General features: G+C 40.4%; 1 protein-coding gene and 2 pseudogenes across 2 annotated transcripts; 2 read left to right on the plus strand and 1 right to left on the minus strand.

Moving 5' to 3' along the window:
* The first annotated feature begins 13,666 nt into the window (after positions 1 to 13,666).
* Positions 13,667 to 14,664, plus strand: LOC140498131 (olfactory receptor 7D4-like; annotated as a pseudogene).
* Positions 14,665 to 18,417: 3,753 nt separating this feature from the next.
* LOC140502192 (HAUS augmin-like complex subunit 1 pseudogene) lies at positions 18,418 to 18,948 on the plus strand (annotated as a pseudogene).
* A 16,297-nt stretch (positions 18,949 to 35,245) lies between these two features.
* Positions 35,246 to 49,919, minus strand: SLC1A6 (solute carrier family 1 member 6). 2 transcript variants are annotated; one of them, XM_072601152.1, is made up of 9 exons: positions 49,632 to 49,919; positions 49,171 to 49,308; positions 47,636 to 47,840; positions 43,805 to 43,847; positions 43,113 to 43,456; positions 39,291 to 39,524; positions 37,296 to 37,490; positions 35,956 to 36,090; positions 35,246 to 35,546 (listed from the first exon to the last, which is right to left on the minus strand). In XM_072601152.1, the coding sequence occupies exons 1-9, from the start codon at positions 49,837 to 49,839 to the stop codon at positions 35,354 to 35,356; spliced, it is 1,695 nt and encodes a 564-aa protein (XP_072457253.1). In that variant the 5' UTR covers positions 49,840 to 49,919; the 3' UTR covers positions 35,246 to 35,353. The 2 variants fall into 2 exon arrangements, with proteins under 2 accessions (XP_072457253.1, XP_072457254.1); XM_072601153.1 differs by lacking the exons at positions 35,246 to 35,546; positions 35,956 to 36,090; positions 37,296 to 37,490; positions 39,291 to 39,524; positions 47,636 to 47,840 and having other exon boundaries at positions 43,330 to 43,456.
* Between the last annotated feature and the right edge of the window lie 22,170 nt (positions 49,920 to 72,089).

A 72,089-nucleotide genomic window follows, 5' to 3' on the forward strand; every position in this document is an offset into this window, starting at 1 on the left:
ATGCGAAACACTTCTATAAAAGTCATGTTGTGAAAGACTATATTTCCTTCCATCCTATCCCCCCATGTATTGTATTTTCTCCTTTGTCCCTGTCACTTTTAAAAAGTATTGGATTCTGAATACCACCTCCCCCAATATACCCTCTTTTCTATCATCCCCCCATCCCCTTAAACCTTACTTTCCTGTAGGGTAAGATACCCAAATGAGTTTGTATGTTATTCCCTCAGTAAGCAAAATCTGATGAGAATAAGATTCACTCATTCCCTCTTACCTATTTTCCTTCCCCTCTATTGTGAAACCTTTTCCCTGCCTCGTTTAGATGAGATAACTTACCCCATTTTATCTCTCCCTTGTTCCTTCTCCCAATGTATTCCTCTTTCACCCCTTAATTTTATTTTTAGATATCTTCCCATTATATTCAACTCACCCTGTGCCATCTATCTATCTTTACCTATATCTATACCTATACACCTATGTATATGTATATAAATCTATATCTATCTATCTACATCTTTATATATATTTCCTCCAACTACGCTAATACTGAGAAAGGTCTCATGAGTTATAAATAAGACCTTTCCATATAGGAATGTAAACAATTCAACTTTGATAGGCCCTTATGATTTCTCTTTCCTGTTTACCTTTTCATGCTTCTCTTGATTCTTGCATTTGAAAGTCAAATTCACTATTCAGCTCTGGTCTTTTTATCAAGAATGCTTGAAAGTCCTCTATTTCATTGAAGATACATTTTTTCCGCTAAAGTATTATATGCAGCTTTGCTGGTTAGGTGATTCTTGGTTTTAATCCTAGCTCCTCTGATGCCTGGAAGATCATATCCTTGGGAGTTTTTGTTTGGAGATCTCTTTCAGGAGGTGATTGGTGGATTTTTTCAATTTCTATTTTGCCCTCTGGTTCTCAAATATCAGGGAAGTTTTTCTTGATAATTTTTTGAAAGATAATGCCCAGACTTTTTTTAATCATGGCTCTCAAATGATCCAATAATTTTTTATGTTATCTCTCCTGGATCTAATTTTCAAGGTATGTGGTTTTTCCAAGGAGATATTTCATATTTGCCAAGCCTAGAGGCCTGTATTGGGCTACCCGAGTCTTTCTTACCTCACCTCCCGAGGTCTTCGGCTGGCCACGCCGGATGCACGTATGAGAGAAAGGACGTTCCAGAGTCAAACAGGGGTTGAGCTTTATTACAGGGTTTCGGTTACAAGTGCAGGGGGCTCTTCCTTAGGAGGAAGAGGGGGAGATTTCCTAAGGAGGCTAAGCTTAAGGGATTGGAAGTAGAAGTACAAGGGGGGAGAGAGGGGGAGGGGAGAGAGGAAAGAAAAGAAGCGGAGCCCTACTTTTCTCTTTGGCTCCACAAGTGCTAAGAGAGCTTTTAGGCTTCCTCAATCCTACTTAATCTTCAGCCACACAGTTTGCATCTCAATACCGTGCTGTTAGGTAACTAGGTGTGCTCCAATCCGGGACGACCTCCAGGGCAGGGAGACTCCACCCATCAGGTATCTCCGGGGGAGAGGCGGAAATACCCGAGCTAGCCGAGCTAGCTCGGTCTGACCTTCTCGAACCCCCGCTGTTCATGGAGGGCCTCGTAAGACTCTAAGATTTAGAAGTCCCACTTTTACCTGCCCGAGACTGTCCACACGGAATTGAGCTTCCAGTCCCAACACATATTGTCTTCAGTTTTTTTAATTCTTTTGGATTTGCTTTACAATTTCTTGATTTCTCATAAAGTCATTAACTTCCATTTGCTCCATCCTAATTTTGAAGGAACTGTTTTCTTCAGTGAGCTTTTGGACCTCCTTTACCATTTGGTTAATTATGCTTGTTAAGGCTTTTTTTCTCCTCATTGGCTTTTTGCATCTCCTTTACCATTTGGCCTAGTCTGTTTTTAAAGGTATTATTTTCTTCAATACTTTTTGGGTCTCCTTTAGCAAGCTGCTGGCTCATTTTTCATGAGTTTCTTCCATCACTGTCATTTCTCATCCCAATTTTTCCTCTACTTCTCTTACTTGATTTTCAAAATTCTTTTTGAGCTCTTAGATAGCTTATGACCAAGTCATATTTTTCTTGAAGGTTTTGGATGTATGAGCTATGACTTTGTTGTCTTCTTTTGGTTGTATGTTATGATCTTCTTTTTCACCAACATAAGATTCTATACTCTGGGTGTTTGCACTGCTCATCTTTCCAGCCAAATACTTGATTTTCTAACTCTTTGTCAAGGTAGGACTCTACTTTGAGTGGGGGTGGGAGTGGGTGGACTGTCCCAGGCTTCAAGGATTTTGTTTCAGTCATTCAATCCCCCACTATCATGGGCCCAAAGCCCTGGAAGAAGCAGCTGCTGCTGCCGTTGCCGCTGCCTCTGCAGCCACCACCTCCCCTGTCCCAAAGCTGAGGTTGGACCCTAATCAGATTTTACTCTCCTCTTTCATCCAAGTCCCACAGAGTTTTCCCTCTGACCTTCTATGCTGCCTTTGGTATTTGTGGGTTGAGAAGTCTGGAAATTGCCACAACTGCCAGTGATTCAGTCCCCTAAAGCCTGCTCCTGGGGGTTTGAATCATGCTGGACTGCACTCTGTTCCCAATGCAATATACTTTTCAAGTCAATCTGGAAGGCTATCTTTGACTGGAGATTTGTTCACTCTGTCACTTTGTGGGTTCTGTACCTCTAGAATTTGTTTAGTCATTTTTGCAGGTATTTGGAGGGGTTAGGTGTGAGAGCTCAAGCAAGTCCCTGCTTTTTCTCTACCATCATGGCTCTGTTCACATAACCTAGTGATTTCTTTAAGAGTCAGAAACAATAGAAAAAAAAGGAGGCCCAATTTGGATCTTTAAAATAAATTTTTATTTTTATTCTGAACTCAATAAAAGCCTTATAGAATGGACATTTACATATCTCTGAAAAAATAGGAAAAGGAGATGGTATGTGAAACTCTGAGTCTCTGTAATAGAAAGATTATTGTTTAAAGCATAGCTTTAGCTTTCAAAGCTATCTTGCTTGTGTGACTTTATTTTTGATGAGAAAGAACAATTAAAATATGATTTTAAAATGTGTATGTCTAAATCTTTCGTGAGGTTTGGAATGAGGAGACATTACAGGCTTCCCCAGATACTTTTTACTACTATCTGACATCATTCAGGAACTACTAATGACATCAATAAGACAAGAAAAAAAATTAAAGGGAGAAATACTGACAGAAAGAAGAAAAATTATCACAGTATAGAAATGATTGTTTCCTTTGAAAATCCCAGAGAATTAGCCAAAACAAAATAACTGAGACAGTAGTTTGAACAAATAAGTCAAGATATAAAGTAAATTAACAAAAATTAATAGAACATCTATATATCAATAATAAAATCTGAAGAAAATTATAGAAAGGGAAATCCTACTCAAAATCATCCCAAGATCAATAAAATATGCAGAAATAACTATAACAAATCCCTCTTAGGACATGACAAAACAGTCTTTAAATGTAAACGCTGACTTCAATGATTGGAAGAATATTGATTGCTTATAGCATTATAAAATATAATATTACTTTAATTTACATATTTAGTGCTACAGTAATAAAGATACTAAGATTGGACTTTATACTGTTAGATTTATGTCATTTTCAGTCATGTCTGACTGGTGTTTTTTGGGGGGAGGGCAGAAATACAGGAGAAGTTTGTCATTTACTTCTACAGCTCATTTTGCAGATGAGGAAACTGAGACAAAACAGTTAAGTGGCTTGCCCAGGGTCACATAGCTAGTGAGTGTCTGAGGTTAAATTTTAACTCAAGAAGAGGAGTATCCTGATTCCAGGCCCAACACTCTATTCATTGAACCACCTAGATTTATAGAGTTATATAAAACAACAAAATTCTTTTGGATGAACAAAAGGACTATAATCTCAAAGGAAATGATGGGAACATCACTATATTATTAAGCAATAATCATCAAAATTATTTTCTACTTTTCACATTAAACACACAAAAGTAGAACAGTATTACAATCTAGATAAGGAGGAATCCAAAACAATCACATTAAATAACACAGTGTTTAATAAATTAGAAAACAAAGTGAGCTTGAGGAAGAATTCTGTCTCACAAAGAGCTTGAAGAAAGACGTTAAAAAACAGTTTTGTAAAAACTCGGCGAATATCTTCCATTATACACAACGTTAAGCTTAAAATACATTTTCAACCTGATTGTAAAAGGTTATATCACTTTTTAAAACAACGAAAGGAGTAGAAATTAGAAGACAACATAAGACTCAAAGTGGTGACTATAGAGAGAATTCTTAACTGAATAGTGGATAGGGGGGATCATAAGAATATAAAAGAAATAATTTTGATTATATGAAATTGAGAAGACTGAAAGAACAAAAGCAAGGCAATGAGGATATGAAAGAAAAATTCAATTGGGGGAAAATTTTTAAATAAACACATTTGATAGAGTTTTGATATCCAATATGTATATAGGAAATTCATTGAAATGTGGAAAAACAAGGAGTTATCAATTGTAATTCTCAATGCAAATTAATTAGACATAAGAAAACTCCTACAAATTACTACAAGCACAGACTAAAATAACCCCAATATTTCACCTCACACTTAACAAAGTGACAAAAGATGCTAATGATAAAAGATGCTGATGATCAGTGGGAGCAATGAGAAGTCAGGGTTGCTAATATCCTCTTGGTGGAGCTATGAATGGGTACAACCAATTGATAAAACAATTTCAGATTACAATAAAAAGTGACCAAAATGTCCATGGCCTATAAATAAGAAAACTTGCTGATACAAATGTATCCCAAGAAAATAAAACAGAAATAATGATCCTATAAATTACAAAATATTCATAGCACTTTTCATAATAGCAAAGAACATGAAACAATGCAGGTTTTCTTTGAGTTGAGAAGAAATAGCTAAACAAGATGTGGTAAAATAAATAATGAAATATTACTGTACCATGAGAAAAGATAAATATGAAGAATTCAGAAAATCATTAATAGCTTATGTGAATTAATGCACTTTGACATAAGTCAAAGTAGGAAAACAATACAGTATGCACGAGTGCAGTTCTGTAAATGGAACAAAAAGGAAACTGAAACTGAACTCTGAGCAGCAGAAAGCATCAAAAGATCATTCTGAAAAATATAAGATAAATCGACGCCCTCTCCAGCTACATATTAAATGTAATATAATCATGAAACTAGGATAGGCAAATATGAAGAATACAAGGAAATATAGAAAAGCCTTTATGAAATAATGCAAAATGAAAGAAATAGAACTAGACAGATGGTGTACAAACTACTTATTACCACATATGAATAAAAATAACTGAGAAGGACTGGGCAAGAGAGCATAATAATGTAAAGGTAACTTGATCAGATATACTATTATAGGTCATTAATTTAATGAGGTTTCCAGTTAATTGCTGAGATTGTAGGTCACCAACTTTTGTTTGGAGGTCGATGAGGAGCACTTCTCCGTTAAAGAGTGTGCCTACTAGGACCTAATTGAGATGATACAAGAATTCTTCATTAATGTTTAACTGAAGTGACCACCGACCTGCCTGGTTGACTGGTTGACTGGTACTCAAAGCAACAAACTGTTGTCATAACTGTTGTCACTTCTTTGCAGCGAAGAATTAAAAGCACATTATTTTCTCTTTTCTTTTTCCTTTTGCCCACTTTATCTTTCCCTTGTTCAGAAATTGAACTGGTATGCATCAGAGCAGACTTGGGTCTTGCATAAATTAAATTTGGGCCTGAGCACAGCCTTGTCTCCAATGCCCTTTGAAACTGGAAATGGCAATTAGTAATTACATGCTGTAATCCACAAATTTCTCAGCACAGAACAGAAAATTGAGTTCTTGAGATTAGTCTGACCCAACCCAAGAAATGGAAGCAACCAGGGCTTTGATAGAGTTCCTGAAGAAGCATATGGTAAAAGCACATATGTGCTTGTCAAAATCACTGGAGAAGATAGTTTATGAACAGTGCCTGTGAATTACAACCTTTATCACAGAAGACAAGGGAGTTTGGGTTCCTAGGAAACATGGTCCCAGATTGTCACAAAGAGGACAGATTTGCTAGGCTAAGGTTAACTCAAAGATAAGTCTGAATTTGAGAGTTTCCAAGTTCAAGGGGGAAAAAAGGATTGCCTACATAGTTATTGAATACCAACCAGTTTGGGAAATAGAAAAGAGCCCAAATGGCCACAGTAGCTGAAGGACTAAAGTCACATGGGGAGAGAGGATTTAAGATTTGCATCTTGCCACCACTACCTTCTCTATTACAGTGAGCTACTCAGACTATACAGGACTAATGGAAAGAGTATTGCTTGATTGGGCACTCCCAAAGTATGGAGGGAAATATAGTTAGTCATTCACAACATGATGATTATGGAAGTCTTTAGAAAAATCTACACATTTATAGCCTATATTGAATTGCTTCCCTTCTCAGTGTGCATGAGTGAGGAGGAAGGAAGGGAGAGAAGTTGGAATTCAAAGTTTAAGGAATGAATGTTGAGAATTGTTCTTGCATGGAAATGGGAAATAAGAAATACAGGTAATGGGGTATAGAAATCTATCTTGCCCAAAAAGAAAAGAGAGAAGATGGGGATAAGGGAAGGGAAGGGTGTGATAGATGGGAGGGCAGATTGGGGAAAGGGGCACTCAGAATACACGGTGTTTCAGCATGGGGGAAGGGAGAGATGGGATGATAATTTAGAACTCAAAATCTTGTGGAAATGAATACTGAAAACTAAAAATAAATAAATTAATTTTTAAAAAACCAAGTACTCTGTCCACTACACTGCACTCCTCCCAATGAGGACTTGTAATGACTAAGAAGCTATTGATACTTTATGCATTGAAATGAATTGATTTAGACATTTACCAAATTATCAAGCAAGTTTGGCTCATTGAGTTGAAGTTCAATATTGAGCCTTAATTAAACATTTATCTATTTTTTAAAAAAGATTTTGACCAGCTATAATACTGAATCAAATCTAAGTAGATGAAATTTAATAGGAATATATGTCTCTTAGTCTGAGGTTGTAAACAAATTAATTTTTTAAGTACAATGTGGGGAAGGCAAAGTAACAAAGACAACATATATGGAACCAATTAAAAGATGTCGAGATTTTGGTCCTGCAGAAAAGAAGACTTTAGTTAGACATGACAGCTGCCTTTATTGGGTTGAAATTATTTCATGTGGAAAAGTAACTAGACTTTTTCTGCTTGGCCCCAGAAGACAGAATGAGGATAAAATGAAGCAAATCCACAAGGGCGCTGATTTTTTCTCAGCAGAATCAAAAATGTCCTTGCAATTGAAACACTGCAACAATAGAATGTGTTGCCCTGAGAGGCAGTGGATTTTGTACTGGGGACATAGTAGATCATTCAGATTGTCCAGAAGAACCTCTGAGGTCCGTTCTTGCTCAAGATATTCAGAGTTTTGTAATGTCCCAGGTAATGTTGGACAGCTCTCATTGTTAGAAAATTTTCTGCCATCAATTCCTGCCCCGTAGGGGATTGAACTGCTCAGGAATTGGAAATCAATTATATTATTTTTCTCTTGAAGGGTTTGGGGAACAAACCTCTTGGGCACTAGAAGTTTCAAATATTCTTCCTGTTTCTCCCCAAGTCCAGATACCAGCTACCTCGGTCCAGGAGGGAGTCTGCTTGTGCCTCCCAGAGTTATCAGTCCAACTGCCTGAAACTCTCTACTTTTTCTGGGATTCAGAGTTTCTGTCTTCCTTGTCCTCATTTCCAACAGTCAGCCAAACCTGTTCCCTTTGTGATGTTAAGTAAGTGATTGAAAGTGGGAAGTACTGGGAAGACAGAGGAAGAAAGGAGGTAGGAAGTGAGGGGAAAGAGAAGAAGTCTATTGTTCAGAAACTCAAAGAGTCTCAAAAATCCAGCATAGCTCAAATCAGAGCCTCATGCAGGCAATAAAACAAGAAAACTTGATCCACTCCAGGGTTTACTTGAAAACTCAGAGTTCACACTAGGACCAAGTTTGGAGAGTAGAATAAGCCTTATACTCTGAGTCATGTTCAAGTTTCATTTTTGCCATTAACTAGAAATAGGATATTGGTCTAATTGTTTTTTTCCTTGATCGCTGAAACACAAAATAAAGATCAAAAATTCCCTATTGACTTCATGATGTTTTAGAATCAAATGAAATCATCTCTGTGGAATGCTTTTGTGACCTTAAGTCATTTCAGAAAGATAAATTCATATTTTTGTCATAATAGAAAAGTTATGAATCCATTGTATCCTAATCCATCTCAGCCAAGTATAATCCAAACGCCAGGGACAATCTTTAGTCAGAAATAAGTCTCAGATGCACCAATGGGAAGCTTAATGGAGAGAGGGGTTATATTGCTCCTCCCAGACACAGGGTACTGGGCTATAGTGAGGCCATTTTCATACAAATCTTATATGTCTCCTATATTCCTAGAATATACAGAGCTATGAAAGGTACTGTAGGCTGAGCTTATCACTCAGGGAAGAATTCACAGGATCAGACAGAGTAGGTGAAGGCAGGGGAGGTGATGGAAAGACTGCCTACCCTAATAGCAGCTGATGATCTTTTCCCATGATCTGAAGGTAGCCAAGAACATAGGGAGTTTTCAGAGGAGGGGCCTGACTGCATAGTGAGATGTCAGAAAGAAATATATGATAGGGACACTGGCATAGACTCTGTACTAGAGTCGATCAATGTACACAGATAGAAGGTTGTCCTTTTATAGACATTATTACATAATATATGAGCCATCACTGCAATGTCTATGCACATTCCTCAGAATTTCTTATATTCATCAGGGACAGTTTTCCCTTTGACTCACATATCACTTCCTACTGTTTTCTACCTACTGTCCTAATATAACTTTTATTGATTTTGTCATTTTTTATCTACCTGGTCGCATTTTTCTTTTTTCCATCTTTTTTTCTGTTTCTGTGATAGGTTAGACCAAATAATCTGCAATTCTGTTTCCATTATTTCTGATTGCATTGTATTTATTTCTTATCCTCTCCTATTTGTCCTTCCTTTCTGCCTTCTGTTTCTGTTCTCATTCCTCTGCATGCTCAGACTTTTACTTAAGATGCTTAGAATACAGATACAAAAATTAACATATCAAAAGTAAGCAGTATTCCTTGACTTCTACTATGAGTAAGATCCAGCAAGTGTTTGGTATCAAGTTGTTTGGTGGTACACAATGCAATCACTACTGAATTTATCTGCCTTCAAGGATGTGGGGAAGGCTGGAGTGGGGAGAGAGACAGAGAAAGAGGAGCCCAAATAAAAGTTAGAAGGATTTTAAGAAACAGGTAAGATTGAATATGTGAAACCATGATGAGGGAGATGGGAGCAACTGCTTTCAAGTATTTGAAGGACTGTCATGAGATAGATTAGGTGTATTTTGACTGACCTCAGATAGCAAGACTGGGGATAATACAAGAAAATTGAAAAAAAATAATGTTACACTTGAAGGAAGGAAAAACTTCCTAATAATTACAGCATTAGGACTCCACAAGAAGCACGGTCAACCAATACACCATACCTTGGAGAAATTTCATGAGGGTTCCAGAAAGGGGAGAAAAGGACTACAAGGAAAAGTACTTCCACAAGCTGTGCTACCCCTTTGTCATGTGCCTTCTCTAAATTTGATCCCTCTTTCCCTGCATGATCTCTGTCCTTGTGTGAGAGTATATCATTGCCTTTCTTTCCTGTGGAGAGATGAGTTATTTTATATAAACTGTTCACACCAAACAACCTTAATAAAGGCTTCTTTCTAGTAATCAATTGTCTGTCTAACTAACTGATAACTCAAAAAATCAGTGGAGGAAGCACATTGGTGGAGTTGATAAATATTTAAGTTTATAAGTGTTATGAGTATTATAGAACCATTCCCAAATGCTTCATGGCTACCCCTCCAATAAATTTATTTTAAGTCTACAATAGATATGTTCTCTGAATGGTAGTTATCTTTAGATATTTGAAGGGCTAGCAAGAGGAATTAGACCTGTTTTCCTTACCCTAGAAAGGACAAGGCAAAAAGACAAATTTGGACTTGATCTCAGTAAGCAAACAATACAATAAACAAAGTTCTTAACAGAGATTTCTAAGTGCGAAATAGGTTCTAACAGGAGGTGGTGGGTTCCTGCTCATGGGAAGTCTTCAAGAAACACCTGGATAATGACTTCTTCTCTGTAAAATGACCTTTCAACACCACCTCTGTTGTGTTTCTGACTCTGTGGATTTCCAAGTCATCACTCACTGCTCAGGATCTCCTCACCCTCAAACATTATTCCCCCATCCCACCATCCTTTTTCCATTGGTGAGTTCCTTCAGAGAATTCCCCATTTGGGGAAAGAGCTCAGGTTTGTCACTCTTTATTTTCCTCCTCTCTCTGCCACTGAGCATCCCCACTCTGCCACCATGACCTTGTACTGGCATCTTTTCCCTCCATGTCTCACCTCTCTTATTTCTTCAATTTTTTTCCCTAGCACTTAGCCCAGCGTCTGTCACGTAGTAAATGTTTTTGTTGGGGTTATTTTTATTCTTAAAACAATATTGTTATTATTGTATACAACATTCTCTTGGTTCTGCTCATTTCATTACTGCATGCAACTCTATCCCTGCTTTTCTAATAAGTCCACCATTTCTTATAGTTCAGTAGTATTCTATCACAATCATATACCACAATTTGTTCAGCCACTTCCCAATTGGCAGGGATTCCCACAATTTCCAGTTTATTACCACTACAAAGAGATTTTAGAAAAGTATCAGGATATAGAATAAATCCCCATAAATCATGGGAGTACATTTGCCAAAACAAAAGCAAGAACTATATGAACAAAATTATTGGAAAAATGTTTTATATAAATAAAGTCAGATACAAATGTTTAATAAATGTCTGTTGCCTGCCTAATCATGTAGAAAGAACTCCTTATGCATTTTTCATAGGCACAGCAAAATTGCCATGGAAGGAGAATTCTCATTTTGGTATAGGTTGGACTAGGTACCTTCAAATTAGAGGTTTGGTGCTTCTGGAATTTTCATAGATATTAATCTTCTGGAAATTCTGTCTCTGCTTCAGATTGTTCCTGATTTTTCTGGTTAATATAATGAACATACAAGGTGGCTTGGCCTTGTTTGAGGTTGTTCATTTTACCCTAAAATCTTAGGTGAAGACCTGACTCTCTTCTTTCTAGAAATACCTTTCCTAGACTGAATTTTAACTTGAGTCAGCCTTCTATCTACAATATTGTTATCTTGGGCCACATATTTTTTTCTTTTTCAAGCTCACATACGTCTTGGAAAGGAATGTAAATGGAAAGGATCAGCTGATATGAACATTAGAATATAGAATATCAGAGTTTTAAGGGGTTATAGAAGACCTGTCAGAACTGAAAGGTATCATTGCCTGGAATTCCCAGATCCCATTCAAGGCTGATGGAGCAGAGTCTCCTCAGCTATCTTAGGGAAGCCTTAAAATTAGCAACATAGGCTCACCAGATGCTGGAAGGTTGATCCCATCCACTGCTGACTATGTGTAGCTATAGCATATAAGACAAGGAAAAGCACACAAATCCCTGTACTTTCCCTTCAGACAAGACTGTAATTCTTTTAAAAATGATCTGAGGGAGGTCAAAGGAGCTAAGAAAAAACCAAGAATCACCTGCCCAGTGGGGGAAAATGGTCATTCAATGAAATAGAGGACTTTCAAGCATTCTTGTTGAAACAACCAGAGCTGAATAGAAAATTTGACTTTCAAACAAAAGAATCCAGAGAAGTATGAAAAAGTAAACAGGAAAGAGAAAACATAAGGGACTTACTAAAGCTGAACTGTTTACATCCTTACATGGAAATATTTTCAGATTTTTCTCAGTATTAGGGTAGTTGGAGGGATTATATACATACAGAGAGACAGAGAGAGAGAGAAAGAGAGAGAGAGCACAGGGTGAGTTGAATAAGTAGGAATTATAACTGAAAAATAAAATTAAGGGGTGGGAGAGTAATATATTGGGGGGAGAAAGGTAGAAATAAAATGGGACAAATTATCTCACATAAAAGAGACAAGAAAAGATTTTTCAATGGGGAAGAAGAGGGCAGAGGTAAGAGGGAAAGAATGAACCTTACTCTCATCACATTTGGCTTAAGGAGGGAATAACATGCACACTCAATTTGGTATAAAAATCTATCTTGCACCATAGGAAAATAGGGAGAAGGGGATAAGCAGGATAAGGTAGGATAATAGAAGGGAGGGCAAATGGGAGGAGGGAGTAATTAGAAGCATACACTCATGAGTAGGAATAAGGTCAAAGAGAGAATGGAATAAATGGGGGTGGCAGGATTTGATGGAGGGAAATAGTCTTTCACAGTATGACTGTTATGGAAGTGTTTTGCATAACTACATATATACAACCTATATTGAATTGATTCCCTTCTCATTGAGGATGAGTGGGGAAGGAGGGAGAGAGTGTAGTTGGAACTCAAAGTTTTAAAAACAAGTGTTAAAAATTGTTTTTATGTGTACCTGGGAAATAAGATACACAGGCAATGGAGTATAGAAATCTATCTTGCCCTACAAAAAAAATAGAGGGAATGGAGGAAAGAGAAAGGAGGGGTGTGATAGAAGGGAGGGTGGATTAGGAGAAGTGGTAATCAGAATGCAACCTCTCTTGGGCTGGGAAGAGGGGAGAGATGGGAAGAAAATTTGGAACCCAGAATGTTGTGGAAGTATCTGTTGAAGACTAAAAATAAATTAGTTTTTAAAAAATAAAAATCATTTGAAACTTTCTAGTACACAGTAAACTCATTATGAGTCAACAGTAATATTGCAAGCAAAATAGTTTAAAGAAAATTTAGCCTTCATTAAAGAAATCCTAGTATCCAATAAGAAGGAGATGATTATCCCTTTGTCCTTGACCATAGTCAGTACTTATCGGATATCTGTGTTTAGTTGTGGGTATCACAATTTATTTAGGATGGATATTGGTAATCTGGAGAGTATGTAAGGGACAATAACTACAATAGAGAAGGGCCAGTGAAAATCAGCTGAAGGAATTAGAATTTCATGGCTTAAAGGAAAAAAACATGTAATATGGGCTTATTATCTTCCTATATTTAGAGGAATATTATGGTAAGGAAAGGCTAGATGCCCACCTACCAGGTATGTCTTTGTTCTAGGAATTTTTGTGGGATAAAGTTTTGTTCTACGTGTCCTAATAGATTCCCCTCATTTCTACCTGGATTTATGATATCAGTTGAGGATTAGATTAGCCCAAACTCTTCAGTCATACCAGATCCCTGTCCTCTCTCTCTGCTGTTGGTCATAAGAGAGGACCTACCATGGCGATAGCATCTCCTTCTTTATTTTAGTGCTCAAAAGTCACTGATTCTTAGAGAAAATTTAAGACGATGTTCATAAAAGGTTCATTTCTAAATGTGATTGCTTGTGTTTCAAAGACGGTCTGAACTGGAAGAAATCATAGAGGTCATTAGATCAAAGTCCTTCTCTTGCATTGAGGTTGAATGTCAAAATATGAACTTATCCAAGACCACAAAGATAATCGGTGGCAGAGACTGGGACAGAATCAAGAAATTCTACTTCAGAGCCTGGTGTCTTTTCCATTTCTTTTCCATATACAAGGATAACTATATATTCATGTCCTGCTCTTCTCACTTCTCTTTCTGAACAGAAAAGTTGGCCCTATGGATCCACGAAACCAAACACAATTTATTGAATTTATCCTCCTGGGATTTTCTGAGAAGCCAGAGCAGCAGGGACCCCTCTTTGGCCTGTTCTTGGGCATGTACTTGGTCACTGTGGTTGGAAACCTGCTCATCATGTTGGCCATTGGCTCTGACTCTCACTTCCACACCCCCATGTACTTCTTTCTTTCCAATTTATCCTTTGTGGATATCTGTGTGGTATCCACCACAGTTCCCAAGATGTTGATGAGCATCTTGACACAACACGAGGACATATCCTATACAGACTGCTTTATCCAGATGTATTTCTTTCTGGGTTTTATAGGTTTAGACAATTTCCTCCTCACTGCAATGGCCTATGACCGTTTTGTGGCTATCTGTCACCCCCTACGCTATGCAGTCATCATGAGCCCTGGTGTCTGTAGCCTACTGGTCCTGCTGTCCTGGATAATAAGCCTTCTACATTCCCTCCTTCACTGTCTGATGGTAACACGGCTCTCCTTCTGTACAGACCATGATATTCGCACTTCTTTTGTGATCTTGCTGAGGTTCTGAAACTCTCTTGTTCTGACACTCTTATCAATTATGCATTGATATATCTCACTGGTGCACTACTGGGTTTTCTCCCCTTCACAGGGATCCTTTTTTCTTATGCTCAGATCTGTTCTTCCATTTTGAAAATCCCATCTACTCGTGGTAAGTATAAAGCCTTTTCTACCTGTGGATCTCATCTCTCTGTAGTTTTCTTATTCTATGGCACAGATTTTGGAGTATATTTTAGTTCCTCTGCTACCCCCTCTTCCTGGAAGAGCACAGTTGCTTCAGCAATGTTTGCTGTGGTCACCCCCATGTTGAACCCCTTCATCTATACGCTAAGAAATAAGGACATCAAAGATGCACTTAGGAAACTCATTAGCAGAATAATCTCTCAGTGATGGGGCTGGGCCCTGACCCTTGGAATGAGACATTGGTACTTCTGTGGAAAATATTAGAAGGCAGAAATGTTGGATTTCTCAGTTCTCTCCCCAATCAAATCCACCCTCCATTTGACCACTACAGTGGTTTTCCTAAAGTATATGTCTGCTCTGTTACCTCTTCTTTTCCCTCCCCTCCACTCCCCACAGTGCAATGAATACCAGTGTCTCCCTATTGCCTCTGGGATCAAATACAAAAATCTCTGTTTGATAATCAAATCCCTTAACAACCTAGAAGCTAATAAATTAAGAATAAAATAAGAATAATGTAAATAAATAATATAAATTATAAAATAAATAATATAAATAAAAATAAAAAATTAACAAAAATATTTTTGCCTGAAAGACCACATGTGGCCTTGAGGCTCCAGGTTCCCCACCCCTAAGTCCTAGTCCCTTTCTACCTTTTCAGTAATATCTTACTCCATACCACATACTCTTGGCTCCAAATACAATAGCGTCTTTGCTGTTCCATGAACAAGACACTCTATTTCTTGGCTCTGGTTATTTTCTCAGAGTATCCACGATGTCTGGAATGCTCTCTCTACTCAACTCATCCTGCTGGCTTCTTTTACTTCAGTTAAGTCCCAACTTCTTAAAAATCCCATTTTTATTGGAAGTCTTTCACAACCCCTCTTAATTCTAGTCCTTTTCCTCTGTTGAGGATTTCCTATTAATCCTTGTTTTTATTTATTTGTCTCATGTTGTCTCCCCCATTAGATTGTGAGCTGCTTGAAGTCAAAGACTATCTTTTGCTCTTTTTGTATTCCCAATTCTGAATGGAGTGCCTGCAACATAGCAGGTACTTCATAAATGTTGGTTGATGAACCTCAAAGTTCCTACCTTACTAGCTCACTCTGCTCTTGACTATAAATGACCTCAGTCTTATTTTTCATGGCCTTTATTAATGGAATTCCCACCAAAATTACATCTGCTTTAACACCTCCTACTTCCTCAAGACATTTTCTAGCTTAAGAAAGACGTGGAAATGGAATGACAAGGCCATAATTTTAGGCCTTTGTCTACATTTAAGAGCTGTCTGCCCTCGACCAAGTCACTTAATATCTTTGTCCCTCAATTTCTTTTAAAATTCATTTGGAAATATTTTAAAAACCCTAAAATAGAAATGGAAATTATGGAAAGAGGCAGGGATGAAGCAAAGATTGCAGTTCCAGACCTCTAATTATATTATAAAGCAGCACTCATCAAAATGTCCCTGAAAAATAAAGAAGCACTCATCAAAATCATCTAGTGTTGGTTTAAAAATTCAGAGATACATCCATGGAACAGATTACATGAGGGAGAAGCAGAAATAATGGAATTTGATAACAGAGTGTTTAATAAAGTGGAAAGTAAACTAGCTAGGAAAAAATTCTTTTTTGACAAAAACTGTTAAGAAAACTAGAAAACAATCTAACAGAAATTAGGCTTAGACAACACTTTATTCCGTATTATACAACCCATTCCAAATGGATTAGTTCCATCATTTTTCAGTTGGAGTTTTCTTGGTAAAGATACTGGAGTGGTTTGCCATATGCTTTACGAACTCATTTTTACAGATAAGGGAACTGAGGCAAATGGGATTAAGTGACCTAGCCAGGGTCACAGAGTTAATAAGTGTCTGAGACTGGATTTGAACATAGGTCTTCCTGATTCCATACCCAGTATTCTATTCACTGAGCCACCTAGCGGCCCAAATAGAAACAAACCTTAATATTAAAGATCGTACTAGATATGTTGTTGGTCATCCATTGTTTTTGACAAGGACCAGATATCATGAGGTGATGTCGTGATTTGCTCATGAATTGGATTAAAGTGAGGCAGAGTCATAGATGTAGTCTCAAACAAATAAGATAGAATTACAAAACATAAAACGGTTAACTTTAGATGAAACTGAAAAGTTTCTCCACAGGCAAAATGAATGCATGTAAAATAAAAATGGAAGAGGTGAGGGGGAAATGTCTTAGTCTCATATTTCAATGATGAGGGTTTGGTATCCAAGATATATGAAGTATATGTATATTGTATGTAAATACATACATATATATGACTAATAATCATTCCTGAATACATTAATGGTCAAAGATTATAAACAAACAATTCTCAAAAGATGAATTGCAAAGTATTCACAGCCACATGAAAGAATGTCCCCATGTAATTAATAATAAGAAAAATAAAATTAAACCAAGCCTGATATTTCATCTCACATCCTGTAAATAGGCAAAGATGATAAAACTGGCAATATTGAAGGAGTTGTTGAATGATGGGCACACCAAGACTTTATGGAGCAGTAAAATGGCACAGCCATTTTGCAAATCAATTTAGAATTATGCAAATAAAATATCTAAAATGTCCATGCTCTTTGAACCAGAAACTCCATTACTGGACATACCTTCAAAAACGCCATTGTTAAGAAAAAAAAGTTCCTATATACACTAAAATATTTATAGAAGCACTTTTATGATAAGAAAGAATAAGAATCAAAGTAGATATCCATCAATTAAAGAATGGCTAAAAAAAAAACTGTGGTACGTGAATGTAAGGAATATTTCTGTGCCATAAGAAATGAGGGTTGTGATGAATACTTGTTTGTCTTTCATTCTTGAAGAGAACCAAAATGACACCACAATGTCAGGGTCAATGTACAGTGTGTCCAACTGTTTCTGGTCAGACCAATGCAATTTTGGAAAATCCTATCACAAGTCAGGCACAAGTAGTCTGTATGAAAATTTGGGATAGGGATGTCTCTAACTTTGTGCATCTTGCATTTCTTTTAAGCTACTTTTATTCAGCTTTCTTCATTGAGCATAGTGCCTTCCTTGATACAGTCACATCATGCTAGATGGTCCCATGCCAGTACCTACCTTGCCTTGCAATTGATACCAAAGCTCTTCAAAGAAAGCTTTGGAGTGCCCTTGTATCACTTCTTCTGACTTCCATGTGAGCACTTGCCTTAAGTGAGTTCTCCATAAAAGAATCTTTCAGGCAAATATACTTTTGGCATTTGAACAACATGGTCAACCCACTGGAATTGCTTTCTCTACAGTAGTTTGAATTCTCGGCAGTTCAGCTCATGAAAGGACCTCAGCATCTAGTATGTTATCTTGCCACGTGATCTTCACAATATTCCTAAGACAATTCAAATGTGAGTGATTCCATTTTCTGTCATGGCACTGATAGCCTGTCCAGGTTTCACGGGAATAACACAATAAGGTCAGAACAACAGCTCTATGAACTTTCAGTCTGATAGACAATCTAGTACCACTCCTCTCCCACACTTTCTTTCAAAGCCTCCAAAATGTTGAGCTGGCTCTAACAATGCATGCATCAATTCCATCATCTATGTATAAATCCCTGGAAAGTACATTGCCAAGGTAAATGAACTTATCCACAATATTCAAAATTTCTCCATTTGCTGTAACTGATGGTTCTACATATTATTGGTGTGGTGCTGGCTGATGGGGAACCTTTGTTTTCTTGGTGCTAACTGTTGGGTCAAAATTAGCAGGAGACACAGAGAATCAATCCATACTTTGTTTCATCTAGACCTCAGAGGCTATGTTGAGTGCACAATCTTCTGTGAACAAAAAGTCACACACCAACTCTCCCTCCACTATAGTCTTGGCTTGCAGCCTTTTTAAGTTAAAAAATTTAATATCAGCAGCAGGTGAAGCGGAGCATCATGGGCTGTGGTGGGAGCCATGGACCCTTTGGGCAGAGACTATGGAGGGATCGGAGGAGGAGCAGAAGGAGGTGGAGGAAAAGGCTGAGAAGATTGCCTCATGGTTGAAAAAGATTTTTGGTGATCAACCCATTCCGAAATATGAGGTGAATCCACGGACCACAGATATCTTATATCACCTTTCAGAATGTAACAGAGCCCGAGACAGGGATGTCTCCTTGGTAATAGAAGACTTGAAATAAAAGGCAAGAGAATACAAATCGGAAGGCAAATATCTCCAAGATTTTCTCATGGAACGTGTCAGTCTGTCTTTGACCAGTCTCTCTAGTATTGGAAACAGCTATCTTAATGCTTTAGTTGACAGTGTACTAGTGCTTGAAACAAAGAATACCTTTCCAGCTAGTTTTATCCCTGCAGTAAATAGTTTGGCTGCTGATCTTTTTTGCACCAAAGTCAGAAACAAAGACATGGAGACTGAATTGAGCAAACTGGGAAAAAAAAATCTAACTGCAACTCTAATACTAGAAAAATGTTTAAGAGAGAGAGAAAATGAGGAGAAATAGTGGCTGTCTTCATTGTTAAAGGCAGAATGGAATATTATGCAGTCACCGATTTGGGGCAAGTTTGTATGATTTAGAACTGCCATTTTCTAGTATGTGCCTGCCCATTTCTCTGTGTATTGACTTTCTTCCTTGGCTACATGCATTTTCTTTTAAACCCTAATTGGTGGGCTTAGGACTTGGGGCTATTAAGGCACAGAGAATTCTGTTTACACATGCAATAGTATTTTTGTGAACATGTGCTTTCAAAAAAAAGTATTTATGTTTTTAGGGTTTGTTTTTTTTTTACATTACCATAATTTCTACCAGTCTTCCTTCCTCTTCTCTTCCCAAGAGCCATCTCCTATAACAAAAAGTATTTTTAAAGACCAAAAAAAACAGAGGGGAAAACAACATAACAGATCAGTACATTGAAAACGTCTGAAATATGTCAATGTATAACATTTGAGAAATGTCCACCTTTGCAAAGCCATGGAATGAGGGTGTCATCATAACTCTTTTTTTTGAGCCATACTTGTTTTTTATAATTTTTATAGCATTCACTTTTGATTTGGGGGGGGGGGGGTCTTTCTGTTTACATTGTTTTCTTGACTTTGCTTACTTTACTGTGACTCAGTTCATGTAGATCTTGCCTTTTTTTTTGCTTTTATCACATTTGTTTTTTTCTCAGCACAGAAACATTCCACTGTACTCATGTACTACAGTTTGTTTAGAAATTTCCAAATTGATAAGCATGTACTTTATTTCCAGTTCATTATTTTCACAATAACTGCTGCAGTAAATACTTCGATATCTGTGTAAAAAAATTTAATGCCAGTGAGGTAGTTGACCTTGATGCCATTTTGTTCCCATTAAGGCATCTGATAATATCCATAAAAAATATCATGCTAAAAGCAAGCACAAAGCCGTGTTTCACTCCACTGGTGACTAGGAAAGCACAAAAGCATCATCCACCATCCAGAACTTGTGCAAGCCTGCCATCATGGAACTGGAGTACGAAACTGATGAACTCCTCTGGACAATTAATTTTTCTATGCTCTTCTACAGGCCCTTGCAACTGACAGTATCAAAGGTTAGATTGACAAAGATTATAGACAGACCTTTGCTCTGTTCCTGGCATTTCTCCTGGAGTTGTTGGGCAGCAAACACCACATAAACTATTCATTAGCCTTCTATGAAGCCACACTGGCTCTTGGGTAGATGTCCATCTTTCAGGTGAAGGATCAGCCTATTAAAAAGGACTCTAGGAAGAATTTTGCTGGCAATGACTAAGAGAGACTCCACCTATGGTTGTTACAGGGCAACCTATTCCCTTTTCCTTTATAAATATGAACAATGAAGGCATCCTTCAACTCCTAGGGAGATAACCTCCTCTTGCCATGTAACCTGGAAGATTTCCATTAGCTTTTGTATGAGCAGTGGAAGCCATGCTTTATAAATCTCTGCTGATATGGAATCAGCACCAGGTGCTTTGCCACACAAGAGGAACCTACTGGCATTCAAAACCTCTTCTTCAATTGAAGGTTCAGCTAGACACTTCAACCTGAAGTAAATGGTCAATGGCTTCAGCATTAGTTGATGATGGTCTGCTGAGAAATCTATGGAACTGTTCAGTCTGTCTCTCCAGGATGAAGTCCTTATCACTAATCAACATGGATCCATCAGTGCTGAGTGGTTGACATGCATTAAAGGTCTTTGGCTTGTAAATAACCTTCAGGGCATCATAAAAATATTTTGGATTGCTATTATCAATGTCAAACTGAATTTCATCTGACTTCCTACTGAGCCAAGCATCCTGTAACTCTCTAAGCTTCACTTGTACTTTACTTTTGATGGAGTGAAACACTGCCTTCTTAGAGATGGATGAACTAACTTACTGGTAAACCCTGTAGAGTTCTCACTTTTCATTTGTAGCTTCTGAATTTCTCCATAATTTTCATTAAAACTGATGTTTGTAAGTGTTCTGAACCAGACAAGAAAATGCAATGCTGTACACCAAAGCTCTGAAAATGGCCCACTCCTCTTCTGCTCCACTGTTACCAACCCTGTGTTGACTGAGGTTTTTCTCCACGTCAGAAACAAACTATTCATACACAGCAAAGTGCTCTAATCTGTCATCATGCCTTGGGACCACCACTTTTGTTGAATGAAATGTTTAGTTTTGAGAGGATAAGTCTATGATCACCTTCATCACTCTCACATCCTGTCTATCTCTTCTCCCTACGGTGACATAATCTATAGGATGCCAATGTTTACATCAAGGATGTATCCACGAAATTTCATTGTGTTTTGGTAAATGAAAGACACTGTTGGTGATGAGGTCATAAAATGCACAACTCTTCAATAGTAATTTATCATTACACTTGCTATTTCTGCCTCCATTCCTCATAAAGACTCCCTACAGTATCTGATAGTCTATGCCCACTCCAGTGTTAAATTCACCCAGAATTACATGCTTGACCTCTTTCAACACATTGATGAGAAGGGTCTCCAGTTCTTCATAAAATTCATAATATCATAATAATAAACATATATAACATAGCAATAATATATAAATATAATAATAAAATTCGTAAAGTTTTGACTTTGACAGAGCTTATCATTCTGGGAGCACATACACTGACGTGGTATGGTACTCTCCTACAAATGGCTATCACATTGTTGAGTCTGTCATTCACCTCTTTGGGGAGGCATACAAGCTTGTTGACTAGATTATATTTGATTATGAAACCCACACCACTTTCTCAATGCTCCCCATCAAGGCAGCCACTCCAGAAAAGTATGTATCCAGCTCCTAACTTTGGGAAGCTGACCTTCATTTGCCAACCTTATTTCACTCAGGGCTGCTATTTGGATGTAATATCTGCTGAGTTCTCTTGCAGCAAGAGCTGTTCATCTTTCAGGTCTCATGTTTTCCATAAGTGTGTATACATTCCATGTACCAACAGCGAGTGAAACTACCTTTGCAAAATTTTTGTATGTTTTTTGTATATTTTTTGAGTAGGATCCTCACCTGCTACAGTAAGTGGGCCAGGATCAGTTAGGTAAATCTGATGATTTTAGGGTACCTTTTCTAGTACCTTCCTCACACCAGAAGGTGAGAAGTGTGAGCTTTAAAAAGGCTGTTCAGATACCCAGGGGATTGCCAAATCCCACTGCTGCTTCAATCCAGTGGGAAGATCACCCCTTCATGGCATGGGCCACCTGTGTACAAGGTTGTGACTACAGCTCCCATTGTATCCATACTTCCTGCTTCATCAGTTGCCCATTGCCAGAAGACTTTGAGGTGAGTAAAAATAGTAAAATGATGAAAATAGCATGATATCTGTTGACTTAGGCTAAATTGGATTTAAGTGAGGCAAAACTATGAGAAGTCACCATCCTCACTCTTTCTTTGAGTTATTGGAGTACAGTGGCAAGATAAAAGGCAAGATAACTAGTGATGGCTTGGGATGTAGTGGATAACCTTGGTCTCATTGATGTCTAACCAACCTCTAAGTTCTATAAAGCACCTGCTTCAGCCACCTTCGAGGCCCATTGGAATAAATTGTTCATACCCACCTATTCTACTGTGGAAGCCTTCACATGCTTGGGGTAGACACTCCCATAACTCACCTGTGAATTTAAGCCCCATGGGTTACCCTCAACCTGGTTTAGCCTGTCTGTCAAAATAGTTTTACCAGAGTGTGGATGCTGTGCATGCTACAGTTTCTTGGAGCTACAGATAAGATTGGGTGGCATGTAGCCACCAAACGTGGAAAGTAGCCCTGAAAAAGGACTCAGCAGCCCTCACACCAGAGGTACTCATCTTTCTTGAACACACATACAATCCAATGTGATGAATACAAAAAAGTATGTAAAGATCAACCTAAACTGACACAGAGTGAAGCTAACAGAGCCATAAAAATGATAAAACAAAATAGCTACAACAACGTAAATGGGGAAAAAACAGCCACACACAGAAAAATAAAAAGTAAAGGTAACGAAATTATAAGGTTGACTCATGACTTGAATAATGAGATATGAGAGGATACAACTGATTTTTTTCCTTCTTTTTCTTTTTTTGCCTTTAAAAAATATTTTCTTATGTGATATGGTTCTTTCAGGAGTGGGGAAGGATACTGGGAAGAACTATAATTCTGTAAAAAACCCCAGAAGTTATTAATAAAAACTTGTTTTAAAAGAAAATAAAATAAGATAATTAATGTTTGTTTGGATATTAGCAGAACATTTGACAATATCTCTCATCTTAGCGTGACAGATTTTCACAGAGTATTTCCTGATCAACTTGATGAACTTGGAGGGAAATAAAACTATTTTGTACTTGCTGAGCATTCCCCCAGAGCCAGTGTATATGGCCCCTTGTTAACATTTTGAGAAAACAAAAGACATTTTATGAAGTATCAGTAGCTGTACCTTCACAGAGTTTGGTTGCCTTAGACTCTTTGGAGAAAGGACTCTTATTAGAAAGCATCATTTCTTTCACTGGTCCATGAAAAGGAATTTTAATTGAGGACATGCTTCCCTATATGAGCTGAGCGAGAAGTGCCTGAATCCTGTCTTCCTAGTTAAAGGAGGGAGGTAATAGTTTCTAGGCTATGTGGTCCCAGAATCTCGCTAAAGTGGGGAGATTTCAAAAGCAGCAAAGACTGTAGCCTGACGTTTGAGGGTTTGGGGAAATTGTCTAAGTTTGTTGGTGAGTTCTCTATACATTTGTTCACATCAACTTTTTCTATAATTTCCATTTTTCTTCTTCATCTGACCTACTTGGAATTCACTTTCCCCAAACACAGGATACATTTCAGGCTCTGCCCAGGTAGTCTGTGTGTATGTCACTGGGTATGGCATCTAAACTTGCACCTGTACTGTTCTCTCATTCTCTCTCATTCTTACTCTTTCTCATTTTGTCTCTCATTCTGGCTGTCAGTCTCTCTCTATCTCTCTGTCTCTGTCTTTGTCTCTCTCTCTATCTATCTATCTCCCTCTCTGTCTCTCTCTGTCTCTCTCTGTCTCTGTCTCTCTGTCTCTGTCTCTCTGTCTCTGTCTCTCTCTCTCTCTCTCTCTCTCTCTCTCTCTCTCTCTCTCTCTCTCTCTCTCTCTCTCTCTCTCTCTCCCTTCTAATCATTGCCTTCAATTTGCCCTCACACCAGAAGTTCTGGGGTTTGTCCTCAAAGAAGATGGAGTCAGCCATGGCCACAACCATATGGCTACAACTGGCTATGCTCTCTCAGAGTCCTAGAGGTAATCCTGGTTTGTTTGGTTTTTTGGCAAGGAGGATAAATTACAGTTATCCTTTCCATATTGAGACTTAATCTATCAGTTTCAATATATCCCAGGTTGGCATAAGAAATTAAATGGGAACTTGAGGGAGTTTGGCAGAAACAGAAGACAACATGCAAAGACAAACAGATGACAGAAAAGTTTAGAAACTCAGAAATTTATAAAATATATGCATAGTATTGTATAATAGTGTAATGATAATTTAAATGGAGAGATCTTTTATATTCATTAATAGGCTCATGTGACCTGTGTGGGTCACATGGAAGCCTAAGTTACATGAGTCTGAGTTATATGGAGCCTGTGGTGGTAGGAGTTTGCTGAACGAATGGAACAGCAGAGCTAGGGCAGAGCTGAGATGAAGTTAATGAGAGAACATTCAAAACTGAAGGATGCAGGCAAGCTCACAGCTGCCTGTGAGAGCGAGAAGGATATTTTGTTTAAGAAAAGCTTGTTTGTGGTGTATTTAAGGGAAGTTTGTGATTTGCTTAAGGGAGCTGGTTTGTGGGAAACCTCACAGGGGGAAGGCTTGAGACTGGTGTTGTCCTCTGCATTGTTATTGTATAAATTTTTGTTACTGTGATGGATTTGGCTTTCTGGTGTCTGAATAAATATTTTGGTTCTGCATTCCATGTGGAGAGTCTGTGGTATTCTGGGACTCAGAATTGCACCAGGATAGTCATGGCTGCCATAGGTACTGTGAATATCACATTGGTGCCACAAATATCAGCATATTTTATCTTGTAACACTATAATCATTCAGACTTCTTCTCTGGTATGAAAGGAGAACCAAAAAATTTTACGCAGATTTTCCAGATTGCAGATGTGCCCAAAGCCCAAACACAATGAGGAAGGGATGACTATACTTGCCACTCTAACTACTGATCCTGCTGTTGTATTCTTCCTATTCACACAAAATTAGTCACTATCACACCATGAACTCTTAAACATAAATTATTTGCAGAAAGATAAGGCTAGAAGACAAAAACAAGAATAATCGCATCACACTCTGCCAAAAAATCTGGGTCAAATTTTCTCACTGATGAACACATTACCTGTGGGGAAAATCAGTATACACTCTAAGAGACTTATGAGAGAAGCAGATAGGGAGAAACTCAGCTGCCTGGGATAACTCACAACTGCCATGCTTTGGCAGTCTAATAAAATCCACAAACCCATTCTTAAAATAACGTTTGTTGTCAATATTCATAATTGAAGTGAATGTTAAATTTCGGTGAGTGGTTAGTGAAAACAAATATGCAATTTTTCCTAATGAAAGTTCACAGGCCACCTGAAATCTATCCATGGAACCATTATGGATCCATGGACTCCATGTTAAGAAACCATTCTCCCTGGAGAAACTATGAGAGGGCAATTAGGTTCTCTCTGAGAAGCTTCTCCTCCCTACAGCTGTAGATGCCTTTCAAGAGCAATGAGGCCTAATAGCTCTTCACAAAACATTAGAATTCAACTCTCTTTAATGACCTGTAGGAGTCAAGCAGCTCCCCTGACTTTCCAAACAGTCATCAAAGCAATGGCTCTTTTCAATGTGAAAGTTTTCAGCAAAAAGGCTAAAGCATCAACTATCTCACATGACAGTCTTCCATGTTTTCAGCCTCTGGCTTCTTGCACACTTCCTTCCACACTTAGTTTATTCTCCCTACTTCTTCTATCTCTTCTGAGATTTTTTCCTTAAAATTTCTCTGACTTCTTTCATTTTCTCACTACATGCAAATTAGCCAAAGAATCACAATACCATCCAGCTATCATTACCACAGTCATTGTTTTGCCATCAAACAAGATCTCTCAGAACATTTACTTGAGGGGTACTTCTCTGTTGAATTCCTGGGTCAATCTTTGTTTCTTTTCACCTGTTATCTGAGACACTCTACTGATTTTATCAATTTTCTTTATACAAGTATTATTTTATGCCCCCTTTCAGCATTAAAGCTATTTATATATGAAAGATACAATGCTTTACATCCAAATTTCCTCTCCTTTTGTGTCCTTTGAACAGGGGTTATAGGTAATATAACCAACAAAATGGAAAACTAGATTTTTCTCAGATGCTCATGACCTCTCAAACTTCTCCAAAATATGAATTATGACCTAGAGATAAAGCTATTTCAGCTCTCTCCATGGTCCAAAGGACTAAGAACCAAAACAAGGTAAAAACACAATAGAGAAACTTAATCTCTAACTTCTAAAGAGCTTACTTAACACTCTCTTTCCCCACTGATCATCAAACAGCAGGAATACAGATGGGCTTTCAAAAGAACTGAATTCTAGATCCAGATTTCCCACCCTTCCCAATACCTTGAAGATCTAGATGACAGAAATTAGCTCTGTGGGAAACAAAGAAATTCTGTTTTCCACGGTTCCAGGTGATAAGGGTTGAGGCCTAGCAGGAACAGGTTAGAGGTTAGAAACTAACGTACAGGCTTAATGTGCTGTGTGAGGAAAAGCCTATCAGAGAGGAGAACATAAAGTCACATGGCCAGGGGACAGTATCAGGGGAGATCCAAAGTTTGGAAAACAGTATAAGAAGCCCGTCTTTCTGAACGTGCTGTAGTAGTCCTGTAACCTTATGGGGGAGGTTGCCCATCCATTGGATGTAAAGATTAATAAAAGCTTTCCTGATTTCACAACAGGCATTGTTCTTTGCTTAAGGTGAGCATGTTTCTCACTGTTGGGAGCTTGTTAGACAAGCTCACTTCTAACAGCTCAGTCAGAGACAGCAACAAGGAATGATAGCTGTGTGCACTGCAAACATGTCTATGTCACAACAGAGCTCAGCTGGAGACCTGACGGACAGAGTAAACTAATGTCAGAGACCCCAGAGACATGAAAGAGTTAATGTTAGGGAGGTCTCTGTAGCACTCCAATTAATCCTGATAGAAAGATCCCGACATCCACAGAAGGATAGTTCTGACCCCAAAGAAGTAACTTGGGCCAGAGGCCTAGGCTGGTGAACCATGAATTGCCCAAAGTGGTTTAAGCAGCTTTGAGATTCAATTTCCAATGAAACTGCTATCAAAGTGGAGAAATAGAGGGAAATAAAGAGAAAAGAGTGAAATTATGACAGATCTCAGGAAGTAAAATAATCAGTTAGAGATCTGTAACAAGAATATTGAAGATAATAAAATACAAAAGGAAAATATTCTCCAAATTAGGGGAGAGTTTAGATATCTATGAATAAAAATAATAATCCCACGGAAAATGAATCCACACCTGATGAGGCAGAGGACTCTATAAATTGTGAAGTGAACAAAACATTACAGAAGGCTGTTCTTGAATGGTTTAAATGAGAAATAAGAATTTTAAAAGCAGAATTTATCGATTTCATAACCAAAATGCTTTGAGACCTAGAAAAATTAGAATCCACAGTGATAAGCATAGGTGAATGGGAATGCAAATACACTGAAATGAAGGATAATCTGGAAGAAGAGAAACAAGTAACAATAATGTGAAAAGAAAGCATGATCTCCACATGAGCAAAGCATCTTTCTCTTAGAGACAGAATGCATAGAGACAACTTAAGGATTATAAGACCCCTAGAAGAACATATCAAGAATAAAAATCTGAAGAAAAAAAATTTTTTAAAGAAGAAAAATCTGACTTACAATAATGAAAGAAATAATACCATAAAAATATCCAGAACTTCTGAACACAGAAAAGAAAATGCCAATCAAAAGAATACAGAGATCACTTTGAAAAAGATCTATGTGGAAAACTCCAAGACACCGTGGTGATTAAATGTAATAATTAAATGTAAAAGTTCTGCAACTGACCAAGTGAAAGAACTTCAACTATCAAGGAAAGAACGTTTGAATAATACGAGACTATTCTGCACCCACCACCCCAAAACCACAGGAGAGAATAGAAAATATGTTCTGTGGAGCAACAGAAGTCTGGATGGTACCCCAGCTCACCCACCTGCAAATCTGAGCCTAACCACTAACGGAAAAGATGAACATGCAATAAAAAGTATCTTCAAAGCATTCCTAGAAAGAAAGCCAGACCTGATCAATTATTTGCTTCTTCAACACCCCAGACAACAGGAATATAATAATGAAAGAATACAATAAAGACCAACAAATACAGCCAAAGAGGACAGCAACAAAAAAAGAGAGATAATTAAGAAATGCTTTTCTAAATGCATAGGCTCAAAACTACATGGACTATCTAGAAGGACTTTGTTGATAATGAGATTAGACTAACTTTCTTTTTTCAAGACCCACCCTGGTGGAAGCTATTGTGTTCTGCTCAGCTTTGGGTGGGGTTGTTGCTGCTGTGTTTGTCCATCATTCTCTAAGAGGACTATGACATCAAGATGATGACATGACTTGCAGTTGACTTGGATTTGAGTGAGGGAGGGCTGTGCAAGGTCACCAACCTCACTTTCTTCTCCTGAGCCATCTGGGTCCAGTGGCCTGATATTCATCAGATTATGCATCAGCCTAGGATGCGATGTAAGACCCTGGCCCTTTCAGGCTCAGGTCTTATCACATTCTCACTTCGAGTGAAATATACCCATTCAATGAATAGGCTTTTTTAAGTTACTGAAGGAATGGCCCCTTTAATCAAAAAAAAAAATCAAACTGGGAATGTAAGACCCTCAGGGTTCCTGGGTAAAAAAGAAACAGTTACAATTTAGTTATTATATTCACTCTGTGCTAGGTGGATGAGGACTTGTTGTCCAGTGTATGAGCTCCAGAGTGAATTGAGTTTAAGGCTTGATCTTGGAGCAAGAAATGTAGCCAGCAAACCCAAAGGGAAAAAAGGCAGCTTTTGGCCATTGAGAATATACCATCCCATGACTAGAACACCAGAGGAGGGGAGGGGAGGGCAGCTGCTGCTTACTCATAGGTTGTATTTGTCCTTCGTTCTCAAAAAGGACCATGACATAAACTATTTATGAACAGGGTTTATGAACCATCCTTTTATCAACATCTGGTTTTATTGATAAAATGATTAAATTACCCAGAAAAAAATAATAAATGGGCTAAGCCTCTCGTTACTTTGCCTTCTAATGAATCGACATTTTTTTCTTTCTTTCTTTTTGCAGAACTAAATGACAGAAACATTGAAGGGAGAGGGGGAAATGAAACAAATAGGAGGAAAGAGGTGATTTAACCTAATCGTCAAATGTTAAAAATGAAAGGAGAATTAACTCCTATAGTTTCCCAGGAAGAATGCTATGTAGTGACCATTGCACCATCAATGGAGTGTTGGTTGTGACATGCACAAAAGCATTGTCCTTTTCTCTGAATTAGAACTAATATCTAGCTTTATCTAGGACCTCAATGATGTCCAGTCAGTCTTTAATCAATATCTTTTTGCTACCTTATCACATTACACAAAGCAGCTGCTATACAGGCTCCCACTTCCATCCTTCCCGGCCCTCACCCTATAAAGATCACTGGATTTAAAGTCACAAGACTTGGGTTCAAAATCTATCCCTAACACCTGTGTGATCCTGGGCAGGTGACTTGCTTTCTTCCAGTTTCATTTTCTTCATCTGCAAAATGGAGTTGGACTGTGTTATTTCTAAGCTCTCTTCTAGCTATAGATTGTATGAAAATTAAATATTATTCCTGTGTTTTCTATAACCTTATTCTGTGTTTTATATAACAATCTAAGCCTCTTCTTTGTCTCTGAGTAAAGAAGCTCATGAGTTGAAAAGTTCAGTCTTCCTCTCTCAAGTTAGATGCCACAGTTCAGTTTTCCTATTGATCACTTTTAATTAAAGAACTCTGAGCTAAGTTTAAGAGATTCAGTACTCTTGTGAAACACTTTAATGGAATTGTTATCTTAGTACCACCTGCAAATCACTTTGTGCAAGGAAAGTTTGTTTTTCTTCATAACTTCAGCTCCTGGGAAATTCCACGATATCTGTTTGCTATCCTTGAGAGCAGACAAGCTGACCTGGTCCCATCTTCGCCCATCCTTACCCAATAAAAGGTAGTCTTATCTCATTCCCAGGAGCCAGTGAGTCTGTTCCATTATCAATGGCCTCAAGATGCAGCTGGGCCCCATAAATCAATAAAAAATTCTTCTATGTCAGAGAGAGAGGTAGTCAAGTCCCACATATATGTAGGCCTGTTTTCCTTAATGTGACCAATCATAATTCTTCACCTCCATGATGCTGTCAATCTTATAAACAATTGTATTATTTCCTTACCCATGCTGTTCTATTGTTTAGTCTATGATTCTAAAAAAAAATGTTGCATCTTCAATTCGGTGTCTTTGCCTTAACTGAGGCTTCCATTGGCCTATTTTATTACCAAGTTCACTTCCTGTTAATAAGTTACATTCCTTGGGAAAAATGTGTCTCGGTCTACTTTTGTTGAATCTCAGTCATGACAGTTGTATTCCCTGGCTTATTTCTTCAGTGAGACTATCTGAAGTGACCACCCTCAATTCCTCTCTTCAACATTATCAAAACTTCCAGTCCTTGACCTTTTCTTTCCTTCCATTCTGTCTCAGGGGGAAAAGGTTGTCTTTTGCTTCCCAATACTAGCCCTTCCATCTGTGCTCTTGATCTAATTCATCTTCTTCTCTGGGTCATTTTTCTATTAACTCTCCCTACCCCTCTTCTCTTTTTCTTCTTTAGTCTCCTTAACTCTATTGGCTGCTTGGCCTCTGTGTACAAATGTGTTCAGATCTCTGCTACCCAATAGAAACCTCCTCCTGACCTGGCAACTCCTTAATCTAACTACTGTCAAACTTTTTGAAAAAGGAATCCCCAGTTCCTCACTACCCGTTCATGGACTCCCCATGTCTTTACAATCTACCTTTGATCTTTACCATTCCACTGAAATTACTCTGTCTAAGGTCATCAGATTCAACAATCTTTTCTCAACTTTCATTCTCCTTAATCAGTCTTCACTGTTAGTCATGCCTCTCTCCTTTTGTAGCACTACTCACTTGATTCTCTTGCTTCTCTGGCTGATCCTTCCCTGTTTCCTTTTCTGGCTCCTCCTATTTCTGCTCCTGTCTCTTCATTGTGGTCATTTCCAGGCTTCTGAGCCTAAACTTATTGCTTCTACCTTTCTGCTCCAGTGATGATACCATCCACTCAGGATCAGAGAATTTCAGCATTGGAAGGGACCTCAAAGATCTGGAATTATCCCTACTATTACATAGCTGACAAATAGTTACTCCTTTTCTGCCTAAAGATTTCATTGAAGCATTCTGTTCAATTGTTGGACAGTTCTAATTATATACAAATTTTTTCTAATGTCCAGATCAAATTTGTCTCTTTGTAATCTCTGCTCATTTCCCCCTAAGCCCCTGGTTCTTCCCTCTGGGGTCAAACAGAAGAAATCTAACCTTTCTTCCATATGACAGCCATTCAAATAATGGAGGGCAGTCATTATGTTCCCCATGATGCTCCCCATCTCCTCTGGGCAAAAGATCCCCAGCTCCCTCATGTGACATGAATTCAAGGTCTTTCTCCATCCTGCTTATCCTCCTCTGCCTGCTCTCCAACTTGTCACTGTTTTTCTGGAACCATGGGGTCCAGAATGGAACACAATACTCCTGATGAAGTCTGATGAGGGCAGAGTACAGAGAGATGGCCACCTCCTTATTCTTGGAACTTGTCTCTCTTATCATAGCCCAAGATTTTATCAGCCTTGGCAGTTGCCACATCATACTGCTGAATTTGTCTTACATTGGCAGTCCATCAAACCCACAGGTCTTTCATAACAGCTATTGTCTGATTACACTCTCCCCATCTTGTAAGATTTTATATTTATGCCTATTGAATTTCATCACAGTAGATTTGGCCAATGCTCTCAGTTGTAAAACTCTTTTTTTTTTTTTTGCATCCTGACTTATCATATAAATTATTTTTCCTATCCTTTCCAATTTTATGTCATATGCAAATTTGATGACTTTTATCCAAATCACTGATAAAAATGTTAACTCATACATTCCTGGGACATCCCACCTGAGACCTCCTGCTGACCATTGAACCATTAAAGTCTACTCAGAGTCTGACCATTCATACATTTTTGATCCATGTAATTATGTATCTTCTAGTACACATTTTGTTATCTTGTCTAAAAAACATAGTATGAGATACAAATTCTCCTTCCTAGAATCTACATAAACTATATTAGTCCCATAGCTTCGTTTTCATTATTTTTTGTGTATTAGCATAACTTCTCTCTCATGTGTGCTGATACTCCATCCCTCATTCCCTACCTGTATTGACTATATTTTTTTTGTTTTTAAAATTTATGTATTTCCTTGGTGCCAAGTACAGGAATTTGCCCTTGGCAGGTACACAGTGTTCATTGAAATGAATTGAGTTCCGTGGTTTCTGGGTGGGAACTTGAGTTCGATGGATAGAATAGTCGACTTAGAATCAGGAAGACCTTAGTTCAAATTTTACCTCATTCACTTATTAGCTGTGTGTGACCCTGGGCAAGTCACTTCGCTTCCATCTGCCTTGGTTTCCTCAACTGTAAAATGGGGATCATAATAACACCTCTCTCCTAGGGTTGTTGTGAAGATCAAAAGAGATAATATTTGTAGAGTATTTTGAAAAATTTAAAGAACTATATAAATGCTAGGCATTGTTGTTGTTGTTACTGCCACTGTTGTCATTATTAAATGCCCCAAAAGTCAGCAAATAGGTACAGTAGACAGAGTACAGAGTACAGAGTCAGACATCCCTCATTCAGATCTTTACTCCCTATGTGATTTTAACATCTCTGGACCACAGTTTCCTCGTATGTATGTAATCTGGATTTTCAAATCGTTTTGGTTCTTTCCCCTGTGATTTTGCCATCTTTAGGTACCATAGGTACCAAGTCACATTGCTTGGGTTTTACCATTCACACAGTTGCAGAAGCAGAGGGCCATTTAAAACAAAGGGAAAATGTGGTACACTGGAAAGATCCCTGCCTCTGGAGTCAGACGACTTGAGTTCAAATTCCTTCTCTGATAATCGTTTACAGCCTGTGTGCTGTTTGGCAATTCACTTGACTTCTAGATCTTTGCTCCCATGCCTGTAAGATGAGGAAATTGAACTACGTGGCCTTTGAGATCCTTTCCAGTTCTAAATCCATGATCCTATGACTGCTCCTTGGAAAAGGTGGACACCACAATGGAAAGAAATGCATTATGAAGAATGAACTTGCTTCAGAGGGAGGGGGAAAAGTCATCCAGCCTGCCTAGGTTTCTGTGGGTCAGAGACAGCAGTTTTTAAATTGCCATGGCTGATGCTTGGTCAATACACCAGGAGAGGCCCAGCAAGAGAATGCATATGGCAGCATGCTGAAGGGGATGTAGTAGGGATAGCATTGAAAAAAGTGATAACCTCTCTGGGAGAATACCAAGATATCTCTTGACCTTGGATCCTCTGGTTGCCTGCTTTTGAAAGCAGGAGTGGAGGTCAGTGGGACAATTCCTTTCATTTCTCCCCCCGCCCCATGGACTTTGAAAAGTTCTTCTATGAAAGTGACTCTAGAACACCTGGCAGAAGAATGGGACTGGGGACAAATGTGTAGACTTCAGGCCTTAACAGTGCAACCATTTGTCAGTAGTGGAAGAGTTTTAATATCGTGTTTTGCTTTTATTTTATTTCTAATAGCATTCAGCAAATGGGCTTTACAATCTTAGTGGGAAAGGAGTTTTAGAAAGTTATAAGATATCAAGTGTTAAATAAAAGCTTAGACCAGTGATTCTTAAGCTTTTTGGCCTCAGGAACCTTTTTCACACTTCAAAATTATTAAGAACCCTAAAAATCTTTTGATTTGATGGGTTATACTATAAATGTTCATCAAATTAGAAATTTAAATGTCTCAGTATTATTATGAAAATAATTTTTACCTCATAGACCCCTTTAAAGGGTCTCACAATTTGAAAAACATTGGCCCAACCAAACAAGACATGATGGAACCTGAGCACTAAGAGGTTAGCATTCAGTATTTTCACATGTACAAGAGGTATGGAAGCCAGAATACTTCAAGTTCAAACTACATGTATTGGCTCTGAGTAGCCAATCTATCTTATTCTTGCCCACTGGCCTGTCCACTTGTAGGGTTTATGGAAGGAAGATTTTTTTAGAAAGAGGATCAATACTCATGCCTTTACATGTGGGGTTTGGACCAGGTGACCTCTAATATCATTTCCACCTCTAAATCTGTGATCCTGTTTCCCCTGAAACTATAACCCCAAGACTCCTTTTTCTCCTAAAAGCCCCTTTGCCTTACTGCACATTCTGAGAAACTGGAGAGGGACAGGAGGCAGGGGAAGGCGCTAGGAAGTCAGGGTCTAGAAGAGAGAATTCTTGTTCAAATACAGATTAGGTTGGATGGCTTTGATTCTGAGATGCTATGAAAGTCCACAGAGATGTCTTTGTGGTCTGTGGCAAGAAGCACAAGAAAGATACACAGAATTCAGTCTATGACTAAGTGTGCCTTGTTGGAGACCTCTTACATCTGAAGGTTATAGATTATGGGGAATGAAGAAAGGAACACATGGGGAGGTGGATAGGGGAGATTTACTTGGGACCAAGACTAGGGGGAGGGGAGTTTTTGCCAACAGAAGGCAGAGGTCCTCAAAAAGAGACAAAGACCATTCCTCATGTCACTCTCTCCCCTCATTCCCCTTCTCTTCTCAAGGAACCCTAGACCAGGGACTGCTACTACCTAGTCTCCCTCCTACTCCTTGTCTCCCAAGAGGTGCTCTAACACTATCCCTTTCTCTTTCCTCCTTGGGGATACTAGCACAAGGGTTTCTTCTCCCCTCCCCACTCAAGCATCAAAAGGACAAAGACTTTTCCCTTCCCCCTCTATCCCCAAAAACGTTTGGACAGGATAGCTCCCTCCCTCCCCCCTCCCAAAATATCCTAAGACGGGTTCTGTTTCTTATCCATATCCATATCACCCCATATGCCCAGGCTATGAAGGTTAACTCCCAACACACTGAGCAGGAACTGAAGCCTTGTATAAACTTTCATTTTTTTTCTTCTAAAGGATCCATGTAGGACCGAGCAGCTGGTGCCTTTGGGCTCAAAGCCAGATGGGCCAGAAACCCCTCTGACATGCATCTCTAGCTCCTCCAGCTATGGGCAGTTTGACTCTGGCTCTAGCCTGGGAGACCCATCAGTCATTCACATGTTGCTTTCATTGCCTCCCCGAGCTCGGTTGGCTCCCTTCTCCTGGGCGATGAGCTGATAAGACTTTCCTAGGCTTGGAAGGCTTAGCTCAGCATCTTGCAGCTCCAGCTCCTTCCGAGACAGATGCTCAATGATGGCGGCACCTACTGAGTCCCCCAGAACATTAGTGGTAGTTCGGAGACGATCCCTGGGGGGAAAGAGATGGAAATTGATGGGAAACCCATAGACTAGGAGAGGATAGCAACAGTTGGGAGGAAGCAGGGGGACAAATCTAGGTTGCTCCTCCTCTAGGAGCACTTATAGGGAGTATTACATAGCTAGGAAGATGAAAAAATCAATTACGCAGTTGTTGAGCTAATAGAAGCTGGATGGCCCAAATCACTCTGCAATCTTGAGTAAGTTGTTACCCTTCTTTGGGTCTCAATTTTCTTCCCTAATGACTCTAATGTCAAGTTCTGACATTCCATGTTCTAAGTTTTAAGGTCCCTTCCAACCCTGACATTCCACATCCTTGGTGAAATGGGAGCAGGAGACTCCTTGAGAGTGAAAGACAATGGTCATGAGGATAATGGACGCCACCCCTGGTGTATACTTACAAGAACCAGTCCACAGCTATGATGAGTGTGATGTCCTCAGTTGGGAGCCCTACTGAGGTAAGCACGATGACCATGGTGACGAGGCCAGCCTGGGGAATGCCCGCAGCCCCTATGCTGGCAGCGGTGGCTGTGATGCTGCCAAATGGAGACAGGTCCAAGGGGTCATAAGAGGAGAGAAAGCAGAGGGAGCAAAGACAGGTCAGTTTTCTGTGAACACCTTGTCCCTAAATAAATTACACCAGAAGTCAAAAAAAACATTCACCAATCACCCATTGGGTGTATTGGAGATTTTTCTTCCTTTGGTGAGAATTACTTATGATTTCATAGAATCTCAGACCTGGAGAGAACTTCAGAGGACATCTAGTCTAACCTGTACCCAAGCAAGATCACTATCATAGCAGAAAGATAATTATCACATGAAATATATTGGACTGGCTCAGGTTTATTGCCAATAGAAAAAAAGTGTGAGCAATAGATTTAAGTTACAGGGAGGCCAAATTTGGGTCAAGGTAAAGAAGAGCTTTTTACAAATTACAGCTGTCTAGCAAGTGGAAACAGGCTGTCTCCTGAGGCAGTATGCTACCAGTCACTGAAGGTATTTAAGCAGATGCTGGATGACCCCTTATCAAGGTGGTTGGAGTAGAGGATCCAGCATTAGGCCAAAGGTTACCCAATGTAGATTCCTTCTAATGTCCCCTCCAGTCCTGAGATCCTGTGATTCTGCACTGTGAAGGGAATTCCCTGAGCAGTTCATAGGAGCATTTTGCTCAGCCTGCCCAGGTTTCTTTATTTCTCAGGGCAAATTAATCTTATGGTATCTGGTTTATGAATCAATCTCACAGGAATGGAAAGCAGTCACCCAGAATCTAAGAATTAATTATATTGACTCCTAAAGATGCAAAGATCCTAGACAATTACAACTCAAGCAAGAGGCAGGGGAAGACTTTATAAGGCCCACCCCAAAGTGGTGTGTGGCTACTACCTATTCTCACAACACCTCTCATCTCTGGGCTCCCTATCACTCACATCTTCTTTTAACCACCATCCGAAAACAGTGAATCCCCTTACCTCTAGCTTATTCCCTTTTTCTCTATCCAATTAGTGAATCCTCTTAACCCTCCCTCTCAATCTCATCCCCTCAGTATCCTATATCAGTCATGCAAACCTCTTTCCACTTTCCTTGGTCCAAACTCAACTCCACCCCATCCCCTACCACAGTCAGTCAGCGAAGACTTTCTCTCTTCTCACAGCTTCATCTATTTCCTATTCCATATCCTCATACCCACCACTTAGGGAACTCTCTCCCTCATGTCAAACACAACACCAATGGTAGCACTCACCTGATGGTGGTGATCTGCCCCAGGTTGAGTTCATAATTGTTGACCTGGGCTATGAAGATGGCTGCCAAGGCTTCGTAGAGGGCAGTGCCATCCATGTTGATGGTTGCCCCCACAGGCAACACAAACCTGGTGATGCGTCTATCCACGCCAAGGTTCTCCTCCAAGCATCGGAAGGTGATGGGCAGAGTTGCTGAGCTGGGGAGATAGGACTCCAGGAGCATTTCATGGGCACCTTCCAGGAAGGGCCACAAAATGCCTTGGAAGGCCATGGGCCAAGAAGAGACTAAAAGCCCAGGCCCTCTGGCTTTGAGAAATCCCAATTTTACTCTTATAGGCTCAGTTTGTAAATGATGAAAATAATTTGGGGGCCAGCAGGGAGGCTGAACTAGCCCTTTGTGTGGGGGAAACAGGAAGTCACCCATGTGCTGTGAATCAAGGGGTGCCAGAGAGGTCTTTCACATGCCAGATATATCTCCCTCATTATTTTCTGAGGCCCCAGATCCCCACATCCCTCATGACTTTGACTCTGAAAAGCCCCGATCTAAAGATGATGTATTACCTTGACAGAACAGCACAAATTATCTCATCACTTTAGCAAAATTCTTTTAGATCTTCTTTGGGGCAGGGTCCTGAGGAAAGTGTTGGCAAAGGCTGCCTGGAGAGGATAGACTTAGGGAGGGGCAGCAAGGGAATCTGAGAGCTCAAAATATGGTTGGGGAACGGAAAGAGAGTGGTGAGAAACAGTCAAAGACAACTGTAACCCAGTGGGAGTTAAGGCACCCCAATCCCATAGGTGATTGACTCCCTAGTGGAGCTATATAATCCTAAGATCTCAAAATATTAGAGGTGGAAAGAACCCTAAATATCTTTGGGTCCACACTTATTTTGCAAGTGGGAAAACTAAGGCCTTGGCACAGGAAGAGACTTTCCCAAGATCACACAGTAGATTGGCAGCAAAGACAAGATAATAGTCCTATGGCTATGACCCACGTGGTATTCCCTACAAAGCCCATGAATCCATTGATCTCAAGCTATTGAACAAGTTCCCCAAGAGTGGGAGCCCTGGAGGCTGAGTTCCATGCACTTGGGGTTCTGAGGTGATATGAACCCTGTATTACTTCACCTATTTGTATATACTTCTTATCTCTACTACACAAAACTCATGAGTAGCTACGGTCAAACATATATTATCATAATTCATCCTCCTGCAGCCAACCTTCTACAGTGAACTATTCTACCCTTCATTGGGCTGATTCCCTAACATAAAGACCTGCTAGATGGGTAAGGATGTGGTCACCACCGTACTACAGTAAGTAATCACAGAAGGACTTGAAGGGAGATTTTCCTTGTAAATAAAACTTTTTTAAAATAATTCTTGCACTCTGGGATATGTGTAATAGAGTACTGGCAGGAAAGTAAGTGTTGGTTTCTAAATAACCAGATAAGGAGCAGGGGAAGAAAAAGAGGGTCAGGTAGCAAAGAGATGCAAGGACATATAGTGGAATGAGTGTAGGACTTGGAATCAGGAAACATGAGTTCAAATCCTTGCTCTGATATTTAACTTAGTGTGACCTTGAGCAAGTCAATGAATTTCTCTGACTCTGTTTCCTCATCTGTAAAAATGAACATAAGAAAAGTGCTTTATAATCCTTACACACACACACACACACACACACACACACACACACACACACACACACACATACACACATACTTGTGTAGTGATGCTTTTTTTTAGTATAGACAGTTACTATTTTTACAGTCTCCAATCCTCTTGCCGTCCTGGTCACCCTGCTGTAGGTCAATTCCAGCTTGTCAATGTCTTTCTTAAACATGACCCTTAATATTTGGTACAATATTCCACCTTTGGTTGGGGATGGAGGATCAGATCATGCCTGGGGAGGCTTGAAGAGGACCCTCTAGATAACTAGAAAGGGCAGATGGAAGGGGCGGGGCTGAAACTGGAGGAGGGGCCCATGGCTGGGGAGTCAGTACCTGGAGGAAGTGCCCATGGCTGTGATGAGGGCCTGGAGCATACCAGCGATGAAGGGGAAGGGATTCTTGTGTGTGATGAGAAAGTAGAGGAGAGGGAGGACACACCCAGCATGGATGAGCAGGCCCACGATGACAGTCAGTGTGTACATGCCCAGCTGTCCACCAACCACAGCTGTGTCTTCCATCTCTAAGATCTTCCCTGCGATGAGGAAGAGGATGCCCACAGGAGCATACCTGGGTCCCAGATCAAAGGATATGTGTCAGAGAGATCCCTGGGTTCACCCCTAGCCAAGGCCAAGTCTTCTTTTTTGGGAAATTGCTCCCAAGTTTTGTTAGGCCAGCTCCCCAGAACCCAAAGCCAAAATCACTGATTCCTATAGTTATTCTCCTATAGCCATCTTTACACAAGTCTAGACCTCTGCCATCTCAGGTCCCCAAGTATCCATTACCCTCTTTCCTTCCCTCCCCCTCTGCTCTACAAGTGGAAGGAGAGTTGTACAATCTCTGGGGCTAAAAGGTTTGCGCTGAACCCTGGGAAGTCAATGTTGATCCCATGGCATAAGGCAGTCATTCAAATGGGTGACTCCAACATCTCCCTCCTGGTGATTGCTTCAGTCAGGTTCAGCCTTCAGGAGCACCCAACTCACAGTGCCCATTCTCTGCTACAGGAACAGAGAGTAAGATATCTGGTTCCCTCTCCCTTTCCCCTTGACCTCCTCTCCCAATCATCTTGGCCCTGCCTAGTCAAGCCTATGTTGTCTCAGACCAATACTGCTCATACCAGACTCCTGGTATAATCCCCCAAGATCACACACCTAGGGAGAGTTAAAGTCAAGACTCAAACCCTTATCTTATTACTTCAAATCCTACGTTCTTTCCATTATATTGTCTTGTCTCTGGCTTAGATTCCTCCTTAATAAAGGAGGCAACATAGAGAAGTGAATAGATTACTGACTCTGGGGCCAGAAAACTAGTGCCCAAATTCAGCTCTGCTACCTATCGGGCCTTAAGCAGGTCAGTTCCTCTATCTACTGCAGCAGGAAGACCTGAGTTCAAATCCCACCTCAGACACAGCAGTGTGACCATAGGCAAGTCACTTAACTTCTGTTTGACTCAGTTTCTTCATCTGCAAAATGGAGATAATAATAGTAATCATCTCCCAGGGCTGTTGTGAGAACAAGAGCTCCCTCAGACCCTATAGGCTGCCCCTGCTCATTCTAATGACTTCCTTAGTTGGAGGTCTTTGTCTCTAGAGCTCTTCTGTCAAACCATTCTGGGACTTTCACTACTTAAAAAGGGGGAGAAAGGGAGATAGCATTATAGATATAGAGCTGGGAGAGCCCTTGGGGACCATTTTACCCCACCCTCTCATTTTACAGAGAAGAATATTTGTAAAGTGCTTTGCCAACATTAAAGCTCTATAAAATGCTAGTTCTTGTCATTGTTATTATTAATTGTTATTATCTGAACCTCAATTTCCTCATTTGCAAAGTGAGAAGGTTGGAGTAGATAAGGGATTATGAACCTGGGGTCCATGAAATTGGACCAAGAACTTGAGGAGGGGGAAGGGAAATGACATCAATTTTCACCAACCTCTAACTGCCAAACTAGAACCTAGACAGTCTGGAAAGCTAAGCTCCAGTCCTTCTCCAGAGATGCAGGTAGGAAATCAAGCTTCATAGATAACACTGGTTCCTTTAGAGCGGCTCCTAGATGGTAACTTGGGCCCAGAGCACCCTCTAGTGACCCATACAGAAATTACTCTTCCAGTAGCTATTTCCAGGAAGCACGTGATTTTCCTTCTCATGTTTAGATTTAGAAAAGACCATCTAATTCGATTCCCATTTCTTATAATAGAGAAACGGAGGCACAAGGAAGGTCATGGATTTGCCCAAAATGACACAGGGAGTAAGTTACTAAGTTAGTAAGTTACTAAGATCTGTACCCAGATTCTCTGACTCTAAATTATTTTTTTTCCTAATATACAATGCTGCTTGCTTTTCTCTACTGTGCACACATGTGATAGGGACATCAGCACAGAGAAAAACTGCCTAAATCAGCAAAATTCTTGCATCGAATTTTTTTTAAGTGCAATAATGATAAGTTTCACTTCTTACTACATCCTGGCAACAATCCTGGGGCCACTGATGGGACAAGCATTATCCTCATTTCCTCCTCATTACAGAGGAGGGAATTAAATCTTTGGTAGTTTAAGGGATTTGCCCATAATAATATAGCTTGTAATTAGGGAATAAAGGCAAGATCTGAACCCAAATTTCCTAATCGCAAAGCCAAGGCTCTCTACTTCTGCCCACACACTCCTACACCAAATAATATCTCTCATTTTGGGGTATGTTTGAAGCAGAGGAATATAAACTTAGAGCTAGAAAGAACTTTAGCAGTCATCTAGTCCAATCCCCTCATTTTACAGACAAGGAAACTGAGACTCAGAGAGGTTAACCAAGGTCACACAGGTAGTAACAGAATGGCAGAGTCAGGATATGAACCCAAGTCCTTTGACTTCCAATGAAAAACTGTTTCAACTATAGTAAATTCCACTCTATTTTGTATCTATGACATTTTGATTCCATTCTGTAAATATACTCATATAAAGCAAGTCTGTATTCCTTCGAGTCACATGAAGCTAGGAAGGAAACAAGACTCTTAATGTGAAATGAAAGTGTAAGCTAATTTTGATCATTTTGTCAACTATTATAGGATCATTATCTTTACATTTTAAACCCTGGATTCAGTGAGCCAAGATGGCTCCTGGAGAGGCACTCTATGACTATGTTCTCAAGGACTCTTCATGCTTTTCTTATGACTTCGGGAGCCTCCTAAGCTTTCAGTGGATATTTCAAGAGCCTTTGCCTCATAACTTGCCCCACAAACTATAGATTTCAAGTCTTTTCTATTCATTCACTCCTCAAAGTCCTCAGGTCCCATAGTCTTCACTTCATCATGAAAAATACTGGGGCCATATCCCCAAGGAATAGCTCCCATTTAGCCTTCTCCCTCCCTTACCTTCCACCCCACCAACTTTATTCTTCCCTCCCCCCACACCCCTCTCTCATTGCGAATCATACATCTCCATGACTCTCCTCTTCTGACACATCTCCAGCTTGTGTTCTCCATAACTAGCTTCCCTACACCCCAATTTAAGTCCCTTCTCCTTGGTTGTCTCCTCACCCCCAACCACTCCATCAGCTTGTGACTCCCTCCTCTCTGGTTGGTCTCTTAGTCTGTTTGGTGTTCAAAGCCCTAAATAATCTGGGCCCCTTCCTACCTTTCCAGGCTTCTTACACCCTACTCCCCAACATATACTTTTTAATCCAGTGACATGAGCCTCCAGGCCATTTCATGAACAACAGACTCCATCTCTCATTTCCAGTCATTTTCTTTGGCTGTCCTTCATACCTGGAACATTCTCCCTTCTCACTTCCACCTATGGACTTTCCTGGGTTCCTTTAAGTCTCAACTAAAATTTCACTTTCTATAGCAAACTTTTTCTAACCCCTCTTAAGTCTAGTACCCTCCCTCTGTTACTATTTCCTAGTAATCTTGTATGTAACTTGCTTTGTACATATTTGTCTGCAGGTTGTCTCCACCATTAGATTTTAAACTCTAATCTATAGGGGCTATTTTCTCTTTTTGTATCCCCAGTCTTAGCACAATGCCTGGCACACAACAACACTTAATAAATGCATGCTGATTGACTGTCAACAACACCCCTTTAATATCTTCAATCCTTCCCATTCAGCTCTGAACCCTTAACCCCTTCCATCTCAAACTCTAAGCATAGATCTACCCTGCTTCACTCACCAGATAATGACACCAACAAGTCTCATAATGGCTTCGTTGAGGCTGTTGAAGAATACCTTCAGGGCATGGCCCTTTTGTTTCATGCTACCAGTGACCAGGCCAAAACTGACCGAGAATACCACCAGACCCAGAGCATTGATGCCACTCGCTGAGCCAGGCACAGGCACAGTCTCCTCAAAACTCAGTACCTCCTGTAGGGTGCCAAGGGCACGGGTAACATTGTCCAAGACACTAGTACCATTGTCCATTAGAGAAAGAGGTGAAGGGGAGGTGCCTAGTTCTGTCCTGTTTTCCATCTTCATGACAGTCCTGGTCACCACCCTGGTGCTGTACTGCGTCTTGAACTGAAATCAGAAAGATCAAGCCCCACCCACCAACAAGAACAAGTTAAATTGAATGTGTTCTGTGGTCTCTCCTAACTTTGAACTTCTGTGGTTTCAATATTCCCTCAACCCAGAGTGTCAGCTGTTATGTTACCTCTGGAAGGTCCTGGCACATGAGATCCTCTCTGGATCTTGGCTTGGACATTTGGTTAATAGAGGGGCATGTTCACCTACTCAGGTCCTTCCTAGGATCCACTGCTCAATCCTTAGAAGGACTCTCTCTTCCCCTCCCATCCCTGGGCCCCCTGACCACCATCCTGCCACCCATCCTTTATTCTCATGAACAAAACCTTGCCCCTCTTCCCTCACCTGTTTGAAGCAGGCTTCCACAAGATTGGGTGGGAACATATTCCTGCAAAGAACCAGGGATGGGAAGACAATAAGACTAAAACATAAGGAGGAGTATGACCACAAAACATAAAACCTTAGAGGTGGGCAGGACTTGTCACAAAGAACATTAAAAAGCACAGATGGAGGAAACTGCAGAAAGTAGATTATCATGGCAGAAAGTGCCTTAGAACACAGAACATTCCAGCTGGTAGAGACCTTAGCTATCACCCAATCCAACCCCATCATTTCAGAGGAGAGAAAACTGAGGAAATGATTGGCCCCAGTCACCGAGCTAGTAGAACAAAACTTCTAATCCAAGACTTCTTATTCCAAGTCTAGTGCTCTTTTCACCATGCCTTGCTGCCTCCAGTTGAAGTAACAGGGATGGAGACAAGAAACAAGTAAAATCTGATATTTTCCCCCAATACCTTATTTGCCAATTCTTTAGATGACACCTTCTACCTCTCTTCTTCATCTCCTGTGCTCATTCTCAGTTCCTCCTATGACTACCTGACTACCCATCAGAGATCTCAACTACATGACTCCTCAAGGTCATAGATTGCACCAACCTATCTCTTCACCCCATGTTAACCACTCACCTACTTGAACATACCTTGACCCTCATCATCAAAAGACATTGCTCTGAATACTTGTCCCTTCTCTTAATAATAGCCTTCATTTCTCCTTCAAAATGGTCTCCTTTCCTTCTGTTTTCAAAAACATTCAGTCTTCCCATGTGCTAAAAGGGTAAGGGGCAGAAATGGAAACCAAAAAAAAAGCTTTGCTTCCATATTGCTCCTTTGTAGGTCAACTAAAATCTCTCTCTTTCTTTGTACTGTTATCTGGTATCTGAATCTGAAGTCTAACCCACTGTCTTTCCTTCTCCACTTCCCTCCTTAAAACTGTATGTTAGGTCCAGTTCCCCACACTACTCAAACTAAACTTTTCAAGGTAACTAGTGACATTCTTGCTAGCAAAACCAATGGCCTCATCTAAGTCCTAATTCTCCTTGACCTTGAAAACAATGTTGGCATCACTGGTCAGCTCTTTCAGTATTTATCTCACTACCAGGACCACTAAGATTCATGTGCCTCCATGCACCATCCACAAACACACACACACACACACACACACACACACACACACACACACACACACACACACACACACACACACACACACCCGTCCCTGACCACACATGCTATCAACCTTGAGTTACCTCCATTGTCTATATTCCTTAAGCTGTGGATAATGCTATAGGAAAGCCAAGAACCCAGTAGCCCTGACCACATATCTATTACAAGACTGAGGGGAGTGACGCTTCATCCCAGGGCACTAAAATTTAGAGGATACTGAGATGGTCTGCATTTCATTAGCAGTGTAAAAACAACTGTGTTTAGCACCTAGTTAGCAAGAATAATTAAATAGAAAGTTACTGTAAAGGAAACCTGGCAACCTAAGTGAGCTCCTTCATGGACTAGCTCATTCCTGCTCCCCACACCCATTGGGTGGTATCCCTGCATCTTTCTTTCCTCCCCTTCAACTGAATTTGTCTTTAAAAGTTGATCTGAGAGCATTTCATGATGCTTGTCCCAATGCAAAAAATTGCTCTATATGACCTGAGAGGATCATGGCCTACAGCGACAGAGTAGCCTCTAAATAGCAGCAACCTGGCTATTGAAACAGCTCATCTCTTCTCCAACTCCCTCCAGCAGATGTCCTTGGCAGGATCTTCCCAGGACACTCTTCTATCATCCTTCCTTTTTTCACAACGCAACAATCCTTTGCAAGCTGCTCTCACCTTCATCTCAATCTATATTAATTCAAAAGATATAGTCAAATAATTTCACTGCTCTAGACCCCAGTTTCCCCATATGCAAAATGAAAAAATTACATTATATAATCCTTCAGATTTCTTCCAACTTTAAATTCCAATTCTCTAACTATTCACACAGGAAAAACCAAGTGGATGAAGTACGGCTGTTGTCCAGAGTGTAATAAGCAATTGGATGCACAACCCACAGAGCTGGTCTATCAAAACATAGACCTTGAACAGTCACCATAAATGGACAACGAGCCAGGCATATTATTGAACAAAAGGAAGGAAACTAGACAGATTACTTTTGGGATACTGTGTAATGTTTTTAAGGACTACAGACTCCTTCAGGAAACAAAGTTCATTTTAAAAAATTCTTCTGGCAATGTTACATAGCTTTGATTGATTGAAAACTGTAGTATACAAAGAATTAAAGATGCCGGTCACTCACAAGGTGTTTTCTCAGTACCTGGTCATGAAAAATCTGATACAATTTATTACCTATGAGGAATTTCACAGGAAATGCATTGTAAAGAATGTCATAAGCAGAGATGTTGGTCATGCCAGCCAGTCAGTCAACAAGCATTTATTAAATCTCTACTATGTGCCAGGCAGTGTGCTAAGTCCTGTGGATGCAAAGAAAGACAAAAGATAACTCATGCTTTCAAGGAGCTCATAGTCTCCTACACCCAGAGCAAGGGATACCTGCTAGACAGTCAAAAAATTTTATCCATAATATATGGATATGTTATAATTGGATGTTGTTGTATATTATAATATAATATATTATAATTGGATGTTGTATATTATAATATATTATAATTGGATGTTGTTGTTATCAACAATATGCAACCTAGAGGGAACACCCCAGCATGATGAATGAACCTGTGATAGATTTATGGGAAAATAAGGACATACAAGATGAGAAGGTATAGATGAGTTATGATCTACAGTGATGGAGAAAGTACCCACACTAACAATATCCCAGATCGATTGACATACTTCCTATGGAGAACTTGTGAGATTTGGGTTGTAGGGCCAAGACAGCCATTAACTACTTATGCAACATTGGGGAAATCATATCATTTCCCCCTCCCACCCCCGTTTTTAAAAAGTGAGAAAAAAGTAAACCTTTTTTTCTATTCTATTCTTTTAAAGTTAGGTATACCTTTCCACAGCTATATTCTAGTCATATGTTTCATCCCACAAAGTCTTCTACCTTGAGATGTAGTGGCAGGGGGTGGACCTAGACATGATAGCTTTCTTTATGTATCTGAAAAACTGCTATAGGACTTGTTCTTATCTCAAGAGTAGAATTAAGAGTTGGTTGCAGAGAGGCAGATTTCAGCTCAATATGAGGGAAAACAATAATAATTAGGGACATCCAAAAGTGAATTGGTCTTCCAGTGAGATATGTAGTCAACTCATTGTCACCCTGCTTTAGAAATGAGGAAATTGAGACTCAGAGAGGTGAAGTCACTTGCTCAGAGTCACAAAGACAGTAAAATCAAACTATTAATTAAGCAGAAAGTATTTATGGAATACTTTCATGTGTTTGGCCCTATTGCTTGATGCTAAGAAACATGGGGGCCATCTCCAGTTGTCCGGATCTATATCTCACCACTGTACCTAAATGACTCTGGAGGAAAAAGTGAGGCTGGTGACCTTGCACAGTCCTGCCTCACTTAAATCCAAGTCTCCTGCATGTCATGGCATCACCTCTCTGATGTTATGGTCCTCTTTGAGAAAGAAAGTCAGACACCAACAACAAACAACAGCTGAGAAACATAAGACTCAGTAATTGCCCTCAAGGTATTTACGGTAGGCTCGAAGAAATAACTCCCTTATGAAATAAAAAAATTCAAGGAACAGCCTGGAGACCGGTGCCCTAAGGTATGAAGACAACTAGCACTGAAGAAAGTGGGAATGCCTACTAATGTTGGGGGATAGGGAGAGAAGTATTTCTGGATCTGACTGGAATAAAGAACACTGACCTGACAAGGTCCATGAAGGCATCAGCAGTAGGGATAGATTCGATGCGGCCCTCCCGGTGCAACCCTTCCTTGGATCCTTTCCCAGGGTGGATAATAGTGACCATGAGGATGCCAATGAAGACTGCAATGACTGTTGTCACCATGTAGTAAACAGCAGCCCTCATCCCCATCCGACCTGAAGCCTTGTTGTCCAGAGATGCCATACCTGGGAGAAAGTTCAACCCTTTGCTCCACCCTTGCCAACAGATCAGTTCCTCTATGTGTCACCTACATTACTTTCCCTTAGTCTACCCACCATTAATACCATTCTTTCACTGACTCCCTTCCCCTCACCTGTCCCTCCTCCCTATCCCAACAACTCTATTTCTACCCCTATTCAAATCTCACTGTGTTCCTCAAACCCCACTTCACCCCTGTTTCATTGACTCTCCTCATTCCTAACCAATCCTCACCTGACCTACTGGCCCACCCTCTTGGTATATCCCTTTTCCACTGGTTCTCCCACCTTTACCTATCCGTGTCATTGCTGTATAACCTTCCACTTCTCCATCACCATTATCATCCCCTCCTATCCCTAGACTTCCCAGCTCTCCTGTTGCCCAAAGTATGCCTTGGTACTCCTGGCTCTAAGAAGTAGGTATTTTCTCCTGGCACAAGAAGCAGAGCAAGCTGTGCTCCAACATTTCCACTGCCCTAGACATAATGGGCAGTTCTGGGGGTCACTTCATGGATGGACTTACAGAAGAATAACTCACCATATGGTCATTGACCAGGTCACTTTAGGGGTACAAAGCTATCTTCATCACAGACAGCCTGACAGCTGAATCTTCTGGAGGTCACTTAACCCCTAATAAGAAGAGCCCTAGACTGGTATTCTCCAGTGCCCTACTCCAAAATTGTATGAGAAGTATGTGTATATATTCTTTGGCCATTCACATTCCTATTCTAATCTCATAGGACCAATCTAGTTTCACAAACCAGCATACATACACACATATAGACCACCCATATAGACTACCACTGACCACCTCCATCTGAAAGCTACATTTTGACTCCCCTATTCCCCCCACCAACATTCCTCTGACTCTATTTTGTCTTCTTACCCTCATAATATGACTGCATCCCCCAAGTCCAGCATTCTTCCATTGCCCCCTCCAAAAAGAAAATATATGACCCATACATGCTCTCACAACCTCACTAGTGAGAAGATATGGGAAGAAACAAAGAATAAAATGAGGTAACTCCTTAAAATCAAAGGGAATTGGGGTTGAACTCTTCCATGGAAGAGTCAGACCAAGTTGTTCTGAGTAGTTGGTGTGGGTCAAGATTTGAACAGAAAAGCTTGAGTCCCTAGACAGAATAATGGCTCTAAGTTGGGTTATGGTCTCACTCTAGGTCATTGATGAGTCTAGACTCAAGGATCTGGGCTAAGGTAGTGGGTATGTACATGTAGTCCTGAGCCAAGACAATATTCCCATGTTTGGGATGCCAGAAAGGAAGTGATAGTTCTGGAGGTGGGTCTAGGGCCTCCTTACCTGTGATTAGGCTGGAGACAATGAGGGGCAACACCAACATTTGCAACATCCTCATCAGTAGCTCTCCAGGAAAAGAGAAGTATTTAATCTGACGATAAGTCAGCTGATAAGGACGAAGGGCAAAGGCAAGACTAATCCCTAAGAAATCAGAAAACAAAAGTGATGAGGGCCTGTAGGTCTCCTAGCTAAGAAGCTGAGGGGCATCTGTAGGAGACTCTGCTTAAAGGAAATTAAGTAACCCAAAGTCTATCAACAGGACAGCCCTAGACAATACCTCTTCAGAAACCCATATGGATGTAATGAGGGCATAGAGATTATCTGTTTTCAGGAGTACACAACCATAGCCCATCCTGAGCTACTTCCCAAACCCCATCAACACAGACTTCATTCTAAAGGGCCATCCATCTAATACACACCTACTTCCTTGACAAAAGTGTCTCTACCCACTACTCCATGCTTACCTATAACCACAGCACTGACTGTGAGAAGAATGAAGGCATTTCTCCGTAGGAACCGGAATACTCGCTCTCGGTTCATAGTTTGGATTTGTAGCCGGGTTCGGGCAGCACGCTGTTGCATGGAATCCTGAAACTCCTGTAGCCAACTCTGCCCACCAAGGCGTTGGGAAACACTTTCCCTCAAAAAAAGGCTATTGGCGTGACTACTCATCCTTTGAACCAGTGCTCAGGTCTGTGGAGACTTTGTGGGGAAAGCACACAGGAAGCCCCCGCTCTGAGGAGAAAAGAGCAAGGGGCTGAAAGGAAGGCAGCAAAGGTAAGGAGGTGGAGAGAGTGGGGAAAGAAATGAGAACAATGGGGAACAACATGGAAAGAAGTACATTTAGTTCCTCCATATATGACTGTTAGGTACACAAAGGAGTGCAGGAACCTATGAGAAACATTAGGCTAAGACTCAATTTGCAAGGTCGATGTAGGAGTAGCTAGAATGGTGAGATGGAGTGTCTAGCTTTGCAGAGCCCTGCATGAGCCTAGAATCACATAGAGTTCTCCTTTTTCAAACTGAGAAATATGTGTGGAAATAGTGATATCACCTGCATCAGAAGAGTCTCTGGTGCTAGCAAAGAGAATTCCTGGATAGGGATTCATAACCTTTTTCTATCACGGCCACCCTTGTTAGTCTATGGAAATTCATGGATGCTTTCTCAGAATCATGTTTTTAAGTAAATAAAATAAGATATATAGGATTACAAAGAAAATCAATTACATTGAAATACAATTATCAAAATATTTTTTTAAATAAGTTCAGGTTAAGAACCTCTGCTCTAGGCTGACTGCTTCTGGTAGGTACCCTCATAACTACTCATGAGAATGTGATACTAGTTGGATCACATAGGAGACTACTCTCCATCTGATACATACCCAATTCTCTTGACTTTTTCATTCTTTCAAATGGCTCTGATGGCCACAATTACATAATATTAACTGAATAAACCCAAAGCTGTTGCCTTTCTACTGGGCACCTGTTTTCTGGTTGGTGTTTTCCTATTTTCAATTGCAAAGAATTTAAGCTACTGTCAATATTCCCCTTTCTAAGCTTTTTTGGGGGATACTGTTGGTTGAAGGGTTTTCACATTTCCTTTTTCTACAGACTACAGTTTTTCCATTCTATCAAGTGATGCCCCTGCCCACCAATTATCTTGATGATAAGTATTGCTTGCAAGAATATTCCACCCTCTTCCTCATTTGTACTTGGATCAGGAACTCACATGGTCATCTGAAAGGATGAATAGAAAGGACTAACTTCATACTAGGAATATAAGCTTTCGAACTGGAAAAAGACCTTAAAAATCATCTGATCCAAGATTCTCATTTTACAAATAAGAAAAATGGAATCCAGAGGTGAGATGATTTGCCCAAGGTCATATGGATATTAACAAACAGAGTCAGGATTGAAACCCATGATCCTGACTCCAAAGTCTCCACTCTTTTGGGATGCTATGAATCTCCAACAACTTCCTGAGTCAATGCATCAGGAACTAAGATGGTGGAGTCCAAATGTACCAAGCATTTCTATGAGAGTAGGTAGTGACACTGAACCACCCTCAAAATACCTACAGATTATTTTTTTTCAAGTGTACTGGTTGTTTTTATTTCAAGTGTACTGGTTGTTCTCCTTCTGTCTCCAAAAGCTCCAGGAATAATCTCACTTAATTGGGTCTCACACCAAATTCTATACAAGTTAATTTTCCCATCAAATGATTTTTGTTGTCTGGTGAGAAATTATTGCACTTAACCTTCTCATATTCTCTTCTACAACGGTTTTAGTTTTTTAAGTTTTTTTTTAGAAGTTGGTACTCTTAAGTTTCTTCTATTCATGGCTACGATGCCTCTGGGCTTGCCAAAGTAGATCAAACATTTCTTGTCGGAGTCAGTTTTATGCTTTCTTTGGCTTTCCCCTGATGGTGACTCTTGGTTACAGTCAGTGTCTTTACTTGTGGCTATTTTCTATTTCAGTGAGTCAATGACTTGCTTAAATTGGGGCCAATAAAACTACTATAATTAAATGCAGTATCTTTTCATTTTTATCCTTTATTCTAATTCATATTGATTCTGATTTCTGTTCCAATTAGCCCATGAGCTGACTTCACAGAGAATTGATTCTCAAATGACTCCCACATCATTAGCCAGTCATTTTCTCTCTATTAGGATATTTTGTTACCTTATCCTCTTAGGTGGCATGGCACAGCAAAATGCTAGACTTATAATCTGGTAGATTGGAGTTTCTGTCCCCCACTTCTGGCACATGCTAGCTGTGTGGCTGTTGGTAAATTGCTTAACTTTTCTTAGTCTCAAGCAATTCTCTAAGATCTGCTTAATTTTTTATCTATTAAATTATAGACAATTTACAATCTGCATTAGTAAAAACATTTCCCATTTCTATGAAATTACAGATCTTTAACTTTTAAGGAACAGTGAAAGTGAGAAGCTTAAAGTACATGCGCTAGGAAAAGTCCAAGAAAATTGGAGAAAGGAAAGGAAAAGTTACAACCTACTCATGCAAACACATTAGGCCTATCCTCCTCCATATCACACACAGCCGAAACTGCCCAAAGGCTCCTTTTCTCAATGTCCACTTTCCTCTTAGGGAAGGGGATTTCTCTTGGTCTGCTGAGAAGGCTGGCATTTGGGTCCAGGAAACAGAAAGTCCATTATGATATAATGTGGATATGGGTTTCACCTTCAGCTCGGTTACTTACACCTGTGTGGCCTTGGGCAATTCACTTTCCCTTTCCAAGCTTCAGGATTTGATTGAGGGATCTCTAAATTCAGGTCTAAATCCCCAGAATAAAGTATCTTGGGATTGGGATGTGCCGATCTGGTCAGTCCTTGGGGCCCCTAAGGCATTCTAAATTCTCTCTCTCCCCCACACAGACACTTTCAGGCACTTCCCCTCCCCCCAGCCCTCAGGCATCCAGCCCCTTTAGCCACTGGCAATATCTACTATTTAAGATTGCCGCCCTCTCTGGGCCCCAAGAGTTTCCTTCAAATAGAGAGCCCGAGGCACAGGCAAATGTACACAGAGAAGAGAAATAGAGGCAGGGATGGGTAGGGACAAGAGGGCATCAGGTAGGGACAACAGAGACAGGAATATGAAGGTAGAGATAAGAACTATTTACTTTGCGATGGAAAAGCAAAGGAGGAATATAGATATGGAGTTAAGGACATGAATATAGAGACAGAGATAGAGACAGGATGAGGACATAGATGAACTCCAAAATGACTATAGAGTGAAGGACACATGGACATGGCTGGAGAGACAGACATGGACATGAAGATAAGGACATAGAGAGATGGTGGTGGAGAAGATAGAAAGACAAAGACACAGAAATGGGGATAAGGACAGGGATGCAGAGCTAGGACCCCATACACAAGAGCATAGTGTAGAGATATGGAGATGAGGACCTATAAATGAGTACAAGGCTGAAAAGGTAGGTACATGAACATGGGGATAAGGACACAGAGATGCAGGTAGGGACAAAGAGATGAGACAGAGAGATAAGGACCCAGAGACAGAAACAGGGATGTGGACACAACTGAGAAGAGGGACATAGAGATAAGGACAGTGATGGGGATGGATGGACAGAGAGAAGAGATTAGATGATAGATAGATAGACAGACAGACAGACAGACAGACAGAGAGATAGACAGATAGACAGATAGACAGATAGACAGACAGACAGACAGACAGACAGACAGACAGACAGACAGACAGATAGACAGATAGACAGATAGACAGATAGACAGATAGACAGATAGACAGATAGACAGATAGACAGATAGATAGATAGATAGATAGATAGATAGATAGATAGATAGATAGATAGATAGATAGATGATAGATAGATAGATGATAGATGATAGATAGATAGATAGATAGATAGATAGATAGATAGATAGATAGATAGATAGATATAGATAGATAGATAGATAGATAGATACAGATAGATAGATAGCATATGCCCACATGAAGGTGGGACCATGGACATAGAAATAGAGATGTGCATAGAGATATAGACAAAAATGAAAATGAGGACTTGGACATAGACACAAGGATGAGGACACAGACACCAAGTCAGGGAGGGAGGGATAATAGCATGGAGCATGTGGATGGGGACACGGGCATGAGTACAGAGACACAAAGAGGAAACACAGATCTAGAGATGGACTCGCAGAGACACAGCCATGAGATTAAGGACAAAGAAATGGATATGTGGACACAGAAATGGGGGTGTGCACCTGCAGGATGGACACAGAAAAGGGGATATAAACATGAAGATGAAGACGTGGGCACAGGGATAAGGACCCAGAGACAAGGACATAAACACAGAGATATGAACCCAGACACAGACATGGGAAAAGAGGCATAGAGATGGGGCCACGGATGGGAGTGAGGGCACAGGCAGACCAGACTGAGGAATAGACCAAGAGTTGGGGCAGGGAGATGGGAAATCGGTGTGCCCGTGTGCATCCCCAGGTCCTTCCCCATCCTCCCGTCTCCCAAAACCTGAGAGCCCAGGGTGGGACTTCACAGAAGCCAGGATTGATCAGACTCACCCGGTGCCCAGGGGACAGCCTCAGCCTAGACGCAGCTGTGCTGCAGCCTCCCAGGTAGGCTGTTCACAGCCTCAGGGAGTTGGTGGGAATAGACCAGATGGGAAAGACTGAGCAGCGGCAGAGCCGAGGACTTACTGCCCTGGAGATGGCTGAGCTGCGAGAAGGAGGGCAGCTCCGAAGAGGAAGATGAGAATGGGAAGCCACGGAGTGATCCGGGCTGTCCCTGCACTCACGTGTAAGCAGAGGGGGAGGGAGGAAAGGAGGGGGACTGACTCTGGGGGACCAGGATTCCCCCGCCCACCCCTGATCCTTGGCCTCTCTCCTGTAAGCAGTCAGGAAGCCTCGCTGGTGGGAAAGGGGTGGGAAGAAAGGTGTCTGTTGTCATGCTCTGAAGCCTTAGCAGTTCTATTCTGCTCTCCTCTCCTCCCTTTCCCCCTCCTAGCTGCTGTGTCAGTCATACACAAGATGCTCTGGGAGGGGGAGGAAATACACACAATGTCTTCTAGCTTCTGGCATAGATTCATAGAATGTTAGACCTGGCAGAGACCGTAGAACTCAGGAGACGAGTATCAGAGATGAAAGGGACACGCAGTGATCATCTAGTCTCCCCTCTTAAAAAATTTAGCAATAAGGAAAATGAGGACCAGAGAGGGAAAGTAACTTACCTTAGGTCACAAGCAAGTTATCAGCAGGGTCAAGACTAGAACCCAAATCTCTTGACTCCCATACTTGGGATGCTTCTCCTACATGATGAATTAGTGATCGCTTGGATTGAATCTGAACCCTGCAAAACCTCTGTTCCAAAGAAGATGGGTAATTGTTATTGTTTTTGGCTATCCACCTACCTGTTTCAGGAAGTGGGGAAGCTTGACGGGAAGAAAGATGGGAAGAGAGAGAACTAAAAAATTTAAAGCAGCCTTAGACTACATAGAGACAGAATATCCAAGAAAAGGGAGAAGGTAGCCCTGCTCTACTCTGCTGTGGGATGTTGAGTTTCATTGTGAGCATCATTTTAGGAAGACATTAATAAACTGAACAATGTCCAGAGGAGAGAGCCAGACCTCAAATTCCTGCATTAGAAGGATCTACTGATGGAACTGGAGGTGAGCAAGTGAAGGCTTAGAATCATAGATTTGGAACAGTAAGGGACTTCAGAGGTCATCTCCATGAGATGAGAAAATATACACTGAGAGAAGTGAAGTGACTTGACCAACCTCACATAGGTAGGGGGCACCTGATATGCAATGAAGTGCTGAGGGATCAGACACATCTTGCTTCACCCCAAAGAGCAGAACAATGAGGAGAAGTTGGAGGAAGGCCAATTTGAGCTCACCTAGAGCTTCCCAAAAGAATAATGAGATACCTCATCAGGAGTTCCCACTCAAAAGATACCTTTAAACAAACCAATTCCTGAGTATGTTGCAGAGGGGATTCTTATTTAGGTATAGATTGGATTAGATGATGATCATTGAGTTCTCTATAACTGGTGGCATAGTGGACAGAGTGCTGGGTCTGGAGTCAGGAAGATGAGTTAAAATCCAGCCTCAGACACTAGCTGGGTGACCCTGGACAACTTAACTGCTATCTGCCTCAGTTTCCTCATCTGTAAAATGGGGGTAATAATAATAGCACCTCCCTCTGAGGTTGTTGAAAGTTGTTGAAAGAATCGAGTGAAATAATGTTCTTTATAAACCTTAAGGTGCTATTGCTCTAACTGTGATTCTGTGACATTCATTCCTGAGTTTCCTAACAGTCCAGATCACTGGGGAAGAGCAGGCTCTGGTAGGGTGTTATTACTACTCAGACCAAGCTACAGAACAGGAACTTGAGGGATATCAAAGTCTCTGGTTCATTTGATTCTGTGATAGAAATGCCCTTAGGAATATCCTCTGGTAGGCCAGGGGTAATCTCACTGCTCCAGAGTAAAACCAGCCCAGCTCCAATGGAAAGAACCCACAGCTGACCCAACAGGGTTTGCCACCTGGATTTGCAAGTTTGAGGGTCAGTCATTTGGCATAAGTAAGGCTTAGAGAATAGAACTGAGGAAAACTCACATTTCTAGAACACTTTAGAGTTCTTGCCATTCACAGTAGCCTTGTGAAGTGGACAATATAAGTCCCTTTTACACAGAAGGAGAGTCTGAAAGAGGTGAAAAAACTTGCCCCAAAACAGTTAATTGGTGACAGAGACAAGACGCAAACCCAAGCCTCTTGTCTCCAAGACAACCTCCAATAATAACCTTCAATTCTCAGTGATATTTTTGTTTATTTTTTTGTTAATGGTGACAATTTTTTGCTTTTCTTTTTTTTAACTAGACCTATGATTTTATTAATGTAGAATACCTGGTGAGGAACTTCCTCCACCAATAGAGATGGACGTTTCTTCTACATCCAGAGTCTTATAGAATTGCATGAGGCAGTGAAACACTAAGTGACCTCCTTTTCTCACAACAACCCTATGAGGGAGGTTGAACACCAAAATTATTTCAGAGATGAAGACAGTGACGTGCAAAGAGGTGGAGTCACTTGCCTAAGGTCATAGAGCTAATAAGTGACTTGAGTCAGGACTTGAACCCAGGCCTTCTGACTCCCTACCCAGACATCTGTCCCTTACTCCAAGGAAAAAATTGAGGCTAATCCCACAGCGGGGAAAGGCACAGAGCTAATTATGGTAGACTCCATCTGGGCCATCCCTACGGCCCCTGGAACTCATTACAGGAAACTCATTATTAGATGTTGGATTGGTTTTTCAGTGTCCCCACCAGGGACCCAAAACTCAGAGGCTAAAGCAAGGTTCAGCAACTGCAAGGGTAGCAAGGACTTCCTCCCTTATCGAATCCATTCCTTCTCAGCCGTGCTTCAAGAAATGACCATCTGTGCTCAGGTGAACCTCAGTTGAAGTCAAAAGCACATGGACAAAGGACATTCACAAAGTCTGAGAAAGTCTTAATTGAAAATATTTTAAAATCATTTTCCTACAGGCTTTTCCCTTTATCCTATTTCTGTCTGCACCTTCTCTGTGTCCTTTGCTGGACCCTCTTTCTCTTTGTGACCCCAAATCATGGGGATCCCTGAAGTTTCTGTTTTCAGCTTTTTACTGTTCTCTCTCTCTCTCAATGAACTTATCCACTCTTATTACTTCAACATGGGTCATTTCCAAATCACTTCTGACCTCTGACCACCATCTGGCCCTGAATTTCCCAGTTACATTTTCCACTGTAAGACATTTTCCTTGGTACACTGCATCACAGGATTTCAGAATTTAGATTCTACAAGAAAGATCTAGCCCTGGGTCCAAGTCCTTGCTTATCCAAGCCAGCTTCCCAGGAAAATCCTGTTCCATCTCAGAATTAACACAGGGGCACTTTGCCCTTGACCCTGGGACTTTCTCCTTTCCTGTTTTTTTTATCTTCACTGCTCACAGAACATTAACTCATTTCACTAAACTTAAATCCAAGCTTCCTGATATTTCTCCGTACAATCCAACATCTGCTGCACTTAAAACCCTATTCCATGCCACACAAGGAAAAGTTAAAGGAACTTAAGAGAAGGCTGTTGGGGGTGGGAGCTAAGATATATCATTTCCAATACCTGAAGGGCTTTCATGTTTGTTGATTGATTTATTGATTCTCAGCCCCAGTGAGGCAGAACTAGGAACTATTGGAAGGGGAAGGACTAAAAGGATATATATTTAAGATTAATGTAGGAGGGAGAAATCCTAACAATTAAATCTGTCCTAAAATGCCTTGGGAAATGAGTTCCCTATCAATGTAGGTCTTTAAGCACTGGGTAGTTGATTGGTATTTCTCTTGCCATGCAACTTGGACTAAATGACCTCTGAGATCTCTCCTGGCTCTGAGGTTTTGTAAATTTTCCAGGTAATAGTCACCTACATTGGCATTAGGATAGGTATAGTCCCCACAACTTCCAAATAGCACCAGTTACTTGGTGGGTTCAGCTGCAGTGTGCAGACTTACGTTCAGGACCATGGCTAATGACACATTACCTCTTTACTATTTATTACCAGTCTTAGGGATGAAGGATTCACAGGAAGCAAACTGTGCAAGATGTCCAAGATAATCCTACAGCCTCTAGGCAAGGGCAGAAGGTAAATCATATTGTCACTGTCAGAAATAGAGTTAGAAGGCACCCAGAGGATATCTAATCCAATTCAAACTTGAGGAAGAATCTTAGGTCTTTTTATTCTGAACTTGACAAATATCAACAAACATGAACATTTCCACAAGAAATAGAAAAGAAAAAAAACTCATATACAATTTGGGCTTTTAAGTACATATTAAATTTAATGAATTAAAAAAGTTGTCTTGCTTATCTCCCTCTCCCTCAGAATTTTCTTCTGTTCTCTTTCGTGCATTTTAAAAATGTTTCATTGGTGCTTTTTCTTTTCCTTTTTTGATATCATTGGCAGCCATCAATTCTACTATCCCCTTCATGGAGCGGAGAGGGAGGAAAGGAGGAAGGAAAGAAAGGAGGGAGGGAAGCAAAGAGAGAAAGAGGGAGGGAGGGAAAGAGGGAAGAAGAGAGGGAGAGGAGGAGAGAACATGCACATTCCTTTTTGACAAATAAGCAGAATCAAGAAATACAAATTGATTCCTGAATGTTTTTAAAATTGTGTCACTTTCAGCAGATTTTCTTTCTGTATATATTTGACTTCTAGCCATTCTTCTCAAATTCATTTGCTTAAATGTAATTGCTGCTTCCTCACACCTAATACACAAGGATCTAAGGCAAGAAAGGAAGAAGGTGGGGCGGAGCCAAGATGGCGGAGTAGAAAGACGCACATACACATAGCTCCGAACCCACAACCCACAGAACGGCTAGAGGGGACCAACTCACGGTGAATTCTGCACCCAGAGGCCACGTAATATTGGAGCAAGGGAGATTTCTGTTCCAGAGAGACCTGCAAACCTCTCGCGGGGGGTCCTTTGCGCTGTGGACTGGGTGCCGGGACTGGGAGCTGAGTGCAGCCTTGCCGCGGCCGCAGCACTGAGAGGAAAAGATCCAAGCGGGCTTCAGGGATGGGATCTCCAGGGGCCACGCGGGTCCCTCCACCCACAGAGGGACCTGCAAACCTCTCGCAAAAGGTCCGTCACGCTGCAGACGCGGAGCCCAGCCCAGACCTGCGGCGGCTGCGGCACCAAGAGATACCGATCGGAGCAGGCTTCAGGGACGGGATCTCCAGTGGCCGCACAAGTCCCTCCACCCACAGGTGACGGGGGTCAGTGAGAGAGTCTCTTTGGCGGGTTGAGAGGCGAGTGGGGTCCCCCCATAACTCAGACCCCCCCCCGGGAGGTAGAAGCTGAGAGGCGGCTGCAGACCGGGGCTCCCCAAGGGGGCAGGAGCCTGGATCCATTGTGGAAGGTCTGTGCATAAACCCCCTGAGGGAACTGAGCCTGAGAGGCAGCCCTGCCCCGACCTGACCATCTGAACTTAATTCTCACACTGAATAGCAGCCCTGCCCCTGCCAAAAGCCCTAAGGCGGGAAGCAGCATTTGAATCTCAGTCCCCAAACGCTGGCTGGGAGGACCAGGAGGCGAGGTGGGTGTGAGGAGAATATTCAGAGGTCAAGCCACTGGCTGGGGAGAATGCCCAGAAAAGGGAAAAGAAATAAAACTATTGAAGGGTACTTTCTCGGAGAAAAGACACTTCTTCCTTTCCTTTCTGACGAGGAAGAACAATGCTTACCATCAGGCAAAGACACAGAAATCAAGGATTCTGTGTCCCAGCCCACCCAATGGGCTCAGGCCATGGAAGAGCTCAAAAAGAATTTTGAAAATCAAGTTAGAGAGGTGGAGGAAAAACTGGGAAGAGAAATGAGAGGGATGAAAGAGAAGCATGAAAAGCAGATCAGCTCCCTGCTAAAGGAGAACCAAAAAAATGTTGAAGAAATTAACACCTTGAAAACTAGCCTAACTCAATTGGCAAAAGAGGTTCAAAAGGCCAATGAGGAGAAGAATGCTTTCAAAAACAGAATTAGCCAAATGGAAAAGGAGATTCAAAAGCTCACTGAAGAAAATAGATCTTTCAAAACTGGAATGGCACAGATGGATGCTAAGGACTTTATGAGAAAGACAGATATCACAGAACATGGCGAGAAGATTCGAAAAATGGAAGATAATGTGAAATATCTTATTGGAAAAACAACTGACCTGGAAAATAGAATCAGGAGAGACAATGTAAAAATTCTGGGACTACCTGAAAACCATGATCAAAAGAAGAGCCTAGACATCATCTTCCATGAAATTATCAAGGAAAACTGCCCTGAGATTCTAGAACCAGAGGGCAAAATAAATATTCAAGGAATCCACAGAACACCGCATGAAAGAGATCCAAAAAGAGAAACTCCTAGGAACATTGTGGCCAAATTCCAGAATTCCCAGGTGAAAGAGAAAATATTGCAAGCAGCTAGAAAGAAACAATTCAAGTATTGTGGAAATACAATCAGGATAACACAAGATCTAGCACCCTCTACATTAAGGGATCAAAGGGAATGGAATAGGATATTCCAGAAGTCAAAGGAACTAGGACTAAAACCAAGAATCACCTACCCAGCAAAACTGAGTATAATACTTCAGGAGAAAACATGGTCTTTCAATGATATAGAGGATTTTCAAATTTTCTTGATGAAAAGACCAGAGCTGAAAAGAAAATTTGACTTTCTAACACAAGAATGAAGAGAACCATGAAAAGGGGAACAGCAAAGAGAAGTCATAAGGGAATTACTAAAGTTGAACTGTTTACATTCCTACATGGAAAGACAATATTTGTAACTGTTGAAACATTTCAGTATCTGGGTACTGGGTGGGAGTACACACACACACACACATGCACACACACACACATACATAGAGACAGAGTGCACAGAGTGAATTGAAGAGGATGGGATCATATCTTAAAAAAAAAATGAAATCAAGCAGTGAGAGAGAAATATTGGGAGGAGAAAGGGAGAAGTTGAATGGGGCAAATTATCTCTCATAAAAGAGGCAAGCAAAAGACTTATTAGTGGAGGGATAAAGAGGGGAGGCAAGAGAAAAACATGAGGTCTATCTCATCACATTCCACTAAAGGAAAGAATAAAATGCACACTCATTTTGATAGGAAAACCTATCTCATAATACAGGAGAGTGGGGGACAGGGGCACAAGCAGGGTGGGGGGGAGGATGGAGGGGAGGGCATGGGGAGGAGAATGCAATCCGAGGTCGACACTCATGGGGAGGGAAAGGATCATAAGAGAATAGAAGTAATGGGGGACAGGATAGGATGGAGGGAAATATAGTTAGTCCCATACAACACAACTAGTATGGAAATCATTTGCAAAACTACACAGATTTGGCCTATATTGAATTGCTTGTCTTCCAAGGGGAAGGGGTGGAGAGGGAGGGAGCTAAAGAAGTTGGAACTCAAAGTGTTAGGATCAAATGTAATGTTCTTACCACTGGGAAATAAGAAATACAGGTTAAGGGGTAAAGAAAGCTATCTGGCCCTACAGGACAAAAGAGAAGACGGAGACAAGGGCAGGGAGGGAGGATAGAGGAGAGAGCAGATAGGTCACAGGGGCAATTAGAATGCTTGGGTTTGGGGGGGGAGGGGATAAAAGGGGAGAAAATTTGTAACCCAAAATTTTGTGAAAATAAATGTTAAAAGTTAAAAAAATAAATTAATTAATTAATAAATTAAGGATGTAGTCTTGTTGTACATGAGTGCTGGCAACTAAGTTTTGACAATTGTTTAAATATGCAATGTTAAACCTAAATCAAAAAAAAAAAAAATAAAGTTAAGCTGGTAAACTGAAAAAAAAAAAAAAAAGAAAGGAAGAAGGTAAATTGTGTTTTTAAAAGACCTAGTCTTAATCTGGAATTTTAACCCTATAATCCTATGACTCTATGAAGATTAAGTTGTGGAAATAAGCAAGCTAAAGCCCAGGCATGCACACAAGTTCTTTCTTTACAAGTAGATTATAATCTCTCTAAGGACATCCCTAGAAAGGGAATTAGATAGATAGATAGATAGATAGATAGATAGATAGATAGATAGATAGATAGATAGATAGGTAGGTAGATAGATAGACAGACAGACAGACAGACAGATAGATAGATAGATAGATAGATAGATAGATAGATAGATAGATAGATAGATAGATGATAGATAGATAGATAGATAGATAGATGTGTGTATATATATACATGTGTGTATGTATGTATATACATATTATATATATGCATGTTATATATATAAATATATATTAGCTTGGGCCAAGAGTTCATATTTCTCGCAGACTTACTTGCCTCTCAAAATGTCTCCATAAAGACATTCTTCTTTCAGGCTTTAGCAAAATTGAAGATCATAAGGGACATAGACAATGAAATATAAGGGAAATGCCCTTTCAGGAGCAAATGAATCATTCTGCATCTTGGTAGGGATTCTTGATTTGAGTAATTTAATTATAAATAAAAAGGCCAGCAGAGATGCTGAACTTGCTTCTGATTAACTGCTTTGGTACTTTGTCTCCAGACATTAATTTTCATCAGACTCAGCAGAAATCTAGAAAATGAACTGAAGTGATTACCATAAATTAGGGTGAAGTCCTAAATGAAGGAATCCATTTCTGAACCAGAAAGAATTGTGGAATAAGAGAGGTTATACCTGTCCTACCCCGCTTCTTTGTAAGTGATAAACTTCAGAGCCCAGACCCTAAAGGAGTTGAACTGGAAAGTATTCTGCCAATCTTAAACAGTCTCCCCACTTTCTGAAATAGTACAGTAGCCCTGGAAAAAGAACAGTAATAGTAGTGCTGAAAGAGTACTAAATCAAGACTAAGGCTGGTGGTGATGGAGATAATATCATATTTATATTATATTTAGTAATAATTATAGCTTACATTCATATGGTGTTTACTGTGTGCAGCTAACCATGGAAGAGCAAGTTCAGACAGTCCAATCAAACTACCCAGCCAGAACAGATGCCACACTCTGTGAAAAACTATCCCAGCAGGAAAGCAACCTACCTGGCTCCAGAGGTTCCAGAAGATATGTCACAATCTGTGAGAAGCCAAACTAGAAGCTAAGCTACTTATCCCATTACAGTTGACAGCAGATCAATCCCTCTAGCATAAATGCTAATCCAATGAGGAGTAAGCCCTGCTAAGCCAGCCAGCAGAACCTATCAGTGAAACAATTAGTCCGTCACTGATATTGATACCACCTACCATGGTGAACTTCAAGAAATCTACAGAGAGGACATCAAGGTTCTGCTCTTCTAGAGTTGAGTTGTCTTGGCCAAATGTATTCCCTACACAAGTGTCTCACTACCATTGTACTTTGTTTCCACTCTTTCCCAAAAAAATAAAAATCCTTATGTATTTATGGGATAGTATGCTTTGGAATTTTGAGAGTACCTTTTGTACCTGAGTCAATATATTTTCTGATGAAGGACAATTGTTCATGTACAGTGAGTAGTCTGCCATAGAGTTACCCCAGAACCTTCCAAAACTGTTGCCCTTTTATGAACCCAATCTACCAGCACCAGAGACAGTTAGGGGAGTGGGGCCAGAAAAGAGGCTATATTTGCAATTTGATTCAATGCAGCACCCATTAGTTGAATACCTCCTTGGTGCAAAGCACTGCCAAACAGGAAAAGTACAAAGCTTAGTTAGGACCTGGTCCTTGACCTCATGATGCATATAATTTGCTCACGAGAGATATATTGCATACACATGTAACTGTAATACATAGTAGGTATTATGTGTATTAGAGAGACGCAAAGTAAAGTGCTATCTGAGATGCAAAGAGAAAAGATAATAATCAACTTCAGATATCAGGGAAGATTTCCTGGAGGGAGGGACATTTGATTTGGCCTTTAAAAAGTGAGTAGGCAGTACTGCCAGAAAGGGTCCCAAGAGTTTGGAGAGGTGGGGAGGAGAGGAACAAACTAAAAGACTGGAGGCTGGAGGCTTTTGGGGAACCTGGAGTCCGGCTCTGGCTTCGTGAGCTTCAACAACTTGGCCAACACACAGATGGCCATTCAGGCCATGAGCAGCTTCCAGATAGGCATGAATCAGCTCAAGGTGCAGCTCAAACAGCTGAAAGATGCCAATCGCCCCTACTCGTCTATGGAGTTCAGAGGATACGCACTTGGGGGAAAATATATATATGACTTAAAGAAGATGATGAAGAAGAAAAAAAACAAGTATAAACATACACAAAATGAAACTAACTTTAAAAAATAAAACAAAAATAGACCAGACAAGGAGGATGAAAGGGCAGAAATTGGGAAGAGACGCTGGTTATGGATCCATGGGCTTTTTCTGCCAATGGCACTTATTGGGTCAGGTAGGCTAGATGCCAGCCACTGGGCAAGGCAGGCCATGGTCCCTGGGTGTGGCCAAAATGGTGGCCACTGATCATCTGTATCTATCATTCCTTTAGCTATTAAGGGACCATAGGACCAAACTTCTTATTGCAGACATGTAGCTCTATGTCAAATAGAGGGGGAGTGTGGGAGGGAAAGCAAACCTCCTTCCTGCCTCAGGGCTGTTCCCAAAGCATCTGAGAGAGATTCTATGAAATATGTAATTTAAAAAAACAAACCAAAAAACCAAAAACAAAAAAAGAAAAAAAAAGTCTGCTTCAGTGCTTTTAAACTAACAATCTAGTTCTTTTATACTATGAGAGGCACTTTGATGACCTTTATTTGAATCTATGAATCTTCCCTATATTTTTCTGTATCATATGCATGGATGGAGCTTTCAAGACAAGCAAAATGGATATCTGGGGAAAGCAAAATTTTTAAAAAAACAGTCTTGAGATGAGAGGAAACCAAGTAGGGAAACAAATAAGGGACATATACAAGGAAAGATAGTTGTTGTGAAAAGCCCATAAATACTTCTAACTCTTCCCCCACCCCTTTGAAAATCCTCATAGTTGTACAAAATTTTAAAAAAAAGTTTAAAATACCTATATAATAGAAGAAAAATTAGAGGAAAGAAAACAAAGAAAAAAATATAGAAGTTAGCGTTCCTGCTAAAAATCCAAGATGTAGAACTATAACTTTTGTAGAGCTTAGACTGAGCATCAATCCCCCCCTCTCTCTGCCGATCGCTGTTGGACACTGTTATTTGCCGAAGGGGTCCCTGGGCCCCTCTTTTCCAAAACTGTGAGCATTCCAGCTTTATGCAGCCAATGAATTGAAAGCCACCCAGTTCTCACTGATGCAGTGGACAGACGGATGGCTGGAGGCCACCAGGTGGCATGGAGGAGGCGACACTAGGAAGTCCAAGTTGTCTCTGTCTCCAACCTCTTCTTCACCTTGAGACCCACAGCTATGGACTAAGTGCTTCGTTTGCCCAAGGAGCTGCTCTCTCTGCAAGCGCTAACCACCTTCTGCTTCAACAGCTTCCATGCTCTCTCTAGAGACTTTCAGGGCAAGGGAGAACTGGGAACTTTCATCTTAAAATGACACAAACAAAAACCTTAAAGAACAAGAACAAAAACAAAAAAAGAAAGAAAAAACACAATCTTTGAAGAATTTCTGGAACTGTTTACAAGGAATTTTGAAAAACAGGGATATTTAAAATGGTGCCAGTTCTATTTTTCTGTAAATAAATTTGTATATTTTGTAGAACTTTTAATTGTAATAATAGAGAAAAAAACAATGAAAACTATTTAATGAAAGCACAATATTTATCTTTGATAAATTACTTTAAAGCAGTTAAAAAAGACATTGATTAAAAACTCAGAATCAGAAAAAAACACTGAATTATTTAAGAACACATATATTTTAAAATATATCATATTTATTATAATTTATTTCCACCATTAGAAAGATCTGCTTTGGCATTTTGCCTTCACTCCCTCCTTGCTTGAGTACTAGCCACCTGGAGTGGTGGGGGGATGGAGGTTTATTCTTCTCCAACTCCCCTAGTTTTCTGTACTTTTTGGTTTAGAAGATCAAGTTTCTCCTCTTCCTCTCAGGTCTCTTTCTTTTCTATTCAGTTAGTTTGTTTGGTTTTTTGGTTTGTTTTTTGTTTTTGCTTTCCTCTCTCCTTTAGCTCCTACTCTTTGGAAGTCCAGATGTAAAAAAAAAAAACAACAGCTGCACTTCGGTACAACTGCTCTTTTCACTCTCAATTCCTTAAAACTCCTTGTAACCTTCTATAACTATTGGATGGCACTTTCTCCAGCTTAGCCCTAAATAAAGCACAATTAAAAAAAAATAAATGAAACAAAACAGGAAAAAAATGAGTAGAAATTCAACAAATGGACAGCTGGAGGAAGAATATTTGAAACATAGGTAACAGCATGGGCAAATTCACTGAGATATGAGAATATTTAGAGGAGAGAAAGGAGTCAGAGCCTAGAGTGCATGTTGGGAGAATGGGCCACAAGAGAATAATATGAAATGAAGCTAATAGTATCATCTAGGACCAAACTATGAAGGAACTTGAACACCAGGAGAGAAGTTCAAAAGTTGTTCAATAGGCAATGGCAGTAAGCAATCAAGGCACCTGGAGCACAGGAACAACATGACCAAATCAATGTGTAAGAAAGATATTTTGGCAGCAATAAGAAGACTGGATGGGGGGGAGGGGGGAGGCAGAGTCAAGATGACAAAGTAGAAAGACTCATATACTCTAGCGCTTCCCCCACAGCCCACAAAATACCTGTAAAAAATGACTCTCAATAAATTCTAGAGCAGCAGAAGCCACATAACAACAGAGTGAAAGAGGTTTCCAGTCAAAGGTAACTTGGAAGGCCAACAAGAAAGGTCTGTCTCACGGGACACTGAGCAGAGTGGAGTCCAGCCCTGGTCACATGGCACTGGGAGGAACAGGACCTGAACAGACTTCTGGGGCAGAATTCCCAGTAGGGAGGGTCCCAGATCCCTCAACCCAAAAGTAACAAAGAAAGCTCCAAAGGTCAGTGTGGGAGAGCTTTCCCAGCTGGGTGAAAGGGGAGTGGGGTCCACCCAGCATTGGCTCCAGGTGGCAGCAGAAGTGGCAGCAGCAGCAGTAGCAATGGGTGATTATGGTGGCTGCAGAAGCAGCCTAAGTCCATTGTCCAGGCAGCTCAGCTTAAAGCCTCTCAGGAAATTGAGCAGCTGATCTGAAACTCAGCATTCAGTAGTGGTCCCACCCCCACCCAAAGTCCCTGGGGGAATTGAGCAGCTGACCTGAATCTCAGCCTTGAGCATGGTCCCGAGGGGAGGAAGAGCTAGGACCCTCCTCTTGACAAAGGATTCAGAAGTCAAGTAACTGGCTGGGAAAATGCCCAAAAAGGGGGGGAGGGGGGAAATGAGACTATAGAAGGTTACTTTCTTGGTGAACGGATGTCTCCTTTCATCCTTTTGGATGAGGAACAACAAGGTGTACTGTCAGAGGAACTCAAGGCTTCTGCCTCCAGTACCTCCATAATGAATATGAAATGGGCTCAGGCCATAGGAGAGCTTGAAAAGCATGCCAGAAGCTTGCTAAAGGAGAACCAAAAAATGCTGAGGAAAACAACACCTTTAAAAATAGGTTAACTCAATTGGAAAAAGAGGTCTAAAAAGCCAATGAGGAGAAGGAGGCTTTAAAAAGCAGAATTAGCCAAATGAAGGTTCAAAAGCTCACTGAACAAAATAGTTCTTTAAAAGAGAGACTAGAGTTCAGGGAAGCTAATGACTAGGAGATAAGCCAAGAAGTTAAAAAACAAAACCAAAAGATTGAAAAAATAGAAGATAATGTGAAACATCTCATTGGAAAAACAACTGACGTGGAAAATAGATCCAGGAGAGACAATTTAAAAATTATAGGACTACCTGAAAGCCATGATCAGAAAAAGAGCCCAGATATTATCTTTCATTAAATTATCAAGGAAAACTGTCCTAATATTCCAGAACCAAAGGGCAAAATGAATATTGAAAGAATCCACCAATCACCTCCTGAAAGAGACCCGAAAAGAGAAACTCCTAGGAATATTGTGGCCAAATTTCAGAGTTCCCAAGTCAAGAAGAAAATATTGCAAGTAACTAGAAAAAAACAATTTGAGTATTGTAGAAATACAATCAGGATAACACAGGATCTGGCAACTTCTACATTAAGGGATCAAAGGGTTTGGAGTAGGATATTACAGAAGTCAAAGTAACTGGAATTAAAACCAAGACTCACCTGCCCAGCAAAACTGAATATAATACTTCAAGGGAAAAAATGGTCATTCATTGATGTAGAGGAATTTCAAGCATTCATGATGAAAAGACCAGAACTGAGTAGAAAATCTGACTTTCAAACACAAGAATCAAGAGAAGAATGAAAAGGTAAACAGGAAAGAGAAATCACAAAGGACTTTCTAAAGCTGAACTATTTACATTCCTACATGGAAAGATAATATTTGTAACTCTTGAGACTTTTCTCAGTATTTGGGTAGGTGGAGGGATTACACACACACACACACACACACACACACACACACACACACACACACACACATATAGACAGAGTACAGGTTGAGCTGAATCAGAAGAAATGATATCCATAAAAAAATAAAATTAAATTAAGGGGTGAGAGAGGAAAACATTGGGAGGAGAAAGGGAGAAATGGAATGGGGCAGGCTATCACTCATAAAAGAGATAAGAAAAATCTTGTTCAGTGGAGGAGAAAAAGGAGGAGGTGAGAGAGGAAAAGTGAAACTTACTCTCTTCATGTATGGCTTCAGGAGGGTACAACATGCTCACTAAATTTACTATGAAAATCTATCTTACACTACAGCAAAGTAGGGGAGAAGAGGACAAGTGGGGTGAGGAGGATGATAGAAGGGAGGGCAAAGGGGAGAAGAGAGTAGCTAAAAGTAAACACTACTGGGAAGGGACAAGGTCAAATGAGAAAATAGGGAAAAAGGGGGGGGGACAGGGTAGGATGGAGGACAATATAATTAGTCTTACACAACATGACTATTATGGAAGTCTTTTGCAAAATGACACATATATATAGCCTGTATTGAATCGCTTGCCTTCTCAGTGGGGATGGGTAGGGAGGGAGGGAGGGAGAGAAGTTGGAATTCAAAGTATTAGAAATGAATGTTGAGAATTATTATTGAATATAATTGGGAAATAAGAAATACAGGTAATGGGGTATAGAAATTTGTCTTGCCCTACAAGAAAAGAGAGAAGATGGGAAGGGTGGGGTGTGATAGAAGTGAGGGTACATTGAGGGAAGTGGTAATCAGAATGCAAGGTATTATGGGGTGGGGGGAGGGGAGAGATGGTGAGGAAAAATTGGAAAAATTTGAAAAATTTTGTGGAAATAAATATCAGAATCTAAAAATTAATCAATTAATTGATTTTAAAAAAAGAAAATAGGGATGCTTGTGAAAAGCAAATAAAAAAGAAAGAAGACTGGATTTGAAGGGACAGAAATACCTGTTGGGAGGCTACAGAAATAGTCTAAATGGGTGATAATGTGGGTCTTAATTTGAATGGGAGCTATGGAAATAGAAAGCTGGGTGGAGAGGGGTTAGATGGGACAGCAGTTGTGGAGGTGAAATTGATAGGACTTGGTGTCAGATTAGTGATGAGAAATGAGGAAGGAGAAGGAAGAGAAAAGATAACAACTATGTTGTGAATTTGACAAACTACATGTTTGTCTGACTCTGGATGCAAAGTAATGTTGGCTTTATGCTATATCCACAGAGAGCCCAACACAAGAATCACTGGGGACAGAAATATCTGAAAGTTCTGTTAGTTTTCCCAGTGTAGTTTAAGACCACAGGCATGTGTTCTCTTACACTTCTGTGAGAGGGAGGTAGTAGACCTACTTTCCATCCACAGACCAGTCATCTTACATCTCCATACTGCATTTGCAGGGTCCCCCATTGGCTCTTGACTCTTCTGAGGGAAGTGACCTTATTTCTCAAAGATAGAACTGATTCTAGGTCACATCCCCATGGAATGCATGAGCCACCAATGTGCTTAACTCAGGGAGAAAGGGAAGCATTTCCTAAAAGTAGATCCTGATGCCCCAGAAGAAAAGCCACAAGGGGCCCAAGAAAGGGGTCTTTGATAATTAACTGCAGAGGGACGATGCAGAAACTAACTCCATGCTTTACTGAGAGAAAATGAAAAGGGAAAAGTAGCTAAAAAGTGGTCAAGAGACGGGAATATGAATTGACTCTGACACCAACCAGCTGCGTGACCTTGATCAGGTCACCTAATCCCTGTTTCCTTGTCTGCAATATGGGAAAATACACTAAATTATCTTTCAGGATCCCTTTCAGTTCTGACAGCCTATAGTTCTATAAAATCCTCATTCCTAGAAAACATTGCTGAAGATTATAACATTTTGGGAGATAAACTAAAGATTTTAGAGTGTTTCGATTTATGTTTAGATTATGGCTGGTGTTTTCATCACTCCCAGTATCCAAAGATAAAGGATACAAAAGACACCAGAATATTTGGGATTTGAGAAATAAAGACCTAACTGTCCCAGTAAGCTCTCAAGAGTGAAATTCTGAAAATGCACACAGAAACAACTTTAATGAGGAAGAAAAGAAGATATCTAAATTCAGTTATGAAGAGGACAGATACCGAAACAGAACGGTGGGCAAGTGCAGACTAATGCATACAGGATCTCTGCCTCAACTGGCCTCAAAAACTGTTTTTTTTGTTAAAATGAAGAATTTCTTTAAGCAGGAATATTAGGGAATGAGTATAAAAACACCATGCATCCCAAAAACTTAAAATAAAACTAGTAGAGACCAATGTGATTATACAATATGAAAGTAAGAGTTGAATATATATTCTCATAATAGATTTTAGTCTCCCCTGTATCAAACGTAGACTTTCAACTTCCATGACCACCACCCTGACTTAAGCCCTTTTAAGTCATCCACCTGAACTATTGTAAGAGCTTCTGCTTTCCCCTTTCCAGTCTAAACCTTTCTCTTCCATCCTTCTGGAACCGATGGCCTGCATCCTTCTGAGCCACAAATCCCAGGATGCCAGTCTATGCTCAAACCTCTATTCTCCTGCTCCTAATAAACTCCTCCCTATCCTATCTCTTCCATTGCTTGCACTCATGAAAACCGGATCCTGGGTGTTCCTTCCCTCATTTCTCACTCTTTGTTCCTCACTGATGCTTCCAGACATTCCCCCTACGAACAACATTCAGCTATCTCTCTCCATTTAAGGTTTATTCTATTGACCTATATGACTCAGACTAGACTCTATGGAGGCCCTATCTTGCTTTACCTTCCCTTCCCACTGTAGTCTTTATCCTTCATAAGTTTCCCTGGGTCTTAGAGCTCTGCCTCACATGCCCCAACAACCTTCTTACACTCAAGGACATATGATCCTCCCTAGAACGTAATGCAACCCCCTCCACTGCCCCACTGTCACTTTGATACTGGATATTGGGCCAGGAATAGAGAAGAAGTAAGCAAATTTCTTTCTCCTCACTCTGACTTATGGATTCCCCCTCTACTGCTAATCATCAGCCTCTCTTTTGAGGATAGATATTTCCTGAATTAAGGAAGACCTGCATTCAAAGCCAGCCTCAGACTCTTACTAGCTGTGAGACCCTGGATAAGTCTTTTAACCTTTGCCTCGATTTCCCCTTCTATAAAATGATGATAAAAATAGCACCTGCCTCCCAGACTTATTGTGAAGGTCAAATGAGATAAAAATTGTAAAACTCTTAGTACAATGTCTGATATATAGTAAGTGCTATATAAATGTTAGCTATTATTATTATTATATAACAACACTAATAATACTTAAGGTTTACAAAGTACTTTGCATACACATTTTCATTTATTCCTCACAGCATCCCTGTGAAGCAAATGCTACATGGACTTTA

This window comes from Notamacropus eugenii, chromosome 4, assembly GCF_028372415.1.
Source record: "Notamacropus eugenii isolate mMacEug1 chromosome 4, mMacEug1.pri_v2, whole genome shotgun sequence".
NCBI lineage: Eukaryota > Metazoa > Chordata > Mammalia > Diprotodontia > Macropodidae > Notamacropus > Notamacropus eugenii.

What these genes read in the sequence shown, in the direction of transcription:
- SLC1A6 (XM_072601152.1), bottom strand. Translation starts at nt 49,839, where the DNA reads ATGAGTAGTCACGCCAATAGCCTTTTTTTGAGGGAAAGTGTTTCCCAA. An exon ending in TGTCTCCAGCCTAATCACAG is followed by an intron (nt 47,841 to 49,170) that starts GTAAGGAGGCCC and finishes ACTTTCTCCCAG; the next exon opens with GTATGGCATCTCTGGACAAC. An exon ending in GCCTTCATGGACCTTGTCAG is followed by an intron (nt 43,848 to 47,635) that starts GTCAGTGTTCTT and finishes GGTTCTTTGCAG; the next exon opens with GAATATGTTCCCACCCAATC.